The sequence below is a fragment of the Cheilinus undulatus genome, linkage group 5, assembly GCF_018320785.1.
Source record: "Cheilinus undulatus linkage group 5, ASM1832078v1, whole genome shotgun sequence".
Taxonomy (NCBI): domain Eukaryota; kingdom Metazoa; phylum Chordata; class Actinopteri; order Labriformes; family Labridae; genus Cheilinus; species Cheilinus undulatus.
Genome location: NC_054869.1, coordinates 2,315,815 through 2,384,770, shown reverse-complemented (window position 1 = coordinate 2,384,770; position 68,956 = coordinate 2,315,815). Strand labels below are relative to the sequence as shown.

The 68,956-nt window shown below is 40.4% G+C and overlaps 1 protein-coding gene across 1 annotated transcript; it reads right to left on the bottom strand.

Moving 5' to 3' along the window:
- Positions 1–13,535: 13,535 nt before the first annotated feature.
- On the bottom strand, positions 13,536–55,600 carry LOC121510185 (phosphatidylinositol 4-phosphate 5-kinase-like protein 1). Its single transcript, XM_041788133.1, has 10 exons — positions 55,505–55,600; positions 50,107–50,295; positions 49,964–50,014; positions 22,672–22,826; positions 20,360–20,484; positions 20,239–20,273; positions 20,089–20,144; positions 15,034–15,146; positions 14,768–14,930; positions 13,536–14,006 (listed from the first exon to the last, which is right to left on the bottom strand). Exons 1-10 carry the CDS (start codon positions 55,550–55,552, stop codon positions 13,562–13,564), a joined length of 1,380 nt encoding a protein of 459 aa, XP_041644067.1. The 5' UTR covers positions 55,553–55,600; the 3' UTR covers positions 13,536–13,561.
- Between the last annotated feature and the right edge of the window lie 13,356 nt (positions 55,601–68,956).

Below are 68,956 nucleotides of genomic sequence, written 5' to 3'. Positions count from 1 at the left end.
CAGTTTAAGGGAGAAAAGAAAAAGAAAAAAGTAAATTTTTTAAAAATGCTATGTTTAATACTTTTGTGTCTCCATAATTGATCTTATTGTCTTGTGGGGTATCCTCTCATCATAGCTGTCACAAGACAGTAGAACACAAGACCACTATCAACCTACTGCCACTCTCTGGAAAACCAAGGTAAATGATGAGATGTTTCACAATGAAAAAGCAATGAACTATTAAAACATCATAAACTCCTATTCTCTAAAAATTAATATTGTGGTGACAATGAGCAAAAAATAAAATGAATGTTTTTGAAGCACTGCAGTTTGCAATAGTGTAATGTTCTACTAATTATCAAAGTATTTATATAGTACTGACTGTTGATATCTCATTTGCAGCTCTTAATCTGTGTTGAAGTACCATGTGGTAGTATAAAAAGTACATTTTGCTATGTATATCTATATATCAATGTATTTGGTTACATTTTCATCTACACATTCATCTACACAGAGTAGTTAAAACATCCTCCTTTACTCTTCAGTGTACCATAGAGTGTTTCTATCTAAAACACATTCTCACCTCTTCTGTAATCCTTTGATGGTCCTCTGGACTGGTTACCCGATGCCTCTTTGTGGGCTGGGAGCTGCTGCTTTCGCCATGGCTTTGCTCAACCATCAAATGGAGAGAATTTCTGCAGAGGACAAGAAATTACAATAATAACAAAAATTAGAGACAAATAAAGAATGCAGACAGTGATTACTAATAATAAAAGTATATACTAACAGGAATGTAGCTACTACCTGATCTTTTGAATGTCCTGTTGGAACTGCAGGATGCACCCATTAAAATGGACCAAGTCTATGTTTCTCTTTTGAAGCTTGGCATAGAGAAGATCAACATATGGCATGATGTTGTGAACAAGCTGCAGAAAGAACCTAAAATCCAGATGCTCCAGTAGCATGGCAAAGGCTCCTGCCTCTGACTGTATTGGGGTCAAAGTCAACTGAGTCTCGAATGCTCTCAAAACAGCGAATGAGGTCCTCTCTGTGCTCAAACACAGTATTGAAAAAAGACAAGAGAGGGATTGGTCTCAAGTCAACAGAATTTATTCTGGTCACAGGTACAATTGAAACCAGAAGTTTACATACACTATATAAAAAGGCACATAAACTTTTTTTTCTCACCGTCTAACATTAAATCAGATTAAACTTTTCCTGTTTTTGGTCAATTAGGATTACCAAAATTATTTCTATTTGCTAAATGCCAGAATAATGAGAGAGATCATTTTTTAGACAATTTTTTATTATTTTCTTGAGAGTCAGAAGTTTACATACACTAAGATTACTATGCCTTTAAACAATTTGGGAAAGCCCAGATGATGATGTCATGTCTTTGGAAGCCTCTGATAGGTTTATTGACAACATTTGAGTTAATTAGAGGCACACTTGAAACACACTGCTTCTTTGTGTAACATAATGGGAAAATCAAAACAAATCAGCCAAGATATCAGGTAGAGAATTGTGGACTTGCACAAGTCTGGTTCATCCTTGGGTGCAATTTCCAGATGCCTGAAGGTGCCACGTTCATCTATTCAAACAATTATACACAAGTATAAACGCCATAGGAATGTCCAGCCATCATACCACTCAGGAAGGAGACGGGATCTGTGTCCCAGAGATGAACGTGCTTTGGTCCGAAAAGTGCATCTTAACCCAAGAACAAAAGCAAAAGACCTTGTGAAGATGCTGGCTGAAGCTGGTAAGAGTGTGTCATTATCAACAGTCAAACGAGTCCTGTACTGACATGGGCTGAAAGGCCACTCTCCCAGGAAGAAGCCATTACTCCAAAAGAAACATAAAAAAGCCAGATTACAGTTTGCAAATGCACACAGGGACAAAGACCTTAATTTTTGGAGACATGTTCTGTGGTCTGACAAAACTAAAATTGAACTTTTTGGCCATAATGACCATTGTTACATTTGGAGAAAAAAGGGGGAAGCTTGCAAGCTTGAGAACACCATCCCAACTGTGAAACATGGGGGTGGCAGCGTCATGTTGTGGGGTTGTTTTGCTGCAAGAGGGACTGGTGCACTTCACAAAATAGATGGCATCATGAGGAAAGAATATTATGTGGAGATACTGAAGCAACATCTGAAGACATCAGCCAGGAAGTTCAAGCTTGGGCGCAAATGAGTTTTCCAAATGGACAATGACCCTAAGCATACTGCCGAGCTGGTTACAAAGTGACTTAAGGATAACAAAGTCAATGTTTTGGAGTGGCCATCATAAAGCCCTGATCTCAATCCCATTGAAAATTTATGGGCAGAGCTGAAAAGGCATGTGCAAGCAAGGCGGCCTACAAACTTGGCTCAGTTACACCAGTTCTGCCAGGAGGAATGGGCCAAAATTCCTGCAAACTGTTGTGAGAAGCTTGTGGAAGCATATCCAAAACGTTTGACCAAAGTAATACAGTTTAAAGGCAATGCTACCAAATACTAATGAAATGTATGTAAACTTCTGACTCTCAAGAAAATAATAAAAAAAATGTCTAAAAATGATCTCTCTCATTATTCTGGCATTTAGCAAATAGAAATAATTTTGGTAATCCTAATTGACCAAAAACAGGAAAAGTTTAATCTGATTTAATGTTAGACGGTGAGAAAAAAAAGTTTATGTGCCTTTTTTATAGTGTATGTAAACTTCTGGTTTCAACTGTAAAGCATGTGCTCAGCGCTGAGGTCTCAGAAAAGTCAACCCTGATGTACAGAAGAGATGACACTTATCTTCTTGGGCTGCACCCCATACAATGGGTTGGACTTTGACGGTCCAGTTCATACTGGTCTAGGGCAGGGGTTCCCAAATTTTTCAGCCCATGACCCTCAAAATAATGGCGTCAGGGATCGAGGACCCCCATCTTCTCGTGAGGGGGATAAAGTGCAAGATATTGCACAAAGCATCATGTACAAAAATTGCATTTTATATCATTTTTGTGAACTCTTACTTGTATTTATGCACAAATATCACTTGATAACTACCATTTGATTTAAATTTGAACTCATTTTAACCATTGTTTCTAAAATGATAGATAAAATTTAGGATTTTAAAGAATATGAAACTTCTCTTTGTGTTTTAGAAAGAGTCCCACAACACCCCTTTACTATTTCGCAACCCCCACTTTGGGAGCCATTGGTCTAGGGCACTCGTCTGTCATGAGCTGTGCCAACCTGTCAGCCCACGTATTCATACCTGCATGTATCAGAATAATGTGTGTGTGTGTGTGTGTGTGTGTGTGAGTGTGTGTGTGTTGTTTCAAGGCGTGTAGCTAACAAGCAGTGGAGGAGGCATAGTTTTAGTGGATACAGACACCTCATGTTATTCAGAACATCCTGTGCTCATTCTGTGCTCCTAAAGATTATACAGCAGAATAGCAACATCAGCATCATTTCTACACTAACTTTACAGTAAACAGAGGAGATACAGAAACAAAAATCTAAATATCCTTCAATTCCCCCTTTCGATATAATTTTATAATATCAACAATAACCTATATGTATGCAATATGTGTAAGCAGTTTCTTCATTGCATTAATAGCAGCAAGCGGTTCTTCATTGCACTGAGCAGTGGAAATTATAACATTAACACTTAATATATTATTGAAAAAAGCATACACTATCCTTTTCACTACCAGGAGTACATATTTCCCCTGTACTGGGAATCCGTTGTCCCTAGAAGCTTCAGACCCTCAACTACTCTACTGGCAGACATGTCCACAAAGAGCGACACAATACCTATGAGTATCATGCCTTTTACGTGTGTGCATAAGCTATATGTGAGTATGTTGTAGCCTTAGCATAGAGTAACATGAATCTACAGGGCAGTGATGACTAAACTATCTTCATCATCTTCCTCGCAGTCAACTTCTTCTTCATCGTCTGAAGGGGAACCTGTGGAAGTAGATGTTAGTGGAATGGTCTCAGCGGCCATCGTGGCCATCTGGAGGCTGTTTTAGTAGGGCAGTGGTGATACACCTCTCAGCGAGTGTGTGAGCACATAGCATACAACAACATCCGCATACAGTTAAATAGGCCACTACTGAGACTAAGGAAATTAATATCAAGGTGATCAGATCTTTCCACCGCCCAAAGTGAAAGTTTAGCCAATCATTAAACTTAATATCAATGTCTTAGTTTTTGGCAAAGTGATTTTTGTTAACTGATACTAAAAAAACTAAGCTTTACCAAAAAACAAAAAAACAAACTAAAACTGTATAGTTACAAAACTTACAAAACTTACAAAACTAACTAAAATAAAATAGAAATTGAGCCAAAATATCCTTGGCTTTAGTCTTTGACAAAACCATACTGACTGGCACCTACACCCAAGTCAGGGACGTGCAAAGTTGCCTGATCTGATTGGTTAAGACTTCACACAGTGGTAGTTTTATGTCTAGAGTTGTATTCAAACATCATTAAGTAAATAAAATGACAGTTAAAGATTAGCCAGTTTTAATAAGTTTTTTTTTCAAAATTGTATGACACTCACTAAGCCTTGACATCTATTTGTTAAGAATTAAAACTAACACTAAAACTAGTAAAAACTAAACAATTCTAGCCTTTGTCTACGGCCATTTTGTTTGCAAGGGATTTTAGATCATACAAGGCTTTTGTGACTGATCCATCTAGTGTTGTATCGTTAGCAATAATCTCTGAACATAGCATAAACACCCCCTTTTACCCCACAAGCATGTCTAAGGCCATTCTAATTTATAGTGTCATTTGGCATATGGCAGCGAGTTGTTCTTATAGGCCAGAAATGGCATCTCTGGTAAGGTTAGTCACGTTCTAGACATTATAATTGATGTAATTTATGCTGTCTATGTTTTTGTTTGGTGTAATCCAAAGGAAAATTGATTCAAAACCACCAGCAATTTGGTTAGCTAATTTAAACTGGTCTGACACACCCCTAGGTACACCAATTACATCATAATTTGGGCCTTTAAGGCCCAGGCCTCGACAGATTTTTGAAGCTTTGTATTATTTTCCCATAAAATAAAAGGTAGTGTTGCCATAAGCCCTATCAAAGCCTAACATAATATAGTCCCCTTAGAACACACTGCCCATTGTGCCTAAATGTATGCTAATGTCTGTAATGCTCCATTTTGGGCCAGGTCTAGTTAAATAACTTTAACTGACATCAGTCAGTTTAAGTTTTCTCTGGGTGTTCTCCTAGAGAGCAATACTTTTATTGATCCAATTTGCTTAATTTGTTATTTTTCCAGGTTTTCATATTGTGCCAATGGATCTTGGCTGCTTTAAAAGGTCCCTGCCATCATGGTTTAGTTGAGTTTATTCTGGTTACTGTATGCCAGACCTAGTCATCAACTTTCACTGGTGACTGTCCTGTACCGTTTTGTTGTGTCAAGATCCCAGTTACCTGTTAAGAAACACTCAGTGCAATATTATTGAACTCATTTAGGTAATCAGAAGTCTGATGTAACTGATATAATGTGGCCCTAATGTCAAAGTTCAAATTCAATTTCAAAATATACTTTAACCCATGAAGTCTGTCAACACATTTAAAGAGGAAATAGACAGAAAACTGACAGATAACAACAAGGAAATACAGGAACAAGTCTTAAAAAAACAGAGGAGTTTACAAGAAAAGATGACTGATTTAGAGGGAAGAACACGGAGAAACAATATACGCATTTTCAGTGTTCCTAAGGGAGCAGAAGGGGACTCAGTGCCGCACTTTGTGGAGGAGTTACTACGGAAAGAGTTGGCACTGGATGAGGGCACAAGCCTCCAGATTCAATGTGCACACCGAGTGCTTACAGGAAGACCTGGTCCCGGAGCAACACCACAATCCATTATCGTTAACTTCCTTAAATTCGAGATGAAAGAAATTGTCCTCAATAAAGCATGGCAGAAGCGCATCAAAATCAACGGTAAGCCAATATTTTTCGACCACGATTACCCAAATGAAGTGGTGCAGAAGCGCAAGTCCTACGTTGAAATAAAGAAGGCTCTAAAAGAAAAGGGGATAAAAATTCCAGACTCCGCTGATGAGGATTAAAGTTCACTGGGATGATGACCCCAAAATCTACAAAAGCGCAAGGGAAGCAGAAGGAGACATGGAGAAGAGAGGGATCAGTGTGCATGTGAGAGACAAGGAGGACAGAGATACGATGGAGGACCGAATACACAGAGTGTTCCCATGGCAACAATCTGGAGCCCCGACAGGATACAGAGCGGCGAGTCAGAGAGCAAAGGAGAAGCTGCAGGAGTTTAAAAAAAATAAAGATGAGGACAACAGAGAACACCAGGAGGAGGCTGTAAGCTGGACATGCATTTATTTTAATCAAGAACTTAAATGAGAGACTCTGATGCAGAATGTGGGAGTCTAAGAACTCAGTGAAATCTTTATTTTTATAGTATAGTATAGTTTATATAGTATTTTCATAGTATAGCATTTTTATAGTGCTTAAACCTGATTGGTGTATCTACAATTAAGAAATCATGTGTTTGTGCACCTGATGGCTGTGTTTAACCAATGACTCATTGGTGTGGTAATTTGACCGTCAGTGCTTTGGAATTGCAAGGAAGTGACATCATGATATACTTCTGTGTTTAATGTAGAGAACGGAGATGTTCAGGTTTGCTCGCTTATCTACACAATGGGAAGTGAAGCTGAGAAAATATTTAACTCATTTGAGTTTAAAGAGGAAGGACATAAGAAAGACTATAACACTGTATTGAAGAAGTTTGATGACTATTTAATCCCAAGGCGCAACATAATACATGAGAGGGCCTGCTTTTACCAGAGGAGCCAACAGCCTGGTGAGAGAGCAGAAGCTTACATTAGAGTGTTATATGAGCTAGCAGAAAACTGCGACTTCAGAGATAAAAGGGATGAGCATATCCGTGATAGACTGGTTGTAGGCATTAAAGACAAAGAGCGTTCTCAAAAGTTTCAGCTCTCCACAGATTTAACATTAGCCAAAGCTATCCAGCAAGTACGCCAGGCGGAGGAGATAGCTAAACAGATTAGCCTCCAGACTAACACACCTGAGCTCCATGTGGCTAATGTGAACATTGACAGACGGCAAGGAGAGAAACCTAAGAAAAGCAACTTGCCAAGAGAAGCTACAAGTGGCATGAAGACAACTCAGAACTGTGGTAAGTGTGGCACACAGCACTATAATAAGAAGAAATGCCCTGCTTTTAAAAGCATATGTAAAAAGTGCAACAAAAGAGGACATTGGGCACGGGTGCGTCGTACTAAAGCTGGGAATGAAGTCACTGAAAGCTTAGGACAGTTTCAGTTTCTGGAAGAAATAAAAGATGCAGCAAAGGAACATAATTGGACTGTTACACTCAATATTGGAAATGCATCTCTAACATTTAAAATTGACATGGGTGCCGATGCAACTGTTATAAGCGAACAGACATTCCAGAGACCACTGCCACTAATGCCCTTGGTAAAGAAAGAGCTGCAATGGCTAGAAAAAGAAGGAATTATTGACAAAATGACTCAGCTTACCGAGTGGTGTGCTGCATTGGCCCCTGTTCTAAAGCCCAACAGAAAAGAGGTGAGGTGCTGTGCAGACCTGAGGAAGCTGAATCATGCAGTTAAAAGAGAAAAGTATATGTTGCCTACCATTGAGGAAATAACGCAAAGACTCGCAGGATCTAGGGTGTTTACATCATCGGATGCTGCCAGCAGGTTTTACCAGATACCCCTACAGGAAGAAAGCTGCAAGCTAACCACCTTCATCACTCCATTTGGGAGATATGCTTTTTGCAGACTCCCTTTTGGTATTACAAGTGCTCCAGAAATCTTCCAGAGAAAAATGTCAGAAACACTACAGGGGCTGGAAGGAACAGAGGTCTATATGGACGACATCTTGGTGCATGGTGAAAATGAGGAGGTCCATGACAGACGCCTGGAGCAGGTTTTAAAGGTGGTGGAGGCAGCAGGCCTCAAACTAAATAAAGAAAAATGCAAGTTTAGACAGCGGCAGATACGCTTCCTTATATTTCAGATTTCTTTATTGAATTTTCATTATGCAAATATACAAAAGTGCAAACGCAAAAACACAAAACAGGTTTGGGCAGGAATATTCCACATTCCCACAAATAGTATAGTAGTGTGCAGTACAGGCAAGACAAACAATTCTCTGTGACAGTAATACCTGATATAGTGCAAAAGCTCTTCCTCTCCCCCATCCCCTCCCCACCCTCCCATCCCCAGCTGTCCCGAGAAAATTAAGGCATAAAAATCTAAGAGTTAGTTGCAGCGCACCACACAGAGTCAAATCTTACTTTTGATGCCAAGGGCTCGATCAAAACTCATCTCAAGATGACTTAGTTTGAGTGTTATGAAAGTAGGTTAAGAAAGGTTCCCATTTCTCATAGAATTTTCTCTTTGAGATACTGATAGAGAAATGTAACATCTCGGGTTTGAGACAGGATATTACATCCTGACACCACTGGCCAAGCGTGGGCAGGGCAGCACCCCTCCACTTCAGCAGGATGGCACGTCTGGCCAAGAGCAAGGCAAAGGCAACCATGCAGTGTTCTGTAGAGGTCAGGTGGGGGTTGTCTCCACCAGTAATACCAGACAGGGCAAGGGTAGGGCTAAGGCTTAAATTCTTCTTTAATATTGTAGATAGAGTATGGAAAATGTCATGCCAGAATTTCTGCAATTTAGGACATACCCAGTACATATGTATAAGGGTAGCATCACAATGGTTGCATTTGTCACAAGTGGGAGTTATATCGGGGTAAATATTGGACAGCTTAACCTTAATCATGTGAGCCCTGTGGACCACCTTAAATTGAATTAGGCAGTGCCTAGCACAGATTGAGGATCTATGTATTGATAAAAGAATGGAATCCCATTGGTCATCTGAGATGTGTCCCAAGTCCTGTTCCCAGGCCGCCCCAATCTTGTCCAGTGGTGAACATATCAGCATCAAAATGATGTGTAGCTCTTACAATGCACCTTTGGGTCAAAGGAAAGAAAGGTATCGATTGGGTTAGCTATGTACCCATAGCAGAGGGGAAGCAGAACACATTTTAACGAACATATTGTCTGACCCGTTAATACCAAAAGAAGTGTGTTTTGGGTAGATTGTATTTCTTGGTCAATTGATTGAAGGAAATAAAACAGCCATCTTCAAACATGTTTGCAAATGATCTGATGCCCTTTTCATGCCAAGTCTGAAAGGTTGAGTCGGAGCGCGAGGGGGCGAAAAGGTGGTTGGAGGCAATCGGACTCAAAAGGGAAAAGAGTTCATATACAAAGGATCTCCTAAATTGGGTCCACAACCAAAGGGTATGACGTACCACTGGATTATCTAGTGATTTTGGTAATGGGCAGTCAAGCGGTGCACTGAGGAGTGCAGGGAGGGAGATGTCTTCGCATGAATATAGCTCCAGAGACGTCCAGTCTGGACCATCAGGCTGGAGATAAAAGCGAGTCCAAAAAGTGATACAACAAATATTGGCAGCCCAATAATAGTAATGGAAATCAGGGAGCCCCATACCCCCGTCCCTTTTGGGTCTCCGAAGCAGGGCTCTGCTAATTTGAGGCCCCTTGCCGTGCCATATGTATGAGGAAATAATGGAGTCTAGTGAAACAAAAAATGACTTTGGAATGAGTACTGGGACACACTGAAACAAATATGTAAATTTTGGGAGTATATTCATTTTTATGGTGTTTATTCGTCCAGCAAGTGATAATGCGAGGGGGGACCACTGTGATAATAATGTTCTGACTTGGTTTAACAGAGTAATTAGATTTTCTTTCAAAAGGTTCTTAAATTGCCGGGTGACAACCACTCCCAAATAGGTAAATTGTCTCTTACTGACTTGAAAAGGAATGTCGCTGTAGTCTAAGTCAAACGCCTCTCTGTTAATTGGAAACAATTCGTTCTTGTGCATATTGATCTTGTATCCAGATATAGATCTGAATTGCTCAAGCAAGGAGAGAGCTACTGGAAGATAGGTATTTGGGTCTGAAACATAAAGTAAAAGATCATCCGCATATAAAGACACCCTATGCTCCATATCTTCTCTCCAAATACCAGAGAGACCCTGGCTGTTCCGAAGAGCCACTGTGAGTGGTTCAATCGCTAAATCAAAGAGAATTGGGCTCAGTGGGCAACTCTGACAGGTTCTGCGACCTAGTGCGAAGGGCTGAGAGATTGTACTGTTTGTTTGAACTTTAGCAATGGGAGAAGCATACAGTAATTTAATCGAAGCTATAAGTAGTGGACCTAATCCAAAATTTTACAGAACTTTAAACAAATATTTCCATTCAACGCGATCGAACGCCTTCTCAGCATCTAGTGACACGACACATTACTAGAGCTTGAATATATATAATGTTAAATAAGCATCTGACATTAAAGAAGGAGTGTCGATTCTTTATAAAGCCAGTTTGATCCTGCGCTATTATTAAAGGGACTTCCTTCAACCTGTGTGCTAGTGCCTTAGTGAGGACTTTCACATCTGTGTTCAGTAAAGAGATTGGCCTGTATGAGGCGCACTGTGTAGGATCCTTACCCTTTTTAGCTGTAAGAGTTATACGAGCCTCATTCATTGACTAGGGGAGGGAGCCTTGCTTAAGAGACTCAGAAAATACAGTAATAGGGCGTGGAGAGAGGAGTGCTGAAAATTTCTTTAACAATTTGGCTGGGAAGCCGTCGGGGCCAGGGGATTTCCCGGATTGCATGGATGATATAGCCAGGGCTATCTCCGCCTGGGACAGAGGAGCCTCCATTCTCTCCACCAACTCCGACGGAATGGTTGGGGTGGGCAAGGGGTGAAGGAGGGCCTTAATGGCTGCATCGTCACCATTAAATTGTGAGGTATATAGTTGGGGGTAAAAACTTCTAAAAGTTATCATTTATCTTAGTAGGGTCCAAGGTAGTATCTCCACTGTCTGTGTGAATATTTTTTATAAGTTGTTTAGCCTTTAGTCCCTTTAATTGATCAGCTAACAGTTTCCCAGTTTTTTCACTGTGTTCATAGTAAGTGCTTTTACTTTTTAAGAGGAGATTTTCTGTTTGGTAAGTGGTGAGAAGGTCAAACCATTGCAACAGGTTTCCCCTGGTAAAACAGCTTGCCTTTTACAAGGTCAGGGGAGAGCTATCAGAGGTAGATGGACTGTTAGTGAGGGGAAGTCGCATAGTGATTCCCACCACCATGAGAGAGGAAATAATAGAGAGGATATATGATGGGCACCAGGGATTAGTGAAATGCAGAGAGAGGGCTAGCCAGTCAGTATGGTGGCCAAAAATTTCACAGGACATAGTGACAAAAGTAACAGTGCAAATTTTGCAGAGAGCACAGGAACATACAGAGAAAGGAACCATTAATGCCAACAACACTACCCTCTAGACCTTGGCAAAAAGTAGGCATAGACCTATGTGAGTTCCAGAAACAGACCTATCTGTTAGTGTCAGACTATTACTCAAGATTCTTAGAGATATTACACCTACCTGTGACCACAAGTAGCCAGGTTATAGGAAAGTTAAAAGCCACCTTTGCAGGGTATGGTGTCCCAGAGGTACTAGTGAGTTACAATGGACCTCAGCTAGTTTCAGAGCAATTTAGAGAGTTCAGTAAGGAATATGACTTTGTCCATGTCACATCTAGTCCACATTATGCTCAGAGTAATGGTCAGGCTGAGAGGGCAGTGCAGGTAGTGAAAGGGATCCTTCAGCAGGAAGACCCCCTCCTGGCTCTGATGACCTACAGAGCAACGTCTTCCTCTTCTACGGGAGCCAGTCCAGCTGAGCTGCTGATGGGACAGAAGATCCGGACCACCTTACCCACTTTGCCGGATAACCTTAACCCAAGCTGGCCGGATATGGAGAAGATCAGGCAGACAGATGCAGCTGCCAAACTGAGACAAGCATTCCACTACAACCACCGGAATGGTGTGAGGAGTCTTCCAGTCCTGAACCCAGGAGATGCGGTTCACATGAAACTGGACAATGAGAAACGATGGGAGACTACAGGTACTGTCCACAATGTTGGTCTCACTCCAAGATCTTATGTGGTTGACACAGCTCAAGGAGTACAGTACAGAAGGAACCGACGTCATCTGCTAAACGTTCCACCAGTTCCAACTCACACACCTCCTTCCACAGAGCAAGCTGCTGTGAGGAATACAGAAGAGTTCGAGACTGAAACAAATCACACATGCTCAACATCCACATCTGCGGGTGAAGTGACACCCCCGAAGGAACAGTCACTGTGACTCGGTCAGGTAGAGTGAGTAAGCCAGCCCTGAGGTTGGATTTGTAGACGAAGACTGTTTCATGAAAAAAAGAGGAAAAGGGGGAATACACTGGAGAAAAAAAAGGATATTGTATGAGAAAAGTGAAAGATAAGTGTTATACTATTAAATAGGACCCGATGTTTGTTGAATGACAAAAGAGAAAAAAAGAACAATAGCTTTAAGTTGAAATTCATTTATGGAAAAGTTTGAGAATGCGTTACTCTTGGTTCACAGAGACTCTGAAAAGAAGTGTCTAAATTTCAGGTATTAAAATGGAAGATGAAAAGTTCAACTGGAATGAATGTTACAGGGAGATGTATATGGAGTTTTCTGAGTTAAAAATTTACAATTGAATGTAACTGTTGAGTGTTGTATGACTTTGAAGGGGAGATCTAATGTATGGAAATTCCTACAGTTGAGGTTCCTTGAACGCACCACAATAGATGTCACTGAATGCGCATGTCTGTTATGAAGAGAGACCCTTCGGGTGATGCTACTGTTTGCTTGAGCAGATGTTAAATAAAGCTCATGAATGTTTATATGATCTCAGTTATCCTGACTATGAATGTCTAGAAGACATCACACTTGCAAAGGTATTTTTTTTTTTTTAACAATTTGGCTCTTTGGTTGAGCAGGGTTGAATAACACCGTGTTAAAGTGTTAATTTCAGTTATTTATCTCTCATATGTGGAGAACTTACTGCAGTCATCTCTTTAAAAACAATCCCTGGGGTGCGCAGATGGTCAAGTGTTTTAAAGCGCACACCACGTATGCAGGCAGCCCGGGTTCGAATCTGGCCTGTGGCCCTTCACCGCATGTCTTTCCCCACTCTCTTCCCTTTTTCCAAGTCTATCCACTGTCCTCCTCTATCTTATAAAGGAATGAAGAGCCCCCCCCCCCCAAAAAAAAATGATCTTAGTGTCTAAAGCAGCAGGCCTCTCATCATCTGAGAATTTCCTAAACATAAAAAAAATCATTTCTCTCTTCTTTGTACAAGGATACAAATTTTATTTGTTGTAGTTGAGAGAAAATGTGAAGTAAATAAAGTTTAAGACAGTATAAAACAAATATACAAAAAACTCAAAGTATAAACCAAAAGGGAAGAAACAATCGCATGAAGGAAAAAGTCAAACATCTGAAACTCGATGTTGTTAATGTCAGACAAAGAATAAGAAATAAATGACGGAGGTATTTTTGAACTCTGAAAGACAACTTTATTTATTAAAGGAAAAAGCCAACAGAGCGTCAGTCACTCAGAAACATCTCGGTGTTTTGGGCTTTTTTGTCAGCGGGTGTGATCCTGTATCCACTGACAGAACCTTCTGGAGTATTGGTCGGGGCTGACGGTGGAAAAGGCTCTGCCTGGGTAGCGGAGACTCTTCCACAGATGCTCCAGTTTTTTCTTCCAGCTGTAGACCGTAAAAATGTCTATGATGCCCACAAAATGGCGTCGACCTGGCCCGTCAATCACATGAACAGCGTTTTTACAGTTTGGCAGCAGCCTGCGGTGATGCTCCAGGAAGTCCTTGAGTTCTGAGTTGCTCCTGTTTTGACGCACTGAGATGCTCATATCCTGGAGCGGGATCTCCTCTCCTGAACCTGCTGCAGCTTCCTGGGGCTGCTCACTCTCACTGTCTGCAGCAGCTGGAGCCCCCTGGGCCCCTCTCCCTTCCAGTAATGGGACAGTGGGGGGGTCTGCGTCCTTGGGACTGTCATCGAAGTCAAAAGACCTTCAAGAAAGAGAAAAACAAGAGAAGGGGTGGCTGTTAAAGGTTCATTTTGAAACACAGAGCAAAGCCAAGAACAACAAAACAGTAGGACATGAATGTCTGCTCTTTCTTACCTTCTACCCTCAATGATAGTTTAACAACCAGCTGACACTACTCTGTTGAGACAGACGGCTCTACTTCTAGCTAAAGGTATGCTTTAGGATTGAGCCACTCTTGTCCATTTTTTGTATCAAGAACATCAATCCAAACATGTCTAAAGCTAATTTTGTCTCTTTATGAAGATGACATATACTGTTCAGCACCACTCCAGACCAAGCTCTGATGATATTCTAATCTACTGAGATGCTGTGTGTAGCCTGGCCTCAGTCACTTTTTAGAGCTGAAGAGGCCATTTGGCAGAGAGGTGAAATGTCTTCAAGAACCAAGTCCAGATGCCCCTTTGGATCTAGCGTTGGTTGACCTTCGCAGACATTGAGTGACTCTCACCACAACTGCTCTGAGTGATGGAGTGAAGGATGACTGTCTTGCAGCAGCAGTAGACATTGATGAAGAGTTTTATCTGCCCAGCAGTCTAAGGCCTTTATTTGATTCACTGTATGTGATGGTCTCGTTGGCTGGTAGTTTAGTTTTATACATAAACTTTGCTCAGACAATTGACCCCCAATTTAATCAAGTTTAAAAACAACCTGAGAATATGAGAGGCTTCAGCGTACAATAATTGGCTCTGCACCGCCTGTTAGAAGGAGAAAAAGTGAACGTACTTTGTGGTGCGAACAACGAGGTTAGCCAGAGAGTGTTTCCCATCAAGCTCGTCTTTGTGCAGAGGCTGATGAGCCAGCAGGAGGCTGTAGTCCAGAACATTCAGCTCCTTCAGGAACACAGTGTCTACATTCACTTGTCTGTTGAACCAAGATTTCTCCTGATCTGCAGAAACCACAACAGAATTTCTGTTAAGAGTTTACAATTTATTCTGCTAAAATCATTCATAAATCATTCTCATGACTGCAGAAACAAGCAGGACACAGACCTAATGCAATGTACTGGCCCTCAAAGTTGTTGTCCTTCAGCACTTTGATCATCTGTTTCCCTCCTGTGTCGGGGTTTGTCCAGCGACCCACTTCACAACCTTTAATGTCGTATCTGCAACAATATGGAATGAAATTTGTGTCAGATTCAAACAAAACTTATTTGGTATCAAACAAAAACATACAGTGGCTGGTAAGGGCAAACAGCCTGCTTTCAGTATTTTCAGCACCGATGGTCTTCCTTCCACCTCACCACCAGGTGGTGATCAGTTAACAGCTCTGCTCCTCTCTTCACCCGAGTGTCCAGGACATATGTGACCACAGATCAGATGAAACAACAACAAAGTTGATCATAGATCTCTGGCTTAAGGTGCTCTGGTACCAAGTACACTTATGAGGAGCCCTATGCTTGAACATGATGTTCCCAATCACCTCCCTCCAGGTTTCTCCATTATTGCCGATATGAGTGTTGGAAGTCCCCTAATAGAACTATGAAGTCCCCAGGTGGGACCTCCTCCAGGACCTCTACCCCAAGAAGGCCGCAAACTCCGAACTACTGTTTGTGCATAAGCACAAACAGTCAGAGTCTGCCACTGTCAGTCGCAGCGATGCCCTTTCGTTGACCGGGGAGAACTCCAACATAGCGGCACTAAGCTGGGGGCTTGTGCATATCCCCACATCCATCCCGTGCCTCTGACCTAGGGCAACTTCGGAAAAAGAGAGAGCCCAGTCCCTCTCTAGGAGTTGGGTTCTGCAGCCAGAGCTGTGCATGGAGGTGAGCCCAACTATATCTAGTCGGTACCACTCCACCTCCTACACTCTGGCTCTGGCTCCTTCCCTGCCAGTGAGGTCATGTTCCACGTGGCCACTGCTAGTCACTGCCACCGGGGGTCGGCCCACCAAGGCTTCCAGCTTCGCCACTAAATGTGCACTGTACCCAGCCACCCTGCCCTTCCCTGTGTGTGAAATCGTTGGCTAAAAATCCGGATCCATCGGTAACTCCATGTTTCCTTTTACTAAATAGTCTTCAACGTCCCTCTTCTCTTAATGTAACCCCTCTGGGATTGATTCATTTTAAACCAGTTACACATCTTCCTTCTTTGCCCATAATCAATGGCTTACTAAAGCAATTAAGCATCAGCAGCGGTTGTTTTGAAAAAATAAATCTTCACTGTACTAAATAATGCTTCATCTTTTGTCAAATCAAACCTCTAGCTAAATCTTATTATAAACTTAGAGTTATAAGTTATATTCTCTGTAGCGCTCAGTACCTGTTGTTCTGTTTGTAGTACTAAAAATGTGACAAAGTTATATTTTCCATCAACAACAGTGCATTAGCACTTAATGATTTAGATGCTTGTTAAAGTGAGGACATTTGGTACGTACCAGGCTCAAATTTCCCCCAAAGTGGCTGGTCTCACCATCCGGTCGTGCATTTTTGCACAGCACCAAGGTCTTTCATACTGTAAGACAATGGCACACAAAATCGCCAAACTCACACACGTATATTAGCATACGAGCAGACTCATGTCCCAGTTAATTTTTTTTGTTTATTAATGTTTCTTTTCAACCTCTTTCATCTGAGCCAGGGCACAGTGTTTGTACGTTGGACTGAAGACTCTAAGGGTGTATTCACACCTGTGGCTCATTTGCTTTGTTCCGATTCAGGGGCAAAACCGATACATTTTTTTCAGTTGTCACTTGGTTTGTTTGTGTTCACACGGCAAAAGTCTCTTGCGATCCAAAGTTGTAAACAAATGCCACATGCGCTCCAATTCATCTCTCATTGGTCAGAAATCTTACTCGGAAGGCAGGGGAGTTTCCTTATCTTCATTCATTCAGGTTCTTACCTGCTTTCCATGGGCAAAAACAACAGCCATGGAGCATCAGCAGCGTGTGTGGCCGTTTTTTTTTTTTTATAGCGTTCATCTGGCTAATGGACCAGCGTTCGCTAAATCAACAAAACATGCATTTTTTTCAACAGTCAAGACTGCATCTGGAAAATAATGTGCTTATGCACTTGTTAAAATGAAGACGTGCCGCCTCACGGAGACACGACTCATTTCGCTCAGATAGATCTATTGTTTTTCCGCCTTCTCTTCTTCTTCTGCTGTTGCTGATTCTTCCACTCCTTCTTCTATTGTTTTAACTGATTGGTTGGCAACCGGGCACATTACTGTCCCCACGACTACAGTGTGTACTACAGTTATGAGTCAGCTGTGCCAGTTTCTGAGGTGATTGTGTTCTCACTGCAAAGGAACCGCTACAGGGCTCAAATGGAAGCGAGCCGAGACCACCCTATTTTGGCGATCTCGGCCCGCTTGTTTTGTCCTGCAACCGAGTGCGATTGCTGTGTTCACATATGTCCAAATGAACCGGACTTTAGGGGGGGCCACTCACTGTTTCGGAACAACTGCCCCAAACGAGCCAGGTGTGAATACACCCTAAAGCTCTCCTTCGAGGGGAAGTGGAACCAGGTTTTATACTAAAGAAACAGAAGCTGGAAGCCAACACTGAGGTTAGATTTGTATTGCTATTAATGTTTGTCTATTTTTATAAGTGTGGCAGGCAAGGGCAGAGGCCCAAAGGTGCTGCATGCAGGCAGCATAGACTGGTTCTCACATTGTGGAACATCACTTCTCTGGTGGGGAAGGAGCGAGAGCTAGTGCGGGAGGTGGAGTGTTACCGGCTTGATATAGTTGGCCTCATCTCCACACACAGCAAAGGCACTGGAACCAAACTCCTGGAGAGGGGCTGGCCACTATATTATTTTGGAGTTGCCCAGGGTTAGAGGTGTGGGGATACTCACAAGCCTCCAGCTGGCAGCCCCTGTGTTGGAGTTTTCCCCAGTGGATGAGAGGGTCACCTCCCTGCTTGGAGGACTTCAATGCCCATGTTGGCAACGACAGAGACACCTGGAGGGGGGTGACTGGGAGGAACAGCCTGCCTGATCTAAACCTAGGTAGTGCTTTGTTCTTGGATGTCTGTGCTTGTCATGGACTTTCCATAACAAATACCGTGTTCAAACATAAGAAGGTCCCTAAGTGTACTTAGCACCCTTAGGCCAAAGATCAATGATTGACTTTGTGGTTGTTTCATCTAATCTGCGGCCACGTTTTGGATACTCGGGGGAAGACAGGAGCAGTGGCACAGTGCCTATGGAGTGGCAGACCGGGGGCTGGTTCCCATTTTAAAAAAGGGGACCGGAGGGTGTGTTCAAATTATACGGGTATCACACTCCTCAGCCTCCCTGGTAAAGTCTACTCTAGGGGTGCTGGAAAGGAGGCTTTGGTCGATTGTCGAACCTCAGATTCAGGAGAAGGTCTTTATTCTCACAGGGCTTCTTGAGGGAGCCCTGTGAGAATAAAGATCACTCGTATTATCTTTGTTTTAGCTTGGTGTGGAGTTATTATCCCTGTAGAAGTCCGCAGACCCACACAAGCTGACCAGAGAATTAGTTCGTGGTGGAAGGAGACAAAATGGCAAAAGTTGCATTGTAAATGAGTGTTTGACACAGAGGGTTGTTTAGGGAGAAATATAGTGCTTTGTACGTTTTCAACACAGCGTACTGGCATACCAACATATTTTCTTGGCTTAAACTACGCTGATAAAATGTTCCCATCTACAGCTACTATGCCATGGATCTCTCTGAGCTTTTAATAACCACTGGATCAACTTTCACAGAAATCACTAGAGGCTAATTCCACTATAACCAAACACCTCATATTACCCAACTTTAAAAATCCAGAAATATCCCAAAGTAAGGGAGAGTGGGGCACCTTCCTTTTGTCTAAACCAGTGATACTCAACAAGTGGCTCTGGAGCCACATGTGCCTCTTTTGTGATTCTCTGTGGCTCTTTTTTGTCTTAAATTTAAATATTATTCCCCCAGAAAACCTTAAACGAGGGAAACTTTTTTGCCCTTTTTTTCACCCTTTTTGCCACTTTAACCCATCTAAGCTACCTTTTGCCATTAAATACCATTTTTTTCCTACTTTTTTGCCCATTTTAACACTTATTTTGCAACTTTTTACCATTTTTGCCACTCTCACCTATTCAAGCTACCTTTTGTCATTAAATTTTTTCCAAGTTTTTGCTCATTTTAGCCTTTTTTTAGCCTTCTTTTTGCCACTTTTATCCCATTTTGCCCTTTATCACATTTTTGTTGCCAGTTTTCATTCATTTAAGCCAGCTTTTGTCATTACATTTTTGTTTCCTAGTTTTTGCCCATTTTAGCCACCTCTTTTATCAAATTTTTGCCCTTTACCCCCCCCCCTTTTTTTTTGCAGATTTTCACCTATTCAAGCTACCTTTTGTCATTAAATTTTTTTCCTTGTTTTTGCCCATTTTATCCACTTCTTTTTGCCACTTTCATCCCATTTTGCCCTTTATCCTATTTTTGTTGCCATTTTTTGCCCATTTAAGCTTTCTTTTACAATTAAAGACCACTTGTTTCCTCTTTTTTGCCCATTTTTTTACCACTTCTTTTTGCCACTTCTATCTTTTTTTTGTGCCTTTTTACCACTTTTCATCCATTTCAGCTACCTTTGCTACTAAACACCACTTGTTTCCTATTTTTTGCCATTTTTGCCACTGTTGACTGCTTTTTGCAGACTTTAGTCACTTTTTTTTCTCAGTTTTTTGCCACATTTGGACCATTTTATGTCACCTATAACTCATTTTTTGTCACTTTTCACCTATGTTTTCCTACTTTCTGACCCCTTTTCCACTTTTCCTCCCCATTTTCATCCCTTTTCATCTATTTTTGTTGCTTTTTGACCATTTTTGCCACCTTTAATAATTGTTATTGCTACTTTAAGCTGTTTTTGCTTCACCACTTAGATTGTGGCTCTTGAAAAGTTATTTTTCAACAATTTGGCTCTTAGGTTGAGCAGGTCAAAACATTTTCACAAAAAAAAAAAAAAGATGGAGACACTAAAAGGCCCCAAGCCTTCATTCCATACCAGACAGAGCGGTGTTTAACATCATGGGTAGTTCTTTTACTTCTTTTGAACAGCTAATGAGAAATAGAGCATTAAAAACAGTACATACTGTACCTAATATCGATCCTCTCATCAGGATAGAACACACTCTGCATCACAATGAAATACTTCTGGAGAGCAGAAGGACAACATGAGACTGTTAGAACTGCTCCTGTCTGCTATATAGGAGAGAATTGCCTGATTTTGATGATGTTTTTGAAATACCTTGACTTCATCTGGGATAATAATCCTGTGGACACCTGGAAAGTGGAAAAGCAATGGAAAATTGTTAAATCAAAGTCACTTTTCTTAGTCTGTGGTTTCTGGTTTGAACCAGCTCTCTTACCAAGAAATCTGACCAGCAGCGAATGAGGGTATTTTTCCAGATGGTCCATGTATGCCTGCAAGTTGGACAGCAGAAATTCAACCTCTCTCCTGCTCTGCGTCTTCAGGAAGTATCTCTTGTCATTCCTGAAACAAAGAAAAAAAATCATAAAACACAGAAAAGCAAATATTGGATTCCAGCTCATACGTGGAAATCATGGGGGAGACAGGAGATTCACAACCCCCTACCCTGGATAATCATTGAATCCACATTATATCAGAGGAAAGGGTTAGCAAATCATTAAATACTACATGATAGTTTTAGATGAGGATGCTAAAGGAAATATCATATTCTGAAATGAAAAAAAGGCAACAAGCTCCAGCCGCAGAGGACGATAATGCACAAGGTATGTTATTGTTGGTAAAATAATAATTACAAATAATCTCACTTGGATATGCAATAAGTGGTGGATAAATGACCTGAAAAAACTCACATAATACACCATTGAATAAATACAGAATAATAAATACAGCCTTGAATTTCAAATTGATTGTCAGAACCATGGACCAGAACACAGAATTGCAGGACTCAAAAATGCAGACTCTCAGACAGGTTGACGTGAAGCAAAAATCAGATTCTTTAATACAGTCCAAAGTCAAAAACCAGAAGTTCCAAAACTCACAGGCAAAGGTACAAAAAGCAGCAGGCAGGAGCGGAGTCAAAACGGGCTGGCGTGGTCGAGATCGAGATGAAAACAAGACGTGAGTAAACTAGAGAGCTGGTACGTGACAAGAAAGGTCAACGGACTAACAAAGGAGGTGGGTGAGCAGGTGAGTATTATACTATGACTAATTAGTGATGCAGGACCGGTGTGAGGAGCAGCGTGCAGGACGGAGAACAGGAGAGGGAGGGGACGAGGTGAGTGACACAAGAGGTAAGGAGAGTCAGAGAGGAAAAGGCGGGGGCGCGGTGCATGAAGCGTGATTGATCTAAAAATAGAAAAGAGAAATTAGAACCAGCAAAAAATGAAACAGACATGAAAGTGCGAAAAAGGTGAAAAATAAACTTAACAGACGAGGATCGTGACATTGATATAGTAATATTGTATTACTAAAACAGTATGTTTTCACTGTAAAAATTTAAACCTGCTGGGAAGCAAACCACAAATTCTTTGAAAGTCTTTGTTGCTATATTTTGTTGAATTTAAAATTTTAAAAATGCTGCCATAATGTACTTTTTTGTAATTCTATGAATTAAAGAAATTTGTGCCTATTTGTGCAGTGATACTTTCTTGAAGGTTTAATGGCAGCCTGGATTTCTACACAGCAAAAGATTAGTCACATAAAAAAAAAAAACTTATTAAGCATTTATCAGTTTTATTCAACATTACTTCTCTCCTATTAATAACCAGCACACTGTGTAAGCATTAATGTCAGTGCATCTATTTGTCTGACAGGCCAGGAAAGGAAGAAAGGACATCTAACCACTTAGTTTTCAGTGCATCAAAATGCCAAGCAAGTAGAGAGAAACCAGGAATATCAAGGACAATTTGAAAATAAATGAATTAAGCCTAGATAAATAATTTCATAATTTCATATGAGACGATATGTAAGAGCACAGCTGAAGACAGGCCTGTTTTTACTTAACCATGTGCATCCCTTGGCATGACTATGCAAAAGATCTCCTACAGCCTGTGTTTGAGTACACATGGGATCTAGTTTCTAAGGCCGTGTTCACACCTGATAGTCCGGGGGACTTGGTCCGTTTTGGAACGGAAGTTGCAACATTGTTGCGCTTTCCTTCAGTTTGGTTCACATTCACACTGCTCTTGGTCAAACGGACCAAACCGTCTGAGCACCTACAACCTCTGCCTGTTGTCACAAATAAAGGGCGACCAAGAAGAAGACGACAAACCGGAAATCTATTTCCTTTTTTTCTTCCACATAAACAATGAAAAATCACTGAATTTATGCTATCTTGGGGTTTCTGCTTTTGTATTGGGGCATTATATAAAATCATATATAAAAATCCATGTATCATTATGCTTTATTCCACTTCCTGCCTTTGGTTCACAAGTTGGTCCGTTTTGCTTTCACACCTCAAGCGAACCACACCAGGGCTCGTTTGGAAGCGGACCGAGACCCCCTGTTTTCAAGCGGAGCACTTTCGTTGACACTAACCAAATGGAACTGGACTTTGGTGTACTCAGATTTAGATCCCTAATGTGAAACCACTTTAAGACTTTATTTCAGTTAAAAATATGCATGCGATGAGGTTAATGAGGTAAATAAAGTAAAGTTCATGGTATGAATGTTATAAAGGAGATTACTTACGTGACAAAGAAGTCGGCCTTACTCTTGGAGTTGCTGACAAACTGAAGGTAAAAGCCATCTGAGCAGAGGGAGTTCATGTATTCTTCTTCGGTGATGTCCAGTGTATGTCTTAGTTTAGCAAACACAGGTGCTGCAAAAGTCTGCATCTCAAAACCCTGTAAGGACAACAGAGCATACAAGGTTTAAAGATGGAAACATTTGGTTTATATTTGTATTAATGTATACCAGAATAAATGGGGACCGGCAGAAATGTAAAGAGACACAATATACACTATGCTAATGAAACATGAAAATACCTGACTTTTTCTTTCTTTCATCTGGTGGGTACATCATCAGCTAATCTGCTCAGCTAAGCGGTAGTGTAGGTGATTGTCCCTCAGGGGACCAGGGTTTGCTTCTCAGTGGGATCATGTTTCCCCCTGTCTAATCTTTTTTCTTTTTTTTTTCTTGTTTTTTTTTTTTTTTTTCTTTTCAGGAATAATGTAAGCTAGAACTAGCCCAAAGTCCCTGGGATTGAAATTGACATAGCATGAAGCTAACATGGTAAAAAAACTACAAGTATGACGAGGAATTTTGGAAATTTAAGGAGGAGGGGGAACTCAAGTTTTTCTTCATGTTAAGCTAATCACGGAAAATGTGTCTGCCTGCTTTGGGCGAATGTCGTTTCACTGTTTAAAGATCCAATTTGGAGCACCATCATGAAACTAAACACCCAAAGTCGGCTCAGACTTTATAAAAGATGGAGAGCTAAGGGTTGAAAAGCTAGCAAAGCTAAAACAAAGCCGAGCAGCACAGATAAACTTCTTTCATATGAATACAAGCGAGAGAGTAACAGAGGTATCCTACAAAATCAAAATGAAGCCTTAAACTTGTGAAAGATTGCTCATTGCTAGCTTGTTCCACTTTGTTTCCTAAGAAAAAAGACCTGGAAAGAGAGGTGAAAAAACTTCAACTATCGGACTCCACTGTGGCTAGAGGAGCATCAGACATTTCAGTAGGGACGTGCAGAGACATTTTTGGGGGCAGGGGCTCTAGTGAGGAAAAGGGCACTTCTCTTAATCTATTCATAAAAAATGCTTAAACCCCTCCACCTCTGACTTGATAATCAATTTATTTTAATAACTTCACATTCACATGGTGGTTGTATGCTCAACTTATTTCTAAAAAAATAAATCAATCACACAAAAACAATGTCTTCTTTAGTTTTCACTGGGTTTATCCCAAGAGCAAGCAAAAACAAAATAAGCTATGACACCATGGTTATGATTTCTATGCTGCTAGTCTCTACTAAATATTTAGAATAACTGACTATAGCTGCTAGGGAGAGGGGCATGGTGAAGTAAGCATTTTCAAGAAAAAATGCACTAATAGGGCCAGATCTACCAAGATCCCAATTTGCGTGTACTGATTTGCGTGCGCAATCTAGAATTTTGAGTTTGGGGTTGGACCATGGTTTGTGGGTGATTTACTAAGATTTACTGCGTAAATGACAAGAGGTGTAAACGTGTTGGAGACACGCCTATTTAAATGAGGGTTTCGTGTGTTTCATGGTTTGCAGCAAAATGAAATTCGACCTTACAGAATTAGAGGAGTTGATGGATGAAGCCAATAAACACTTAAGGGTGCGTTCACACCAGAGCTGTTTGATCCACTTTAACCGAACTCTGGTCCGTTTTCCTGGAGTGGTGTGAACGCTCACACAAACTCTGGTGAGGACCAAACAAGCACAGTCTGGTCTCGAGACAGGTGGTCTCGGTCCGCTCCCTAACGAACCCTGGTGCGGTTCATTGGAGGTGTGAACGCAAAGCAGATCAACTTGTGAATCAAAGGCAGGATGAGGCATAAACCGTAATGATATACGGATTTGTATGTGATTTAATACGCTCAAATACATGTCGGTACCTCCCTTGGCATCTGGGTAGCCATGGCAACACATTGTAGTCTGTGCTGATTCATTCGTCTTGTGTAAAGGACGACATGCTGGACAGGTCACCACCTTGCCGGCTGCTCATAATGCCGAAATGCAAGAGCAGAAACCACAAGACAGCGTAAATTCTGTGTTTTTCATTGTTTATGTGGAAGAAAAGACCGGCAGAAGAAGTTTCATCTTCTTCTACGCCTTCTTTTCTTCTTGGTCGCCGTTTGTGGCGACAGCGCCCCTAGTGGGCAGAGGTTGTAGGTGTTCAGACGGTTTGGCCCGCTTGACCAAGAGAGCAGTGTGAATGCTAACCAAACCAAAGGAAAGTGCAACAATGTTGCCATTTCTGTTCCAAAACGGACTGAGTCCCCGGACTGTCAGGTGTGAACACGACCTAAATGAGCTACAGCAAAGAAGCCCGCAGGGAGTCGGGGAGAAAAAAGAGTTTTCCCTGTTGGATTATGCTTCCTGGTTTTGGGTCAGATCGTCTTGTTTTTGTATTTTTTACCTGGTATACCACTAATCGATAGCATATTTTTTGTGTTTTTTTTGGGGGGGGGTTGCTGTGTGGATTTATTGTGTTTTCTTTTTTTCTGAGGAGACTGGTGGCTTTTAGACTTTTGCCTTTGTGTTTCTGTGAGTCACAGGCATTTTAAAAAGACTTAAAAGGGTGCGCCGGTGGTCGAGTGGTTGGGGCGCGCGCCGTGTGCGCAGGTTCGGGTCCGGCCCGTGGCACTGTTTCCTGCGTATCTCTCCCCGCTCTCCTGCCTGTTTTCGGCTCAATCCACAGTCCTATCTAATAAAGGCAAAAAGGCCAAAAAAAAATCTTAAACAAAAAAAAAAAAAAAAAAAAGACTTAAAAGACACTTAAAAGTGCTTGGATAAGGATGAGGTTGCTGTTTTCGTTGGATTTGGACTTTTAGTTAATTATTACATTATACAGACTGAGATAAAATCTTGAATTTTTCTGTGACTTACTTTTCATTTGAGTTTACGCACAACATGCGCTTATGTTCTGGGGAGGTGTTAATTAAATGGGAAGCGCTTTAAAGTCATTACGTTCTCTTGAGAGATTTAATGATTTGTTCAGAATTGTTGTTTATTGCACTTTGATAAATTATTTACTTTTAAAGGTCTTCTATTTTCCTTAAAAATCCACCCTTGTGTGTGTTTGATGCCAGCTTGAGAAAAATTAAGTGTTACAACTTCACACTGAACATCAGAAAAATGGGACTGGGAGATGCCAGCTGTAATAGCTACTGTACGCTGGAAAAAAAAAGTAAACTTGCAAGGAGTTGTGATTTGTGATTGTAGGGATTGTGTGACTCCTTCTCATGGCTGGCTCCAAATCTGCTCTGAGTTCTTCCAACAGCTCCAAAATGGCAAGGCTGGATAGGCGATATGTTTTAATGACTGTTTCCTCATTCATTCTAAAAATGTTCACACAAGGGTGAAAAATGTGTTCTTCTTTCATCGTTTTGATGTCTCCTTCTTGCTACAATAACTGCAGCCATGTGTGCATACAAACTGTTTGCACCTCCCTTCGAGACATGCTAAATATAGATGCAGTTTCTAAGAGCAAAGCTGCTTTCAGGTTTGATAAATCGCTTTGCGTGAGCTAAAATAATATATTTACATTTTCTCCTCCCAGTACACGCACATCTGCGTGTAAACGCCCCATATTGCATATTCATTGCGGCAAACGTACTAACTGGATGCAGCTGTTATTTTGCACCTTTGAATGACGCAACCCTTAGTGCACACTGTTAGTAAATCAGTTTGCACTTTTTTTTGCATGTGCAATGAGTTTGTACACATTTTTATACATGCAAACCTTTAGTAGATCTGTCCCATAATTGTTTATTTTTGCACTGATAATAAATTCTTTAAAAAGGACTTCAAAATAAACCTTATCTTCACAGTGAACTGAAAAAGACTGTTCTCTATATAAATAAGCAAGCCAAACTACCTTCCAAACTGCCATTAGACCAATGATTAGTTGCAACAATAAGGCTTAGTGCATCTGCACTCCTCTACTGCTTACTTTGTTTACTTTACTGGAGAAAACAGCAGAAATACTGAAAATCACTGCAAAAAAGGAAAAACTGGCAAAATGGAAATGGCATCACGAGACATGATTAAAATGTAAATGATTTGAGCTTCTATAGCCAAGCAGCAGAATACAGAATATCCTTATAATAAGATCTATTATTATTATTATTTCTATTATTATTATTCGTATTATCTCTCCAAACAAGCACATACTAATGGTGAGATGATCTTAGTTTTAGTGCATCTTTCACATCAGGAGGATCTCTGTCTGTCTGTCTGGTATAAAATATCAGATAGAATGAATAGTTGTTAGCTGAGAAGCCTACAGTCAGAATGATGCAGTAGCTGTTTCAGACAGGACTCTAAAGGTTAAAACATCGTGTTTCCATGTTCTGGTCAGTTTAAAGATTTTGGTCTATTTTGCATCCATATCTTTTTTCACTCTTAAATAAAGAAAACTTCCAAAAATGCACATAGATGGTGTTTATTTTGACTTTCCTCTTCTGTTTGCATCTGTAGATTTCCCCTGAATTCTTCAAACAAGCTCCTCTACATATTTAAACATTTCAGGGGAAAAACTGTCTGTTATTTACTGGGCAAGTTTGATGGTGATCTGTTTTAGTTCCCTATTATGTCCTATTCACCTTCAATGCCTTGGCAAATGTGTGCAAATAAGCGCATTTTAATTAGATACCGCATAATGAGCATATCAATGCGACGATTTTGATGATGGATTTTTAGATACACGTACCTTTATTCACCTGTAGTTGCTCCCCTTTAGTATAGTATGTTAGCCTTTATGACCATGATGAAGTGCCTCAGCTAAAACCGAACTTATTACATCAGCTAGTGGCTCATATGTGCACGTTAGCAACACACGTTAACTGTGTTTGGTCTTGTCATTTGTGAACTTGAGACCTTCCTTAATCACCACTCACCTTTATGAGTAGAAACACCCGAAACAAAAGGAAAACTGTGCTGAGGGTTGGGGTCTGCTGCTGCCTGTCTCTGTGCTCACAGCCTCACTGCGGGAGAGGGGAGAGGGGGAGGGCCTAAACCTTACTTTGGGTGGTGGTCTAATAAATTTGTTAAGCACTGTATATGAATATAAAAATATGTGTGTGTGTATATATATATATGTACAGTGTTTAACAAATTTATTAGACCATAACTCTAACCAAAGTAAGGTTTATGCCATAGCTGCCCTAAATTAACAGTATTGGTAATTACCAAAATCATTTTTATGTTTCTTCAATGGTTAATACACGAATATGTAGAAGCTCTTTAACCCAAATGATATTTTTAATTAGGGGCTCGGGGCAACGACACGAGCCACTCTCCTCCTCATAGCAAAGCTATGGGAGGAGAGTGGCTCATGGCTCGTGGTGATTCCGCCACGCTACTCCTCCTAGGGCTTTGACAAAACCCCTGCAAATTATACATCAAAATATGTGGTTTGTTCCCGATCTGTGTGCTACGACTTTTCTAAGAGATTCGCCAATTTTTTCGCAAAGTTATTTGCAAAAACCTGCGAAAAAAGTCCCATCTGAAATGAATAGGGAGAGGGATGATGAAACCACAAAAATAGGGTTTTTTACCGCCCCTACTGCTTCGCCATACTTTCACCTACAGAGATCATTCAAACTTTAAAACGCAGGATTTTTTGTCCTTGTCTTCAGGAATGTCTTTGTTATGATGATGGAGTTTACGGTTTTCTATAGGCAAGTCTTCAAATCACCTGTGCGTTGAGTGAAAATCGTGAAAAATCACCCTGCTAGAGTGGGTGATGTCATCACCCTAGAGGCTAAGAGAGCCAACACACCAACTGAGACTTTTGCGAACAACTAGTGACTACAGCCACAAATCTAACACCACACACATAAAAAATATACCAAAACAGACGAAATCTTGTCCCGCTATGGTGGAACCAAGAACCAAAGCCATGTCATGTGCAGTTTTGGCATGAGAGGACCAACTGTCCCAAGTACACTGACACCTCTCTGATCTGCTGCAATTTTACCAAATCTGATAAATTTGCCTAAAGAGTCTGAAAGTTGCCCATTTTGAGCCCGCCCTCCTGGCCCTCCCTCCATCATTCCTTGCATAATCAACAATAAAATTACATCACTGCTAGTTCTAAGCCTGCAGATGCTCATGCCGAAATCTGTTTGATGATACCGTGTACAGTTTTCGCACATGGAGAGGAGAAAGAGACTATGTTTAAAAGCAAAAATCACCCAAAACTACTCTCTGCTGTCTCAGGTGTAACTGATCTGTGATCAGTGATGCGTAACCGTGCAGGCATTAATTACCATGGCAACAGCAGCTCTGGTGCTTTGATGATGTCATCGTTGATTGACACACATACAGCCCTCAATGAGCTCTTATCACGCACACACATGGAGCTGTTCCAATAAAGCAGCCCATTTAAACAATGCTTTAACAGGATGGTGGGATGCTGTGGGTGGCTTCTCATCCACATACAGTCCCCCATAAAGGGGGCGACGTCAGTCGCCAAAGACAGCCACACATATATCCCATATGAAGTGAATGGGAGAGATTGTGTGTGTGTTAGCGCGCAAAGCGCACATTGGTGTGTGTTTCTGTGTTCTCTTGACTTTGGTGACGTCAATCAAAATAACAACACACAATCCTTTCTCAATAAAAGTTTTTAATGTGTTCAAATGGAGATGGAAATAATAAAATTCATCTCTTCTGCACCTGCTCTCATCAAGACCTTGACAGGAACTGCATGTCTGTATAAAATTAAAATAAAGGACTCTATTTCATAGGGAGGGTCAAGACCACCAAGTATGTCAAGAAAACAGCTGAGGCTCAGTTGCCAGGTGATTCATTCGGAGTAGTGTGAAAGCTCACAGGGGCTCTGGTGTGGACCAAACAAGCAGATTCTGGTCCGCTTAAAAACATGGGGTCTCGTTCTGCTTCCAAACGAAACCTGGTGTGTTTTTTGAGGTGTGAAAGCAAAGCGGACCAACTTGTGAACCAAAGGCAGGAAGTGGCAAAAGCATAATGATATACAGATTTATATGTGAATTAATATACTCAAATACTGTACATGTTGGTGCCTCGCTTGGCGTCTGTATAGCCATAGCAATATGTCGTAGTCAGTGCTGATTTATTCGTCTCATGTAAAGAACGACATAGTAATGCCCCAATGCAATGTGTTTTTTCATTGTTTATGTGGAAGAAAAGACCAGAGGAAGGAGATGGAGTTCTGGTTTCGTCTTCTTCTACGCCATCTTTTCTTCTTGGTCACAGTTTCTTTGTGATGACAGCTCCCCTAATGGGCAGAGGTTGTAAGTGTTCAGACAGTTTGGTCCGTTTGACCAAGAGCAATGTGAATGTGAACCAACCCAAAGGAAAGTCCAACAATGATGCAATTTCTTTTCCAAAATGGGCTGGGTCCCCCAGACTACCAGGTGTGAAGACCTTAATGCATAAACGATTCAGTCAAACTGATGCATAGACAATAGTCTGCTGCTATATTTTTTTTTAATTCCCCAGACGTGAGCTGAACAACTTCTGCAGCATCTGTAGTGACTGAGCTGCCACCCAAAACTTAGTTGGCCAATAGGGACCCCCAAAAAAGCCCGGCCACATGTGACATTTGTGTCAGAACTAGGGCTGTCAATAGATTCAAATTTTTAATCGCAATTAATCTCACAAATTAATCACACTTTTTTGTCTGTTCTAAATGTACCTTACAGTACTATTTCCCAAGATTTAAATTCCCTCATCGACACAAGTGGACAAAAATGCTTTCTTTATGCAAATGTTTGTTCATGGCAACAACCCAAAACAACAACAGATAATGTCCAGAAAATTCTCTAGTTGAAGCTCAAAGATACTGAACGCTCCAAAAATCTGCTGAGAGCATAACATGGGAAACTCAAGCCCAACAAGGACAACAGATGGAGATACTGACTTTAATGGAACATCTTTGAATAATACCACGATGTAGTGTCTAACTTCAGACTTCTAGAAGTTAACTCCTCTGTTCTCAGCAGCTTAACACATAACAGATCTCATCACACATGGACATAAAGAACATGGTCAGTGAAGTTTAAATTACTTAAAGATCATCCCTGGATCCTTCACACTAAAGCAAAGAATTTCAACCTCACATGGGGAGATAAATGCTCACAATCATCCCTTTACACTAAGAGGACTCACAGCAGGATGATACAAAAGAGAGACTAAATACAGTTAGAGAATTACACTACAGATAACTGGGAGAAGTCAAGTCTCCTCTGAGAGCTCAGCAGTAAGGCACAGACACATCTAATGGTGTTTCACTGTTCTGATGTGGTCAGAGGTGAGTAAGGTGGACAAATCTGCCCTACTCAAGATAAAAAGCAAGTAATTGCTTAAAGGGTTCCTACACATTTGAAATTTCAAAATTCTATACTTTTCCCAGACCCTAATTTCCAGACTTCTTGGTAAAAAATTCAAATAATTTGTGACATTTGATTAAATAGATGTGTATTAATCTGAATATTCTGAATATATATATATGCCATTATGTCACCAAATAATTTCCAGAAGATTATAGCTAGGTAATGTAGCTTATGCAAATAAATAAAGACCAAACCCAGATAAATTCAGTGCACTGCTTTTTTATTTTAAGTTGCACATGAACAGTTGAACTACTGTACTGTCTTCATCTCTCAAACAACTGGACTAACACAAGGGATAATAATGTTTAACAAGTAAATTAAGTCAATTATTACAAAAATAAATAAACAAATCATAAATTAAACAAATTATAAATTAATATAAAGAACTAGAAAAGAATGCCTCACTGGCATCAAATACTTCAACCTAAAACATACTTGTAAATACTGTTTAACAAATGACTTTAAAGTAAAACAAACATTAAAAGAATGGCTTTTGAGACCTGCATGCAAAAATGTAATCAAATGTAAACAGCAGGTATAACATACTTAGGCTGACTTGTTTTTACATCAAAACCCACTACAAACAGCTGTGAGAACCACTGAGGGACTGTGAAAAGGAACTGACTGGAACTGTCTGATTGACAGACACATGATACAGATACACACACCCCAAGACAGACACAGACACATGACAGACAGAGACAGGAAGGCTACTTTGGTTCAGTACAGGTCTGACTTGGACTGCATGGCTAGGCTATACCCTCAAAGTACTCTTATTTCAGACATGGATGAAATTTTGATTTCAGAGGGGGGGGGGGGGCACAACTGGTTTGAGTACGGGGGTTATGGTCAATAGACCTCAATTACATAAAATTATACCTAATTTTTGAGTAAAAATAAGCTATAATAAGATATAAAAATAAGATTATCATCACCCTAACATTTGTCACAATGCTCAATCTCATCACTAACATATCTTTATTCTTTCAACCTCATCTGTGAGCCTCCAGCCTCTCCCCCTCTACCTCCTCCAGTCTCTCCTCCTCTACCTCCTCCATCTCCTCCAGCCTCTCTTGCTCTACCTCCTCCTGTATCTTCTTCTGGATTTCTATTTTCTGTCACCTGACAAAAATATATTGATGGATGACATATGAACAGTGGCACAGTTTGGGATGCAACAATCATTGATTTTGATGGTATAGTCTGAATAAAAACTCAGTTTCTCAATTATCATGTCTAATTTATTCACAAACAGTATGGATGTATAAAATCACATTTATAATCCAAGGTTTTATTTTATTTTTCCCACAACCTTTCATTGTTAGTGTTTTTAAACAGTTGCTGCCTTTCAAAACACAAATAATACATGAAAAAAAAATCAAAAATTGTATCTCTTTGGCTTTAAATATACACTTTTTTAAAATCTCTGTGTTGTTGAGGCTCTACAGTAATAATAATAATAATAATAATAATAATAATATTCTATTTGTCAGCTCTTTAATAAAACTCAAAGACACTTTACAAGAATAAAACAATTACATAATATGAACATATATATTGCAATACATAAGTTTATCATAAAGTTAAATAATAGAATATTAAAAAAAAATACAACTAATACTATTACTACTACTACTACTACTACTACTACTAATAATAATAATTATATTATAGGAGGGGAGAGAGTCTGAGTTTCTGATGGATGAGGGGAAGGAGTTTGTGGTGTAATGTGTTCCTCTGAGTAACTTACACTTTGACTTCTAAAGAAGTCTCTTATATCCAGTTTTCTTTTTTTCGACATCTTGCCACCTGGCTGCGCCTAATTACCAAACACACATACACACGCACGCACACACGCACACAGACACACATTCAATGTTAATGTAAATGAAACCTCTGATATTAAAATCCGTCTAGCTGACGTGACCCAGGCAGAACAAATGCCCAACATGTTAACAACTTACAGTGGCAGATGAACGTGGACTCATGGCCAACTAGCTAAACACCGGTGTGCTCATGTGCTATAGTCCAGGCGCTGTTTACAACCAGATGGAGTGACAGCAGGGACGGCCAATCACACGTTAGCAAGAAACGGCAGAGCCAATCGATGAGCTTGTGGGCCAGTGGGCGGTCTAAAGGGAAACAGGCTTCAGCTTGAGCAGCCGTTTTCCGCTTGGTCCTAGTGCTCAACCTGTCTCCATTTAATATAGCGTAACATTGTTTTTGGATGGTAAAAACTGCAGGGGACCAAAACTGCCTTTTTAAAAAGTGCAGGGGACATGTCCCCCCTGTCCCCCCCCAAAAAAAATTACGTCCTAGATTTCAGAGGTTTTCTTTTCTGTCTTTTTCACACTGCGTTAGCTGTTCTTTGTCTTTAGCAGCTCTCCTGAGGGCATTTGATATAGCAAGGAGAAAGATCTTGTCAGTGGCTTCCCCTTCAACTGCAAGTTCATCTGCCAATGCCAGGAATTCATTTATGTGTGTCTGAAGCTTTATTCTCTTCTTCTTGAGTTGGTCAACTTCATCCTGCACGACCCTCCGTTTCTGTGTTCTGCCTTGTTTGCTCCCTCTTCTTCTCCTCATCAAGGTACAAATGGTATCTCTGTCGTGCAAAGCATGCAGACTGAAGTAGTTCTTGGTCGTCTGTACCTTAGTGCACACATCGTGTAAGTGGTCTACAATTACCTATTACCAGTCTGGAGTGGGTACCTGTGGGCCACTGTGAGGCATCCTCACTTGTTTTGCAGCCCGTAAACTGGTTGAAGATTCGGTCACCCTTGTCCTCTCTATCACTTTCAGCACTGGAGATGATCTGCAAGCAGAGTTTCAGGTGTTTCTCACAAGTGTCTGGTTTTTCTTTGATCTTCTGGGGATCCAGCCATGCTAGGTTTCTCACCAGAGTGTACTTAAGGGGGCATTTATCCAGCAGCTTTGTCACAGCTGTGACAAGGAACTCCTTGGTTTCCATCCTAACCATGAGAGCATCTCGCTCAGAAACCTTCTTCTTCAATTTCAACTCTGAAAGTAGTTTGTATGCAACAAATCCTATATTAATAAGGGGGGCATCTTTGTGATTTGCTTGCTCCTTGAAATCTTCTGAGAAGAGCTTCAGTGGTGTCTTCACCCTCTTAAGTGTTTCGTCAGAGACAAATCTCTGGAGAAGGTGCTTCAGTATAGTGAAAAGATCATCTGCCAGGAAAGGTAGCATGGGCTGATCAGTTTGATATTTTATTAGAAAAGGCATGCACTCTTGTGCAAGGGAGAGGAAGGTGTTGGCCTTTACCAAAAACATGGGGTCAGAGCATTCCTTTTTAATACAGTCAAAAGACCTGTTTGGATGTGGCACTTTAGAGGCCTTAACATTAGCCACATGTGTCTGGGCCTGTGGCTATATTGTAATGGCTCTTTCTAGGACTGGGACATTCTCTAGCTATCTATGTTGACAGTACTTGAGAGGGAAAACAGATGAACCTGTTTCTTTTGCATAATCATCAAATCTGGCTGGGAAGTCCTTAAAAAGCCAATAAAGACTATTTAGAGTGTGCTCAATGTCCCAGGTGGTTGTTTTGCTGCAAGCTTTAAATGAATTGTGCATTACATGTAGACCACAGCTCCCTGTGTTGAGGAGTTTGGAGCCAACCTCTTCTTCTAAGTCCCTGGACAGTGTGTCACACAGCTTCCAGTTTACATTTAGTCCATCCATTGCTAGCTGCACTATGCCATGAATGCCAACAGTGTTGCAGTTTGTGCATAGTGGACAGTAGAGGTCATCAGCACATGCATGTCCAAGAAAATGAGAGTCATAAAACCTTGTTTACACAGTCTCCATCCCAAAAGCGTATGTGCACATCTAGTTGTTTTGACAAGAGGGGGCAGTTCAAACTTTCATCAAACAGTAGGACATAGTCGCTGGCAGATTTCACTTTTGATGAGAGAGTGATGAGAAACGTGGAGCAATGCCAAATGTTGTCAGGTAAGCTGTCTTGTCATCCCCGCAGGTGAACTTTGAGGCAATATTACTGTCTGGAAACATAAGGCAGAATAGTTCACTCTTTCCAGCACAGCTGTTAAAGGATCCATGCTTCTCAGTGACATCAATTGTCTAGTACACTTCCGCAGACAGAACCTCTGGTCTGCTCACAAAGGTCCTCATCAAGCTAATGGATGTAGCTGCAGCTGTATCACTGAAAAAGATAAACAATTTGGGCTCATTGCTAAATAATAATTATAATACACATGAGCCTCACATCCAGCAATAATGAACATTTTGACACCAGAATGATTGAATTGCCTTTAAAGATAATAATACGTGTTATAGGATGATAGAAGGCATGTCAGTGCACTGTAGCCAGCTTACATCATAAGATTAATTACTACTTTTGATTCATGTATTGTGCAAATAAAGTAAACATACAATAAACATGGCCAGTAACTTAAACATAATTCATATCAGTATGTAAACATTTGAAAGTAACACTGTAAGTTACCTAGTCTGTTTACTAAGACAAATGGACTGAATTCGTAATGCAAATAAGCCCAGCAGGTATAGCCTAACACACTGATGCTAAAGGGTGGCAATATTTAATTTATACTCAGTCATACAACAGTGTTGCTTGATGAGTGTAGCAGATGTACAAGCTAAAAACGCATCAGTTTCTTTACTTAAGCTCATTTGGCTAATGGAGTATGTCGCCACTCGCCAGCCACAACAGCAACATTAATACAGCCAACATCAGCGAGTCATTTGATGGATATACATATTTGCATGTTCTCACCGTTCACCTTTCGGTGTGTGGGCAAGTTCACTTGATGTTGCCGGACTTGGTCTCACGCTGGGTTGAGACAAAAATGCTGTGACTCTCGGTGCAGAGGATGTGGTGACAAGACGACAGTGCTTTTTCCCTTGCACATGACTCACAACCGCCGCCTCCCCCATGTTGGAGATGTCAAACGATTTCACACAAAGTCTGCATTTAGCTTTCTTTATCCGTTTGGGATCCTTAGCCAACCAGTCTTTATATCTGGAATTTATGAGCATTTACATCTACCCATTATGAGTTCTGTCAACGATCATACAACGCTCACGAACAGCGTGGACATCATCTGTCTGTCAAAGCAGCAGTGAAACCTGACACCTGGGTGGGCCTTAAAATGGGTTGGAGGAGGATAAGAGCAGAGGGCTGGGAATTTAACTTGTCAATCTGCCCAGATGTGTCTGGGACACATAGCCTACTCTGTGCTCTCACACAAACATTTTAGCTGCACTGCCAAGCGCCTTAAAAAAACAGATTGATCAATTTCTTTTTTTAAGATATTCATAATTTTATGTTTTAGAAAATAGAACAGTGGTAACAGTGTTGGAAACATGAATACTTTTTCATACAATAGTTTACATTTTCCATGCTTTTCCAGACCTGGAAATTTATAAAATTAAATTCCATACTTTCCATACTTGCGTAGGAACACTGTGCTTAAAAAATGTCTGCTATTATTATTTTCAAACTAAAAAATACCCAAATGTAAAATAAATGCCAACAGTAAGAAATTACTGTCATCAGTCCAGTAGATTTACTGGAATGATGTCAATAAACACAAATTTGAAGCTGCTTTTCAAAACTAATCAACACAAAGTAGTACAGATTTAATCCCAAACCATTTTTGTTTATAAATAAAGGGGACCCACAGTCTAATAATGCTTTTAGCTTATATTATGATACTCTACAGAGCTTCTTCACTCTCAGGCTCACCTGTCTGCACCTCTGCTCCCCTGTCACACACCAGCCTCTGCTGCTCTGTCCCCTCCTACTCATGATGTAGCTGGACACACACCATGCATCAGACCAACCCCTATAGGGACTGCAGAGTCTTTGACACTTTTGCAACATCTTGATTGACTGTTTTTTTTTTATTTTTTTAATTGGCGTTTATTTACAGCTCCAATCAATCGTTTTAGTAAGTTTCCTTTTCCGGTATGCCAGATATTCCATCTGGCATACCTCTGCTGCTTGCAGAGTTGTCTGAGCGTCTCCGTTGTACAGCATGGCTAAGGGGACGGTGTCACAGATTAACTGGTGTTGAATTAACTGGTGATAGTGAGGCAGATGTTAAGGGAGTGTGGCTTTTGACGGTTTGTGTTTACCTTCCAAATAGCACTAAAATTGCAGTTACGTCACCCGTTTTTCTATCATAACAATTATGTTATGTTACGTACGTTTAAAGACTTCAATACCTGGAAAGAAAATATAGGTGACTGTGCCTGTTAAAAACAATGTAAACAGAGGTGACACGCTGTGAAAACTTTCTTGTTTTAAGTGAAATATTTTTGTACAGGATGGTTGTGGTTATGAATTGGATGCATTAAAAAATGTTTAGATTTTCACGTAGTATAAAACTTAAAGTTTATAAGGGATTAGTTCAAGCACAGAGGGTAAGTCGAGTTAAAGATGTGGTGACTGTATTAACCTGTGATAACCTGTTGAATGTAAACGTTCAGTCTATGTGCCAGCATGTAGAGCTTTTATGAGGTTGGAGAGTGAAAGAAGGCTACAGGAAAACTAAATATATCACTCGTTGTCTGTTTAGTACGGTGGCCCTGAAGGGCAATAGGAATAAATATTTCAAAAGCGCAAAATATATTTCACAAAACACAAATACATTCCACAGATCAAAAATAAATTTCACAGAACAGAAAAACATTTCACAAAACACCAATAAATTTCACAAAACACAAATATATTTCACAACAAAAAATTTCACAGAACACAAATAAATATCACAGAACAAAAATAAATTTCACAGAACAAAAATACATTTCACAAAACAGAAATAAACATCATAAAACACAAATACATTTCACAAAACACAAATACATTTCCCAGAGCACAAATGTATTTCATGGAGCACGAAATACATTTCACAGAGCAAGAAATATATTTCAAGAAACTGGAAAGGGTAGGACCCTGGTACTTGTCTCTAATTGGACAAAACCCAAGTCATGTTTTGTTTCCAGTGGATACCATAATAGCCGATCTAACACAAAACTTAAAGTGTTTACCAGGATGGAAGAGGACATTCAGCTGGCTTTAACAAAGGACATACATATGGTGTGATTCTTGAAATGCTCTCTACGTATCATGAATACACGATTGTCACTCTTGAATGTCATTTCCGGTATGTCAGGTCCCAGCAGCTCTGATAGTATTTCCCTCCTAACGATATTTATTGAAGAATATCCACTACTTCTCCTGGTTCGTGGTCCTTTACGTGAGCTTTAAGGGTTCAAATTAGGATTGGGTGAAATTCCTTTTTTGATACTATCATCCTCTCCCTGAATTTTACCAGGATATACAGTGTTACCGCCAAGTGTTTTACATTACAATCAAACTATACACGGTTCATGAAATCATTCATCAAAACGCTTCGAGTCTTAACAAAAAGAAAACGTGTGTAAGGCAAAGTTTGCAGAAGCGCTGGAGGGATTTGGTAGTTGAATTGTTCTTTACAATATCTAACTTAATAGAAAAAAGCTATGTTCATTCTGTTCCTCTGTTTTTTTTTTTGCACGTATTGCACTCTTTTCATTCCTCTTCCCTTCTCTTGTCCCTGATTTAATATGAGAAATGATAACCATAATCATAAAGAATCTGTGAATGTGATTTTTTTCCTTGTGCTTTTATACAGAAAGCCTAAAGATAGGCCTTTATTTATTTCTGTGTTGTGCGGACATCTTCGTCCAGCCATGGTTTCACTTCACAGCAAGCTTATACAGTCATGGACGAAAGTATTGGCACCCCTGGAATTTTTCCAGAAAATACACCATTTCTCCTAGAAATTGTTGCAATTACAAGTGTTTTTGGCATACACATGTTCATTTCCTTTATGTGCATTGGAACAACAAAAAATCTGATGAAAAAAGACAAAATTGACATAATTTTATACAAAACTCAAAAAATGGGCCGGACAAAATTATTGGCACCCTCAACTTAATATTTGGTTGCACACCCTTGGAAAAAAATAACTGAAACTAATCGCTTCATATAACCATCAACAAGCTTCTTACACCTCTCAACCAAAATTTTAGATCACTCTTCTTTTGCAAACTGCTCCAGATGTCTCAGATTTGAAGGGTGCTTCTTGCAAAAGCAATTTTAAGATCTCTTCATAGGCGTTCAATGGGATTGAGATCCGGACTCATTGCTGGTCACTTAAGAACTCTCCAGCGCTTTGTCTCCAACCATTTCTTGGTGCTTTTTCAGGTTTGTTTGGGGTCATTGTCCTGCTGAAACACCCATGACCTCTGACGCAAACCTGGCTTTCTGACACTAGGCCCTACATTTAGGCCCAAAATCTTTTGATAGTCTCCAGATTTCATGATTCCTTGCAGTCAAGGCACCCAGTGCCAGAGGCAGCAAAGTAACCCCAAAACATCTTTGAACCTCCACCATGTTTGACTGTAGATACTGTTCTTTTCTTTGTAGGCCTCATTCTGTTTTCTGTAAACAGTGGAATGATGTGCTTTTCCAAAAAGCTCTACCTTAGTCTCATCTGTCCACAAAATGTTCTCCCAGAAGGATTAAGGCTTACTTAGGTACATTTTTGCAAACTCCAGTCTAGCTTTTTTATGTCTCTTTGTCAGCAGTGGGGTTCTCCTCGTTCTCCTGCCATAGCGCTTCATCTCATTCAGATTACGACGTATGGTCAGAGCTGACACTTTTGCACCCTGAGTCTGCAGGACAGTCTGAATTTGTGTGGAAGCTGAGGATGTTTATCCACCATTCCAACTATCCTGCGTTGCATTCTTTTTTCAATTTTTGTCTTCTGTCCACGTCCAGGGTGATAGGCCACAGTTCCATGGTTGTAAACTTCTTGATTATATTACGCAGAGTGGACAAAGGAATTTCAGGATCTCAGGAGATGGTCTTGAAACCTTGAGATTGTTCATATTTTTCCACAATTTTGCTTCCTAAGTCCTCAGACAATTCTCGGCTCTTCTTTCTCTTCTCCATGCTTGGTGTGACACACACAGGCACACAACAACTTTGATACATTTTAATTAGCTTCAGGTGTGATTTCTAGATAACAGAAACTGCTCCAAGTAATTGTGCAATCACTAATTTATATGTATAATCTGTACACATTTGTGTATATATATGTACTGTTTCTAAATACTATTTATAATTTTTAAGTTGATGTCCTTATTTTCCATATTTTTGTATTTATTAGTGCTCTTGCAACACTACTCTTATTTATACTCTATTTCTATTGTGTTTCTGTCGCCAAGGGCCTGCTTTGTCTAAGATACTTTTTGCTGCTGTAAATTGGAATTTCCCCTTGTGGGACTAATAAAGGAATATCTTAGATTGCCAGCACCTGTTACTGCCACAGGTGACTTTAAATGAACATCACATGCTTGAAATAAAATGATTTACCCACAATTTTAAAAGGGTGCCAATAATTTTGTCAAGCCCATTTTTTGAGTTTTGTGTAAAATTATGTCAATTTTGTCTTTTTCCATCAGATTTTTTTTGTGTTCTTTCAATGCACATAAAGGCAATAAACACATGTATACCAAAAACATTTTTAATTGCAACAATTTCTGGGAGAAATGGTGTATTTTCTGGATGCCAATACTTTCGTCTATGACTGTAAAACATGAGAGACGTCAGCACCTAAAAATGACCACCAAGCACTACCAACATTATCTATTTCACTAAAGGAGTGATGAAGATAATTTTAAACATTTTTTAAAACCCTCGAAGGTTTTAATTGTTTCTGACATTGCTGCAGGTCGCAGGATTATTATAATAAATTTAATCATTCCTCATCATCAATCTACATGCAGATAGAAGAATAAACTTGTTTCTGAACTCACTCATGGATCCAACTACATCCACTGGTGCATATTTAACAGAATTAACAGTTTGGCAGAGGACCGCTGCCAGCCTGGTGCCAGCCATTCCGTGCCACTTTTTAAATATTTATTCCTATTGGCCTTCAGGGCCACCATAGTTTAGATAATGACAGCACATGTTAAACTATCCGACTTGTCAACACGAAAAAACCCACCTGAATACTCTTCTGTCTGGGATGGTTAAGTGTTGTTTAACGTTGACATATTATGGGGCCATATGACTAATACAGAGATCAACAAGTTCCCTCTTAACCACAAAATTCCATAAATCTGGTGAGCTGAACCTTCAGTGTACACAATCACAATCTTCACATGTTCAATTCTAAATTATAACGCAATAATCTTGTACGCAAATATTTCTGTTTTTTACTGTCTTGGATATGTGATATGTGCAGTTGTTTAATACCAACAATTTTGTTTCATATCAGATCGAGTCCCTGTTTCACTCACACTGTGTGATCAATGTATCCACCTACAAATCAATCCATGCAATGATTAATATCACATTTTTGTGGTTAAGAGGGAACTTATTGATCTCTGTATTAGTCATATGACCCCAAAAAATTTCAACGTAAAACAACACTTAACCATCCCAAACAGAAGAGTATTCAGATGGGTTTTTCATGTTGACGAGTCAAGGTCAACACGTGCTGTCATTATCTAAACTAGTAGTTCTCAACCTTTTTGAGTCGCGACTCCCAATTTAACATGCACTGGTGTCCGCAACCCCCCATCCTCCCGCACTCCTCCCAATCAAGCAGGACTGCCCCTGGCCAAAGGCCCTAAGCAGACTCTGATATGAGGCCCCCCACTATCGCCCAAACATACTCACTGAACAATACTCAAAAGTATCTTAAAATAACTCAAGAATATTTTACTACAATAATGTGAAATAGAAAGTCTTTGCAATTTAGCCCGAGTGAGTAGCATATAAAAGACACAGTGCTTGGTTAGATAAATGATCATTGATTTTAATGATCATATTCCTTGTTGCAATAAAAGGATTTCCATCTGTCTAAAAAAGTGGTCACTGTGGGTTAATTATTTTCATCATAAAATTAATCCCACTTTATTAGCTCTCTATTGGGGTCTTCTCCTCAAAATAAAAAATAATATAAACCAGATGATCTTGCCCCCCTTACAGCCCCTCACACACACCCCTGCACATCTCCCCTTCCCTTTTCCCTTTTGTTTCTTTCCTTTCCTCTCTATGTTTCTGCTTCAGTGTTATCATCTTTTGTTAAATCAACTTTAAATATAAATTGTCTTTATTTATTTTCCCCTGTGATCTGATTTTTAAAACAGCTGATCAGCGCGAAGAAGTTTGACAACATCAATTAATTCCTGATCAGAACCAGCGCACTTCACAATGTTTTATCATAAATTCACAAACTAAATAATGATAGAAGTTGACATTTGACAAGAGAGGTCACAGAATAACAGGTGAAGTTACAGGACAGACATGATGAAAGTTTCTGTGCAGCAAGTATAAGAAGAGAGAGAGAGGGGGAGGGAGAGCGAGCGGACGCACGCACTTCATTGAAAATGAAAAATCCGCAAAATATCATTAAACAAAGATATTGGAGTGATTTTCGTAATTTTTAGATCTCTATTAACGCAGAAATTTACATTTATAGCTTGAGTTCTTCCCCGCATTCGCCGCCATCTTGATAACCCTCAGTACCAAGGAAGGTCCAGGATCAGCTCAGAAATTGAAGGAGATAATGCCCTCAATCTCACCCCTTAAGCTCAACACTCGGGAGTATCGGGACAGCCCTCGCACTTCGCGGGATTGCACATTTTGAGACTGAGGGTTAAGATTGAGGGTTAAGGGGAGAAATGGGATTGGGCCATAAGCTATCACTTTCTTATTGAGACACAGGTCTTACCCAAAGGCACAAAAACATCTTATTTTTGGCAAATCGCTTTTTGGATTTGTTGAAAATCATATAGCGGCATCACAGTAACTCTTTAACATGATCAACAGACTGACAATAGCTGCTCCATCACGTCACATTGCTGGTATTTGAGCAAGTTAACTTTTAACAAAAAATTTTTCTTTTTAATTAGCCTAAAGAAAACAACAACCAGCACATACTAGTTAAAGCCTTAACGAAACACAGTGGGGAGAAAAACAGCCCATGTTTCATTTTGAACATTTATGTTGCTGAGAGCTTGTAAACATGAAAAACACAATGCGGGTATTCCATGTTGTTTTTGGTCATGCATGAAAAGCCATATTTCAAAAAGTGGGGCTAATATTTATGGAGCCTCGAAGTTCTGATGTCAGCCAGTGTTGGCCTTACGTTTCTCAGGTGGTGGAGCTGCTGTTAGGCTTTCTGGTGACCGACCTTGAGACCCTGCTGCTGCTGCTGACCCAAGTCTGAGCTGGAACACTTTTTCTGTGAAGCCACCACTCCATTTTTCATCATCAGTTGCTAGCAAACTTACTGCAGCTGCAGCTAAGGCAACAATGCGCGAGTTGTTTTCTTTTGCTTTGTTTCTTTTTTCTGCTGTGTGTCACTGAACAGAATCTCACACACACAGTTCAGATCATACAAACTCAGTTGATACAATGAATTTTTTGACAGATAATGAAGCAGAAAACAAATAAAACCACTCCCTTTATTAAATTATGTAATTTAATATTAATTATGTGCATTTGTATTTTGTAAATTATTTGGCGACCCCCATTGGGGTTGGGACCCCAAGGTTGAGAAAGGCTGATTTAACAGACGAGCATAGGCGACTTAATACCACTGTGGGCCCCTGGACCCCAATCAGGCCCCCCTCCAATCAAAAATACTAATTGAATGACTAAGAAAAATATTACCCACAGTTGATGTGGAGATGACGTCACGCAGCGCTGCGCTTGGTCGCTGTGCTATATTTAAAGGAATGCCTTCCGTTAATTCTGTTGTTTAATGTTGTAACTTAACAACTTTAATCTACACTAAATAAAAATCAAATGGTTTATTTGTAGTTTAAGGGGCTTGGAAAGAAACTAGAGGATAATGGAGGAACTTTATGTAATTTCAGTGACAGACAATGATAACTATAGAGAAATGTGTGTGACAAATATATATTGGCAGTTCAGGACTGGATTATGACTTGATGATCCACTGGTCACATATAGGAAATTGTTTGGATTGAAAGCTTATACTTGACCTTAGTTATAATGCTGTAAATCTGTGGAAGCTCGTGTGCAGTTTTGAAGTGGAGGCTGTAACTCTCTTTAGGTGTAAATCAGACAAAATACAACACTATAAAAATAATCTACTCCCATTGGAAGAGATTGAGACATTTCAGATTTGGTTTAATTTTGAAAATATCTCTAAAATGAATATAAATCTCCATTTCTAAGTTCTTAGTAAAAAAAAAAAATCTAATTATATAACGCCGTAACTGTGTCGAGTGAGGCACGTCTGCACCAAAGGTGCCTAATGGCCCCGTGACCCTTCTACGTTTTATTCCATGTATGAATTGAGAAAAAAATTCCCCCGCTTGATTATGTAATCTGTTCTGGCAGTCTGTAGTCCTACAGAACTTTGTTGATGTTTTAAAGCTTCCAGCTGAAAAAAATGGCTAGAACTGTGCTTGAGCCTGGCCCAACATCAGACTCGCAAAACATAAATTCATGTTCTCTATTGTATTGTGATGTCTTTTTCTTGTTAATAAAAAGACTTGCTTATCAAGTGAAGCTCTTAAGTGTTTTTAATTGGCATGTCAACACCTTTAAATGCACTAGCATGATAACATTACATGACAACATCAATTCAGGCCCAATACAGCGACAGTGAATGCCGTGTCTTCCTCGTTAGTTAACATAACAATAAATAATAATTAAAACAAATAACACAAGGTTAACAAGAAGCTAATATAAAACTAAAGTGCATCCCCACTAAAATGCATCTGCAGACAGCAACAATGGGACTAAATTGAACTTTTCTAAAAGTTATTTTAACAACCACAAACATGAGAAGCAAAGTAAAAGCCTATCATTAAAATGGCTGTTGTTTTACTTTTAGAAGTGCTTTCTACTGTTTTTTTTTTTTTTTTGCAGCAAAATCCTCAACTGTTTCCTTAAAATCCATGGCTTGCAGAATGCCATGCTCAATGGACATAAGGGTGAGATGACTGAGTCTGTCTTGCTGCATCGATGGTCGCGGCTTGCTTTTCACAAATGAAAGTTTTGAGAAAGATCTCTCACCACTTGAGTTGGTGACTGGCAGGGTAAGAAAGAGGCGTAGAGCTATATCCATATTTGGGAACACTGCCTGCAATTTTCTCCTCCTCAGGAGTTTAAGAAGATCCGCTGCAGAAGCGCTTTCCTCATTGCGCACAAACTCCTGAAAATGTCTCACCTCTTTCAAAAAGTCTTCCTCCAAGTCCATGTTATATTTTTGCCGTAGGTTCCGTGCCGATGAGCGCAGCTCTGCTGGGGAAACAGACTGGATTCGGTTTAAAAGGTCAAAGTTTTTCAAAATGTCGCTGTATGACTGGTATCTCCTGTCTAGCTCTGCCACAAGCCTGTCGATCACAACAGTAAAAAACTGATGTGGCAAACTTGCTTCTACCGGACAGCTGGCACTCTGGTTCGGAGGATTCATCTGCATGTCTTTTGCATTTTCTAACATGCTGTGTGACTGCTTTATAGACATCTGATATGGTTGGACACATATTCTTTGCTGCCATCTCAAAACTATCAAATTGATCACGTAGTCTCTCAGTGAATGCACAAGATCCACAGCATTGCATAGGTCAAGCTTGACTGCCTGTAGTGCTGCACTCACTCCATTAAAGCGCAAAAGAATGTCGTTCCACATATTGCAGAGAAAGGCTATTTCAAGCATATCCATTTTTTTTGTAAAGAACTCTGGCCTCTTCTTAGGTAGGCAGTGGTTGGTGCTCATCAGCAGCAATATTTTGTAGGGCTTGCTGGACATTTTAATAGTTCAAACACAGGGCTTTGGTGGCATCCAAATGCGCAGACCATCTCGTGCTTGAAATTGTTTGTTTCAATGTAGTTCTTTTCATTAGCATGCAACTCTGTAGTGATGACTTGCCAGCGTGATGTGGACTTGGATGAAAAGTTAAACAGTGTTTGGACAAAGGTGAAAAACTGCTCTGTTTCTTCACAGCAATTTACACTATTTATCCCCACCAGGTTCAGCATATGTGCAGCACAGGGTACCCACTCCGCCAATGGGTTAATCTCTTTGATCTGGGACTGGAAGCCTTTGTATGTGCCAGACATGTTGCTTGCGTTGTCATAACACTGTCCACAGCAGTTGGTAATATCAATGCCCATTTCTTTCAACACATTTAAAACTGAATTACAGAGAGCCTCCCCCGTGTGACTTTCGATGGGCGAAAATTTAATGAAGCGCTCCTCGATGTCACCCTCTGGAGACACATAGTGCAGTATGAAGGTCAGCTGGTCTATGTCTGTTAAATCTGGCATGGAGTCCACGCTGATTGAGAAGTATGTTGGGACTTTAACACGGCTGATTATTTCAGGTAAGACTTTCCCCCCCATTAACTGAACAAATTCTTCACACACATTATGTGAAAGATATGAGGGGGTTCCTCTGCTGGCATTTCCATACTTCTCAATATGGGCTTTCAGGCAAGGATCAAACTGGCTTATAAGCTCCAAACAACCCAAATAGTTGCCATTGTCATTATCTCCAAATCTGCTACTATGGCCCCTTAAAGGAAGTCCACGCTCTGTCAAAAACTTAATGACAGCCACCACCCTCTGAAGAACTTGGGTCCAATATGCACACTCGTCACTGAACTGTCTTTTAAATTCTGAGTCAATGGTGCCACTGTCTGCTGTCTGGCTGACATAAGTCATCAGTGCTTTTTTGTGGTTGTCGGAGCCTTCGTGCTCTGATATGCTCTTCTCTGGCATGCTTCAAGTAACAAAAGCCCATTGACAGCAAAAGAGGGAGGTTGACTGGCTGCTTAGTATGACTAAGGTGCTTCAATAATAAACCAAAATTGGGGGCTCGTGGAAAACGGGGAAAAAAACCTGTCCAAAAAGGAGGAGAAAACCAGGCACTCCAAACAAAAAAATGTGCAAATGAGGAAGGAAATACTAAAAAGCCTTTATTGAAGGCTTTTTAGTATTTCCTTCCTCATTTGCACATTAACAAAAGCCCATACCGCCAAACAGTGACTTTTAGTTATTGCCAAAAATTTTGCAAGCAAAACAAAAGATGCTACCTTGAGAGGGCGAGTAGCAAAGCCACTCTCTGGAAACATACTCCCATTTCCTAGTTTTCTTTTAAAATGAAATTTTGAGAGGTATATTTTTTGGCCTTCGTACTGCCTTTCAGATGCGGAGAAGTCCGATTTTTTGTTCTGACAGGATTCAGGTCCCTTTTTGGCCCAGTAAGCGCGCATCTGCTGGTCTGTTCTGTTCCCCCAGCAACCTGGATCAATGCTGTAGGGATCTGTAGTATCTCCTACCGGCCCGCTTTGCCTGATTACCAGGTCACAGTCAGTACACAGTCCGGCTCCATCCTCTTCCACAGTAGCACAAGGGTCTCTCCTCGCACAAGGGTCTCTCCTCCTCCTGTGGCCTGTTACTCCACTTCTTTGCTGTCTTCCTCGGCCAAAAGTCCTTGCTCCCCTGCAGGACTCGACGCGGATTCCCCGACATCCTTACTTGGTTCCTCTGAATAAAGCTGTTTGATGTTGCTTTTTGTTGTCTTGCTGTTAAAAAAGTCTGTCACTTTCGGCAAACTTTCAATATAGAATTGTTCTTTTTATTTTTTTACTTTTCTGAGCACCGCTGGGATGTGAACGCTTCATGTTGTTCATGCTTATTCTGCTTCTGCTAATTGAAAAGGCTAACTACCCAGAAACCCTCACATGCAGCTACGGCGACAGGATTTGACAAAAATTTAATTAAAAAAGCAAAACAAACACACGGAGAAAGCCGTCCTCATACAGACAGTCCACTGTTTTTGACCAATCATATTGTAAAGATGTGCCCTTATTTCCCATCATGCTTAGTTGTGCAGCAGAGTAAATGCACTTTTTGTTAATTCTCAAATATGTAGGATTATTTTTCATGATGTGTGGTTTATAATAACACCGTTTTATTGTTATGCATTATTTGTTACCAACTTGTAAATTTATAATTATTTCATGCATTACACCATGGGTGAGACGGCTAATGCATTATCATTTAATGCCGCACTGTGCAAACTTCTAGGGGGCCCCCCTCTGGAGGTCTAAATCGTGAGACCCTGGGCTGTAGAACGGGTAAGCCCATGCATTAAGGGGCCTATGCAGACAAGTGATATATTTAATTTTTCCGCAGCCTTCTTTCGCTCCCCAAACTCATAAAAGCCCCAAACACTGCCACGTAGACTGAACGTTTATACATTTTCATTAATCAAACATAACCAAGTATGGAATTTATCATGAGTCAAAAGGTTATCACTTACCTGCTGCATTTGAACTAACCCCTTATAAACTTTAAGTTTTATGCTACGTAAAAACCTAAACATATCTTAATGCATCTGATTCATAACCACAACCATCCTGTACAAAAATATTCCACTTAAAACAATAAGTTTTCACAGCGTGTCACCTCTGTTTGCATTGTTTTTAACAGGCACCTACACTGTCACTGTCACTATTTTTTTTCCAGGTATTTAAGTCTTTAAACATACTTTTTGATGCCTCAATCACTTATCACGTGAGCACCAATAAATTGTTGTAACAGAAAAAACGGGCAACGTAACTGCAATTTTAGTGCTATTTGGAAGGTAAACACAAACCGTCAGAAGCCACACCCCCTTAACATCTGGCTCACTATCACCAGTTAATTCAACACCGGTTAATCTGTGACAGCGGCTCTCTACATGGTGGTGTGCTCGGCCAGAGAGTGGTACAGGCTATTTAAGAGTCTACAACCTCCTGGTAACTCAGTTCATGTCGACAGTAGGAAAAAATAACTTCAGTTTTATCTGGCATGATCTAAAGGCTGAATCTGCCATTCAGAAGTCTCTGTCATTTATCCATTTCTGCTCACTTGCACTGATCTGGCAAACTACGGGATGGGTTGAGGGTCACACAGAACGTGCATGCAGTAATCGTGCGACAACAAAATTAGCGGTATTAAAAGTAATTTGAGTTAACGCTAATGATATTAACGCGTTAACTCTGACGGCCCTAGTCAGAACTGACAAAAACTCAAGAATCGCAATCATTGGATCAGGCAGTGTAAATAGAAAACTGAGGAGAGAGAGCAATAGTCTGATCACTAAGAGGAAAAACAGGAACCTTCAACAGAAAGATGTTCAAAATGTAAAGACTAATAATTTATTTTCAATTTCAAGTTTGTACTCTAGATGTGAACTTTTTTTGCTCACATCACATTTTTTGTTCTTAAATGCTTATTTTTGTTTGATAATGAAGATTTTTTTTATCTTTTGGACACAATACATGCCATACTTTTTGGTGTCATTATTTTGAAAATACCTGGACATTTCTCATTAAAAAAAGGTGTAAAATACTGATTTTCTGTTGTATTCTCATCAACTGTGAACCTGGTTGAGTTTTCCAGCTCCAGTACTGTGAAAGAGTAATTGCCCCCTAAACCTAATAAATGGTTGTTCAACCCTTGGCAACAACAACTGCAAGCAATGATCATGATCTCAGTCCCACTGATAGGATTTAAAGGTGTAACTACAAAAAAATTTTTTTATATTCTATATAAAGAGGAGAATGGCAAGACTTATCGTGGGATTCAGATCATTAGTATTCATTGATGCAAATAACAGTGTGTTTTTGTCTGTAAGGATTTTAACATTTACCTCTTATCTACTATGATACGTGAAGGAATTTCTCTTTTGGTTTACAAGAAACTAAAGTAGGTAAAATAATGTAATATGTGAACATAAAGCATAATCCTGTATGAAAACAAGATAAAGCCTCCATTATTGCTGTTAAATATTAAAACAGTCCTCTCACCTTGTGTTTGTGAGTTTCCTCGGCCTTGAAATGTTCCACTGCGAGTATTTCCTGTAGAAAACAGAAGTGTTTATTAGGAAAGTTACTTCTTGTTTGTTAAATGTTTGTAATAGCACCAGGTTTGTATTAAGAGGATTCCTCACCTGTAGAGGTGAGTCCATGGAGGTCTGAAGAGCTGCTTGCATGCCTTCTTTTATTTTGGCAGTGAGGTGGTAGAACTCGTGCTCCACGTTAATCTCAAAAACTCCCAGCATCCTCCATCTCCGTCTCAGATGCCACCAGCGTCTCCGTCTGGTTTCTCTGGAGGTCCCAGCTTCTCTTCTTTTTGCCATCTGTCACACAGAGAAATGTGTCAACAGTAATGTTAACTTCAGACATAACTACCAGCGATGGGAATAACGGCGTTAAAATAAATGGCGTTACTAGCTGTGTTATTTTTTTCAGTAACGGGTAATTTAATTACTATTTCCATCGTTACAATGCCGTTACCGTTACCGACAATTAAATGGGGCGCGTTATAAACTCATTGAAGCTCTTGTCATCCGACTCTCAGCCTCAGGCTCTGCAAAACTGTTTATCTTTTTCTTTGGTGCGGGAGGAGGGAGGGGCGAGACAACCGCACACAGCAGCCCCACACACCCAAACTAGCAGAGGTAAACTGCAGCAATGGCAAGTCTGGAGGGAAAGTTGGCGTTTCCAAAGTGGAAGTACAGACACTACCTTCTTCTCCTTGAGGTAAAAGGCAAGAACGTACATGTGAAGGGTAGGCTACATTATGTCCCGGAGTGAAGTGTTTGTCCACATCCGTTGTAAGCAACTCTCGTCTATTGTAGCATCTCTCAACGGCACCAGTTCTACAAAACTAGTGGCCAAAAACACCGTTGTTGAGACTGTTGATCATGATAGCAGGCCGGGTGTGGCTAACATGAGCTCCGCTATCAAAGAAGGACACGAAGCCACGCCGTCCAAGCAGCTAAAGCTGGATATTTCTGCTCCAGCTTCACAAACACTTGTGACACTGAACTGAATGGAAAAGTTCTGTGTAAGTACCTGCCTTTGCAGTTCTACTGTATGCCAGGGGTTCTCAACCTTTTCAGCCTACAACCCCAAAAATAAAGGTGCCAGAGACCAGGGACCCCCACTGTACCTGAAGGTGGTTGAACACACCCATGCATATTCAGAGAATAGTCATTTGGAGACAAGGCCACCCATTAGGGTGGGAAAATGGGAGAAATTTCTGGAGCCCAGCCAAACTGGGGGCCAGCAAAACCATGGTCCATTGTGAAGTTAAACTGTGGTATTTTATAATAATTTTTATAATAATAACCACTCTTATCAAGGATACAAATTTTAATTCATTTGTGTAGTAAGTAGCCCTCTTGAAAATGTAGATCCTTTTTTTGAAAACAGAATTCAAATACAATAAAAATAGCTAAAATTGGTTAATAACTGCAAGACATGGTGCAATTGGATTTTAAATGTAGAAGAAATGATTAGAAATGCCAAAAAAATTAGATAAATGTGGCAAAATAACAAAAAAGGCAAAAATGGGCTTATTTAGTGGTAAAAGTGGATTCAAAAGTAGCTGAAATTGCATTAAAGTGGCAAAAATAGATGGAAATTTTGTGAAATGGGATGAAAATTGATATAAACTGGCAACAAAGGGTTAGCTGAGGCAGAAACTGGCATAAATGGGTATATCAAATTGGGAAATGTGGCTTGAAAAGTGGCAAAAGGGGTTAATAGTGGCAATAATGTGTCAAAAGAGCCAGCAATAGGCAGAGAGTTGCAAGACTTTATTTAAAAGTGGCAAAAACAGGCAGGAAGAAAGTGGTGGAAAGCATTAAAAATTGACAAAAAATGGGTTTTAAGTTGCAAAAATGTGTTAAAATTGGTGGGAAAAAGTGATGAAAATGTGTTAAAATTTGACAAAATTGATGTAAGTGGCAACAGTGTGATTTATATTTATTTATTTATTTAAATTCAGTTATGTTCTTAGTTTTTTAAGGCATCTGGAGACCCCCTCTCAGTGTCTTGTGACCCCAAATGGGGTCGTTGACAACCCCTGCTCTATGCAACTGGCTTGTGAAACCTGCTTAGAAAAAATCCAAATTCTTAGACATATTTAAACTTTAAAAAAAGTAATACAATAGTTACTTTCCCTGGTAACTAATTACTTTTATAGTGGAGTAATTCAGTTAATAACTCAGTTACTTTTTGGGAGAAGTAACTAGTAACTATAACTAATTACTTTTTTAAACGTGCCTAACACTACACACTTCTTAAAGTTAAACCTGTCGAGATGCTCAGTTTGTGGAGTCTAAACAACATGAATTATCAATTTCAGTTTAATTATCAAGTTTGTACATCCTAGCTTGAAGTTGGTTCCTAGAAATCCATCGGATAGGTCTTTCACTACAGTATAGGTTGTTTACAGACATGATACCGATAATGCCAAACTGTCAGATGAGTGCAGAAGGAAAAGAGCACCAGTTAGGAATCAATGGGAATGGAGGGAAGAAAATGTCTACATCCATTGGCTATGATCCTTTATACTTTACAAAAAAGAGATTTTATCGCAGGTTTTGATTTACCTGACTCGAAGGGGTCAATACTGGGGCTGGGGCTTTTCCATTACATGGTGCGGCTCGGCTCAACTTGGTTTGGCTCAGCACGGCAGCCCAGCGCAGCAGGGGATTGACTTTTCCACCACAACCAAGTTACCTGGGTGTGTAAAGAGCTGATGATGCAGTGTTTTGAACCCTCCTCAATCTCTCTTTTTCCGCGATCAATAAACAAACAATAATTCACACTTATCATCAAAAAGAGAATTTTCCTCCGTAGAAGTTAAAGAATAGACTTCTGATCACTGGCGGCTGGTCAATGGAGGCACTAGGGTGGCACCCCCCCGCATGACTCTCCACAAAGAGAGGACAGATCTTAAGTTTACTGAATAATTTTTCAAACACTTACTTTAAATATCAATAAATGTATTTGAATATAAATCAACTCTATCATACACTGTATAAAGATGATTTATTCAAAGATTTGAATGTATAATGTGCAATAAATCAGTAGATCACAAACGTTCCAAGCATTTGCCTTTACTTCCTGTTCACTGATTTCCTCCCTGGGCGCCCACAGCCTTCCATAGACTTTTGTTATAAGTTAAGAGTGCGCATTCACTGCTCTTCAATACAAGAGATAGGGTCTCTGAGGGCGCAACATGACTGCGACCCCAAAGGGATTACCACTAACCACTTGCCAGATGCCAACAGGTGGCAGAGGGACACACCTTGTAATTTGAGACTCACAGGGGAAGTCGTGCACTGTGGCTTTCCATCTCTGGCTTTCTGCCATGCGCCCAATCATATTTTGGATTGGGCAGTGAGAACTGCTTGCTTTACCAGTAGGGGTGTGACAAGTCACTTATCTCATGAGATAAGATTCAGGCCCATGAGACTATACAAGATTTTACACTCTACACTTTAAACTTGGGAAAAAAATGCATGGGTGGATAATATGTCCTTAATACAGCCAAAAGAAATAGATGCAAAGCATTCAGGTCTATTCAGAAATGTTTAAACTAACTCCTGTTGTCCTGAATAGGCTACCAATGCTTCCGTACTGTTTGTCTGGTCTAACTCTGACTCAAACTGTACATTTTAATGCTCTTCAAATCAGACCTTTCAATTTTAATAGTCTACCACATCTTTAATATACTAGATTATGCACTCATTGCCACAATTACAATAATAAAATAAGCATTTACATTATTTTGAAAGTACTTTAAACACTGTTTACAACAGACTGAAATATAAAGAGCTGCATCAGTAAAATCAAACTATTTCTCATCGTCTTTAAGGACATCCATATTTAAAACACTTAGAAATATTTCTGCCAATAGCACATTTGCTGTAACTCACATACATAGATTATTTTATCATTGTGTGGTCTTTTTTTCTGATAAGCGCTTTGACAGTGTTGGATGAGTGTGTGTTAATGTGTGTGTGTTGGTGTGTCTCTGCTCTGCCTGCTGTCAGAAAAACAAACAGGGATCGTTTAACTAGAGCTAGAACTTCTCTTTTTAAAGCTAACAGTGGCCTCTATGGCACTCAGTCTGTTTTGCTAAGTTAACCGCTTTGTACTGTACAACAGCCCCTGGCACTACTCATGTTAAGCTTCTGACTGATGATACACACAGCCAACAGCTGATGGATGTGTGGCTAACAGGCAGTAAGACCAGAAGGAGACATGACGAAGCAGTGATTAAATCAACACCAGCACTATGAGCAAGTCTGCGTTCATACAGGAACTAAATAAATGCTGAATTCTCCTCAGACTGCACAGGTTTCCAGCATTTCATCATTTAGCTCTGTTATGATTAACTTATTATGCATTGGCAGATTATATGTGGACCACAGTAGTGCATGCGGAGGAGGGGGTGGGGGTTTGAGCGGTGAACTGAATGGGTCGCGGATCAGCTCTGTTACTTCATTAGCTGTCAAACCAACAATTTAAAATCCTCCAGGACATCTTTTTGAGCTTTTATCATTTCCAAATTTCTCTGCTCCATTTTTCTTACTCACATGCAGTCACCATGGTTTGCGTTATTTCTCGGTAGCTGTGCACGTTGATACATCCCATGTTTTGTTGCTCTGATTGGCCCGTAAACATGTGACAGACAGAATGTTCATCCAATCACACTCCAAGTTTTTTCAAATCCTCTGCCCTTTCCCAAATGCTTAGTATTGAAGGTTTTCTGACGTGTCAGGTTAGGTGGAGGTGACACGTGGTGCAAACTTTAAAACGCATGGTGCTGTGTGTGTCACCCATTAAAACCAGAGAATTTTTTCTCAGCATGTCAGTAACAGCACTTCAGCCACTGCAGATGCAGTGTCTCTGTACAGGTGAACCCAATACCCCAATCAGCATGTCTTTACAAACAACTGGACAGGAAGTGACTTCTCCCCATAAACAGCCTGTGACACTGGAAGTTGTAGTCCTTTATTTCCCAGGCTTCACCCAACACAATATAAAACACAGCTGCTGATAATAAACTCATAGTTTCAAAGATATGTGTAGAAACAAAGACCCCAAACCCATCTGTAACAAAAAGCATAGCAAATCACTGTGTTCTATTTTCATCAACATTTTACACAATATCCTAGCTTTTTTGGAATTGGGATTTGTGTCTTATGTCAGCAAATGTGCACATCTTCATTTCAGTCTTAAATATGTTTTTATGTTGTACACCCTGACTGTGACATCACTGTCTGAAACAATTAGAATGAGTAGATAGGAGGACAAGAGTAGATAAATGTAAATAGAGGGAGGATACTGATTCAGTAGACGCAAGTCAAGATGATACTTTACAATACTACAACAGTGGGTCATAAATGATAGAAAATATTATTACATGTAATATCAGTTATACCAGTGACACCCATCACAGAGTGAGCCACCAGAGTCTCATAATTAAGATGGTGCTGCAGATACATAAATGTTTAAATCTGATGTTTAAATCTGGAGAGCTCTTACCTTAAGTTCTTGCTTTGTCTTAGATGGTAAAATCAGGAAATGGCTCATACAAGCTTTCTCCTCATACGCTGAGTGTGAAGTGATCGTTGTCTTTGTGTGTCTGATTATACCTCCTATTCTGATTCTTTTACCGCATTCCAGACAGGTTAGGCAAGCTCGGCAGGGTGTGTCACACACAAGAGGGAAAGGAGTGTCTCTGTGTGTTTCCTTAGTGTACACACAGAGGAAACTTGATGAAAGCAGACGCTCATGGAACACCTTTATTAGAAACATAGTCAAATGTCTGCTTTCAGTAGCAGCCTTCATGGGCTCACATACATATGCACACTGACTCTGATACAATAGGTGTTTCTCAAAGTCCAGGGTCCTTCCTCTGTGGGAAGGATACTCCCAAGCCAGGATGCTTGAAGGCGAGGGTTCAGCAAGTCCTCCCTGGCAACTCTTGAACACACCTTTGGAACAGCCTTGTGAGTGTGCGTGATTATGTCACAGGAAGGGTCACGCCCATATACGTGGCGGCAGCAGTAATCAAAATGGGAAGGGTCCTAACAACAAATTTCACAAGTTTTACCCAGCGCTGTCTAATAAGCTATCACAGCATCATATAATCATCTAAACTTCACACACAATATTAAGGAAATCAAAACTGAAATTATGCTGAATTAGATAATATGAGATAAGATAAACTTTTTTATTGATCCCCCATCAGTGTAATCACACTAACGCTGCTCTAATTTCAGTATAATAGCAAACTACTCACAGGTAACATTTAACTCTACTATTAATTATCAGCAGGGCTAATCTGTTTATCATCATCCAAGATATGTCTTTTAACATTTATCAGTAAGTTACAGTTGTCAGTATCAGCAAAAATGTACTTTCACCAAACTTAAAGATTCAGGGCTTTTGAGAAAACATTAGGGGCATAGGCCCTGCAAGCCTCCCTATGGCTCCACCTCCAACTGATAAACTTATCCACCACATGGGATTTACATATAATGCCAAAACAGTGTCAGAAACATAGGGTTATAAACACATTGAGAAATAATTAATTACAGACATATTTCAGGAGCACCTGCAGCAGTTTTTTTTAAACCAGAATGATCATGTGAGAGCTACTACAAGAACCAAGTTAGGAGGCTGTATTGGGATCAGGCCTGAACATAAATTTTGCTGACATTAAAACTGTTTAAATTAGTAAAAAAGGAACAGTATAATTCCTTAAATGCACACAGAAGCTTTTACGCTCCTCACAGCGCTGAAGATGAGCGTCTCCACTGCACTGATGCGCCTCAGGAAGGGACACTGGCACAGAGATACTGAGCCAGCATGCTGTTATTTCAGGGACAATTCTTTCTTTTGCTAAAAGTTGACCTCTAAGTGTTTAATTTATGGATAAGGACAGGGACGGGAATAGTAAAAACATACTCTCTGTGGGAGCTGATTGAAGCACACTGCACTCTTAAAAACAATGTGTACATAAAGTCTATACACATGAACCTGACATTACTCTTATTAATATAACCAGGGGTTAAATTAGTCCAGGCTGTTATAGTCGATGTTTTTAGAACGTTGAGCTTGACGAGGATGTGAGAGTTTTCTTTCATGCTCCATTCAGTGAGAAAACTTTGATCAGAATAATGAAAACCCTTATTTGTCAAGGGCAGTGCTTAGGTGAACGCAATATTATGTTTTCTTACACTGAACGCCAAGTCCGTGCTTTACGAAGTGAACGTGCACACTGCGGGCACAGGTAGGAGGGAGGGACGACACACACTGCACAAGCAGGTGTTTACGGTCAGGATTTCAAGAGGAGTGGGCAGGTAGGGTGTTAGCAGTCCCACACAGGGCTCTATCCCAACGTCCGGTCCGTTCAGCGCTGTATGAACGAGGAAGAAGAAAACCTTTTTTTAATCTCAACGTCTTGCTGGGTTCCAAGTGTGCGTGGGCCGGGGGTGCACATGGAGAGAGAGAGACAGAGAGTGGTGAGGTGAGGCTGGACAGTTTCACGAACGATGGGCGCAGAGGTTAGAGGAGTGCAGGAGTTGATGATCTGTTAATTGGTGGACCTATTCAAAATGTCAGGGCTCATGACGGTGCCCCCCTCAGCGTGGCACCATTGGCAACTGCCTATATATGCATTTGCCCAGGAACGGCGCTGGTAACGGCAAGCCGACGGAGAGGAAACCCCAGGTTAATGTGTCCGCTAACAAGGCTCACCAACTACTAAACATTTAACAGCCAGCCTTACACCTAACGCTAGTTTAAGTGTTCATTATCTGCTCCACTTACCACTGTCTTGCTTTCTCCTTTCTTCTCTTTTTTTTCTTGCTCCCTGATAAGAAGCTCCACTTCATTTTGCATGACTGACTTTGATGTTACTTTGATTGACACCCTTCAGTAAAGTTACTGGGCCTAGCGTAGGTCACGTAGTGCGACAGGAATGACATGGGGCCCCATTAGGGGGGTATCCGTCTAAGATGCCATTGCAATTTGACCTCTGGTTGTTCGATGGGGTTACTGGGTTAGGTCACTGTGTAGTCGATATAAAACGATCATTAAGTTAAAACACCTAACTCCGATGTTAAAAGCATTTAAAAGGGGTATTTTATGTTTAAAAAGGCTTGACTGTGCGTTCACGAGTAAATTTATTCACGCGAATGAATCCCATGTAAAGTCAATGTAAAGACACAAGTTGATGCCCCTTCGCCTCGGGCGGCGAATCGCGCAATACGCGTGAGTGATTCGCGTGAATGAGGCAACTTTGCGCCGCCAGTTCGCTTCATCGCGTCTACACTCGAGTTCAAAAAATTGAACTCCGGTGAATTTTTGCGCCTCGATGGCCAATCAGCATGGAGATCCTCCGGCGACGTCACCGGATGTTTCCGAAGGAGGGCCGGCCCAGGAGGAAGCAGCTTATTCAAATCGAAAATGGAGGAGAAGTTGGTTGTGGCAGTGTGTGGTCACCCAGAGCTGTACAATACCTCCTGTATGTTTTACAGACACAGGAACAAGAAGGAGCTCGCTTGGAGGAAAGTGAGTGAGGATGTTGGATTGCCTGGTAAGTTTCGAAAACAGTTGGACAGCTGAAGGAGAGGAGAAAGGAGACAGAAAGGAGGAGTGGGTTGGGTGCTGGGCCGACTAAACGATGGAAGTTCTCCGCGGTCCTGTCATTCCTCGACCCCTTCGTCACCCCCAGGGAGACCAGTGGCAACATGGAGGAGGGGGTCGAGGACAGCCAGGCCGCGGAGGACAGCCAGGTTGCGGAGGAGCTCCAGGAGGATGAAGAACCAGCAGCAGCAGCAGGGCCAGCACATGAGGTGGAAGGTTTGTGTGGAAGTGATATAAACAGTGACATAGCTGAACCTGTATATTGTGTTCAATGTGTACACTTTGGATTCTTGTCAGAACATCAACCCCTCTCTGCTGATGAGGGAGAGGCTCCTGCTGCTGCTGCTGCAGCTCCTGCTCCTCCAGACCCAGCACCCGGCCCATCTACGTCAGCTGCAGTTCCCAGAGGTATGACCACAGCTACAAAATCAAAATTGTATCAAATAATTAATACATTGATCAGTCTGTGCACTTAAACCCCCAGGATCTCCTAGAGCCCTTCCATGGCTTTGTAAATGTATGTTATGCTCCCACTTTGGCAGTTTTCATTTTATAAAGATGCTAATTGAGTTATGATTGTTTTGTATTCCGTTACTACACTGTGTTGACAGAATTACCATTGGGTAGACAAAATAAATTCTTGAACCATCGGGCCCTCCTTTAAAGAAATCACACTCCCCCTTAAAGCCCTTTTAGTACACTGGCTATATTTAAAAATATAAAAAATGAATGACATCACTTATTTTCTCCTTGTGGTCCTTAACTCCAGTCCTAGTCATGTAAAGCAAATGTGAATTAATTGTCATTGTTCTAACACTATAAATGCCAGTATATTAACATAATGGCACGTTTTAGCAGCTGCACCTGCATAAACAGGTGGACGCACATGGCTGTATTGTGTACCCTCTGCTCGGCACTGATTTACTCCTTCCTGTTTTCAAAACATTGATTTGTGACGCAGACATGGCCGCGAAGGTCATGTTTATGAAAGCTGTGGTATATATCATTTCACTTTAAAGACATCAATCAAAGAAAATGCCATGGGAACTGTTGGTTTTACAGACCACACCTCTCTTTGCACACATAAATGCACACACACATATACATGCACCTGCACATACCTTGAAGGCTTGATAACGGAGGAATACAAAAAGGCCATTTTCAAAAGAATGATCTTGAATTGTAACCCTCTTAAACTCTAGAACCCTGAACTTTTCATTTTGCACCATACAATGTAAACTACTTTAAATGCAATATAAAGTATCTGCACATATATCATAGAATAAATGTGTGAATGACATGGCGAACATTAAAAACCTCAACTTCAAAGGCATAAGTCCGGGATGCATTCCTAGCATAATCAAATTCATGTTTTTTTATACCATGGGTATTTGACATGAGAATACTATCTTTCCTGGTTGCATCTATGCAATTTTTCAGCCCAGATTACATTGTGTGTTTTGTCTGCATCTACACACTCACACACTCATTAATTTCTCAATACACACACAGCAGTGCTGTCAACACAGTGTGAATAATGACATATAAGCAATTCATTGGAAAATGAACATCCTTGTCAAATATCATCATCTTAGCATGATAACTGCCAAAGTAACAATACAATCAAAATGCCGTAAAAGGGCTCTAGGAGGGCCTGGGGGTTAAACTGTGACAGCTCTGGGTGTTTTCTATCCATGTCAGAGTCAGGTGTGTATGTGTCTGGAAAAATTAGTTTCACTGAATTAGTGTAGTTGAAGGCAAAACACACACTGAAATGTGTGCTGAAAAACCATATTGATGAAAACCAGGAGAATGTATGTATTGTCCCTGATAAATAAACGGATAGTTTTGCATCACATAGCCATGGTACATAAAAAAACATGATTTTTATCATGTTAGGAATGCATCCCTGACTCATGCCTTCAAAGTAGTCGTTTTTAGTGTTTTTCATCTGATTCCTTCATTCCTTAAGTGTCCGTTGTGCAGAGACATTATATGGTATATACAGTTGGTTATACTATGTGGTGCGAGATTCTAATTTAAGGGTTATGAAGTTGAAAGGGTTAAAAACACTGATTATTAATTAGTAAATGGCCTCTCTGTATTCCCATGATTTTGAGCTTTAAAGGTATGTGCATGTGTGTGTGCTTGTGCATGTGTTTGCATGCAATAGTGATGCGGTCTGTATATTCAGCTTAACACAGCATTTTGTTTGATTTATGTCTTTAACATTCAAAGCGTAGGAATCCCCTGTCATCAACATGACATTCGTAGCCATGTCTGCATCAGGAATCACAGTTTTCAATTCAAAGAAGCAGCCAATCCCTGCAGAACAGAGTGTAAACAATACAGTCATGTGCATCCACCTGTTCATGCCGGTGCACCTCCACAAAGGTGGCATTGTGTACATAAATGTACAATTACAGAGTTCAGATATGATCCACCCAATTCACATTTGCTAAACATGATGAGGACTAGGGTCAAGGTCCAAAAATACAATTAATATTTCTAACTTTAATGTTTAATATCTTTGAACATTACTAATGTCCTAAAAGGTCTTTACTGTAATTTCCTTTAAAGGAGGGCCTGAGGGTTTTAATGAAGGAGAGGATAACAGATCCAAGCACTCTGTGGTGCTGATATTCTATGGTTGTAATAGATGCATGTACTCATCTATTCTATAGCTATTGATGCCTTTCATGTCACCGTATCCCTTTATGTCTTTTTTTAGTAGTAATGTATTCATGACATACAATAGTAACACTTACCATGTTTTTTCTATTACATACAGTGAGTCAAAGGAGGAGGAGAGCCCCTAGCCACTCCAGAGAGCATCCGACGGAGGTGGAGAGGCTTCTGCTGGAGGCCCTCCAGAGCCGTCCACCACCAGCAGCTCCAGCTCCACCTCCACCTCCCCTTTCTGAGGATGAAATGTTCCTTAAAAGTCTGCTTCCTTCCCTGCAGAGATTGCCGCCTCAGACCAAAGAATATGTAAAATTTCAAATTCATAAATTAATTTATGAGGCAAGCACAGCTCAGCCTAATTCGGAACCATTGGAACCCACGCTATAGTTTGTTTTTTAATGTAGGAACTGAGGCAACAATCTCTGCAGGGAACGAACCAGACTTTAATCTGAACCTTTCTCCTCTCCTTCTTGTCCCTCACTCTTCCATTTCCTTCCTCCAAGCAAGCTCCTTATTGTTCCTGTTGTTTCTGGTATTTATTTTGTCCCTCCTTTGTATATAATTTCATACATTATTTTAATTAAAATTCCCTGTCATAATGAACAAAGCTTCACCTTCTAATTTAGGACACAAATTCAAGTGCTTCTCTTTATGTCGTGGTAGATATTAACATAAACTGATACCAGTATCAGCTCTATATCCTCCTGGGACCCGAGGGAAAATGTATCATTCATTTTCTGTTTTGATGGGATTTCCTGTCTTTTTGGTCTGGAAAAAACAACCTACCATTTTGACTTTTTGAAAGTTTGTAATTTTAATTTTACAGCATGTCCACTGTAGTGGACATTGGGACTATTTTCAGCTAAAACCACAGCCCTGTCCAGAATTGAAAACCTCACAGAAAATAACCTACATTACCTATATTAACATATTTTTAGAGAAAGAAATTGAAACTTTTTTTTGTTTTAAGGAATATATTAACCTAAAAGGGGAAAAATAGCATATTGGGTTTTAAATTGTATAATAATAATAAGAATGCTAAACATGGGCCTGGCATCACATGATGAAGTGCACTTAAATATCTGTCCGTTGTTGCTAGCCGGACCTTCACACCAAATGCTTCCTGAGCAAAGTGGCTGATGCCTGATGTGTGATAGCTTTACGTGATGTATCACAATCATATCTGGGTTTTCATCAGGTTCAAAGCTGACTTGTGTGAGTCATTGGTTTAGTATGCTTATTTTATGGTGCTGTGGTCTTTATATGTATTTATTTGCTTTTTAATGACATGGCATTACTTTAATCATTTATTTTGAATTATCTCACAGTCAAGGGGATCCCCAGGCCCAGTTTGATGACCGCTGCTGTAAAGGCTTCTAGCTGCTTCAGTTCTGTCTACTACAACTATTTAGTGAGAAAGTACATGAATATGGTCCTGATGTCCACTAGAATTGACATTCATAAAAAGGCAACTATTTCAAAAAAGAAAATTGTAAATTACTTGAAATATCAAATAAACAATTCCTGACACATCAATAAACAAGAAAATCTATGATTATCATGGTAAAAAAAGACAAATAGCAATATATATCCGACTTACATTATCTTTTCCGATGAAATGTACTCATTCCTATGCCGACCATTTTGGAGGGAAAAAAAGAGAAAGTTCCCAGCATCCCAAATTGACACATGGTACATCACTGGAAAGCCCAGGACGTCCTCTTTACAATACATGGGGGACTGTTGGAGTATCTTAGAAGAGTTCAAAGATAAGCATGTGAACTCACTGTCCACTACAGAGGACACAAGTGAATGGGCTGGGTCCCAGTAGGATATTATCTTTTAAAGAGAACATATGAACTCATGAGCTTAGCAACTACATCTGGGATTAACATTCCATCAATTATTAATTAGGAGTAATAACTGTAAATGATATTAACTGGACTCTATTTATAATTGCTGTATTTTCTATCCTTTGCTGCTTACCATGGTATTGGAGAATATTTGAGTGCAGCCCTTAGGTCAGACTATCAATCACAGAGTCAGTTGCCCTGACATATGTTTCTGTCTGATTAGACCTAGATTCAAGTAGTTTGATCTTCTGTAATGAGCTACCTGTCATTGAAGTAATAATTGCCAATTCTGAAGCCCATAATCTTTACATGATCTTTCACAAGATATGATGTGTGTTATTTGTGTCATGCTCATTTTGTTTATAGATTAGCTATTTCTCGAACTAGCAAAAGTAAATAAATAGGATACCAAATATTATCTCTTCTATGTGGTGCTGAGAGTAATATATCTTATAATCAGGACACAGAATATCAAACCTCTAAGTTACTTTTTGGTATTGGCATTCAAGGTCAAAGAATTAAAAACACTCAAACAACTCCATTTATTTAGGGACTGATATGAAGGATGAGGATGTAGGAAATTTGCTCTCTAGTGCTGTGGGTGGCTCTTAAAAGAGCCGTTGTGGTGTGCTGCTTTGTGCGCTATGTGGTGGGCTGCCATGGGACTGCTCCCTCTGCAGAGAAGTGTTCCATGAAGGTTTCCCTCACCCGGATGGCTTCTCTGGCGGGGAAGTTGGCTCCAACCCTTCCCAGACCTGGCAGTGGCTCCACCTCACTGGAGATGCTGCTGACCTCCGCAAGAAGTTGTGCAGCAGATAGGTTGCCTTCACACACTTCTCTGCTACCTCAGGATGGACCTCCATAGCACGCCAGTACATCCTCCACTGGGAGGAGAGGATCCCAAAGGCGTTCTCCACAACCAGCCGAGCTCGGGACAGCCGGTAGTTAAACACCCTTTTCTCCCCTGGAAAGGTGCGGCCAGGGAAAGGCCTCATCAGCCACGAACACAAACGGCTGGGGTCCTTGGGGGTCAGCTCCTGGCAGCAGCTGGTCGGCAGGCAGTTGGAGGGTGCCCGTGCGCAGTGCCCGTCCAAGGGCAGAGTTGGCTAGAATCCCACCATCACTGGTTCTTCCATACCCCCCCACATCTATCACCCGGAAGCAATACCTTGCATCCACAACTGCAAGGAGAACTATGGAATAGGTTGCCTTGTAGTTATAGAACTGGGATCCTGAGTTAGGGGGGGCTTTCAGGACGACGTGCTTGCCGTCCAGGGCTCCGCAGCAGTGAGGGAAATTCCAGCGCTCCTTGAAGCCCTCTGCAATCGACCTCCATTCCTCTGTGGAGGGCACAGCCATGTACTCCTCCATGAGGCATTCCCAGATTGCAGTGGCAACATCTGGGATGATCGTGCAGACAGTGGAGACACCGACCCAGAAGCTGTTGGCGATGGTCCTGTAGGAGTCACCTGTGGCAAGACAACTACAACATAAAAAAGAAAGTTTACTTTAGCTGAGTTGCCAAGGAAAACTGTACATAGTTACAAAAGTTATTATTATTATTATTATAATGGTTAGCATACAATATGAAACATCATATTACAATTGTGATATCACTTGTGTACATGTGTGCACATAAGTGTCCTCATGTGTTCTGCTGTGAATTGTTATTGGTGTGTGAAATCTACCTTTCACTTAAATGTTTTCTCTCAATTTAGGTGAGATGATTTCCTGCCTCTGTTTACTGTGGTTGATAAACCAATTCTACAGTCAAATCCATTTGAATGGCAGGACAACAGCTGGGAGCAGCTACAGGGTTTCTTGTGTTTTATAAAATACAAATGAACATGAATGAGCGAGAATGCAGCTTGCTGAAACGTTGATGTGTAGTTTTCTTACATCCTTGCATTAGGGCCCATGCATTGGGGCCCACATGTGCAGGTTCGTATCTGTAGCAGGTAATATTTATGTTCTTTGCGACTTCACTGTGATTATGTGTGATTCCCTTACCGGAGACAGATGGACAGGTGCTCTGCAGCTGGGATAGAGCGCCTGTAGTTGGTGTCCTGGCGGGTTATCCTGGCACCGATCCTCGCTAGCAGGTCATCAAACTGGGCGCGGGTCATTCTGAAATAGCGCTGGAAACGGCCGTCATCCAGACAGAGCTCCTGGAGAAGCTGGTGGAATTCTCCAAGCTGTGCCCGCCGCTGGAGGATTTGATGGACCCAACACGGCGGCGCCTCCGTCGGTTTTGGGCCTTCCAAAGCAGGTACAACGCAGCGATCCTTTTGACGTCGAGATCAGCCATATTGTTCACAACTGAGTGGTGAAGCTGGATGAAGACGGGAGTGGGGACCGACGCCCCTCCCTTCTCGCGTTTTTCGGCAGAGAGTTCGCGTGAACAGGGCGAGTTTATTCGCGCATGTCATTCACGCGAATTGAAAAATATCAAGCGAGTAAACTCCCTCTATTCGCGCGAGTAATTCGTGCGAATTAAGCGGTCGTTCGCGTTTGGTGTGAACGCACGGTGAAACAGATTTAAAAGGGGTTGAAATAACAGTATGAGTTAGAAATGGTCATGTAAAAACATTATTGTAATTTGTTAAACTTAAGTTTAAGTTCATATCTGCTATCTATTAGTTTTGCCTTGAAATTTGTTTGTTTTGACTAAAAAACACGTTGAAAAAACAGTAATAACCTTAAGCTAAAAATAACATGTCAGGAAATAGTTAATATGCATTTAAAGCACTTTGAAATTCTATCTAACATGTGCTTAGCATTAAAATGTTTGTTCTGTTATCTTAAAAGTATAAATCCACCTTATTAATCAATTGGTTTTGTCTAGGTTTTGTTGTTGTCTAGGACTTCCTGCTTTCGTCAGTAGGGGGAGCTTGTTGCTAGCAACTGCTCATTACACTTGTGGATGAAAGCCAGCAACAACATGTGTTTCTTTTTTCGTTCATTTTCTCTCCTTTTCAGGGTGTAACAACTGCAGTTGCAACATTTTAGGACCTTATTGTGGAGTAAAGTTCGTCAGCCCTTGGGGGCCCCCTAGTGGCCTGGGGCCCCAAGCAGCTGTCTGCCTTGCCTGTTGACAAGCTGCACCTCTGACTGTACCATGGTAGAAATATTTAAGAAACCCCCTGTTTCCAAACACTCACTCCACCTCACAGTGGTAGTTGAAGACCCATACAATATTTCTTGCACAGTCCCAAGGCAATCTGATGGAAGGTTTGAAAATAAAAGCCTTCTGAAATATGCTACAACAACCTAACTTGAAAATGAAATACTAAGGAACAAATTTGCCCAACTTTAAAGTGAAATATTTAAGAAACTCTGCATTTCCACACACTCATTCCACCTCACAGTATTTTCACATCTTCCATCAGATTGCCTTGGGACTGTGCCACAAATATTCTTTGGGTCTTCAACTACCACTGTGAGGTGGAATGAGTGTGTGGAAACAGGGGGTTTCTTACATATGTCAATTGAAACGTGGACAGTTTTTTTCCTAAGTATTTCATTTTAAAGTTAGGCAGTTGACTTGTTACTGTAGCATATTTCAGAAGGCTTTGATTTTCAAATCTTACATCAGATTGCCTTGGGACTGTGCCACAAATATTCTTTGGGTCTTCAACTACCACTGTGAGGTGGAATGAGTGTGTGGAAACAGGGGGTTTCTTAAATATGTCAATTGAAAGTTGGACATTTTTTTCCTAAGTATTTCATTTTAAAGTTAGGCAGTTGACTTGTTACTGTAGCATATTTCAGAAGGCTTTGATTTTCAAATCTTACATCAGATTGCCTTGGGACTGTGCCACAAATATTCTTTGGGTCTTCAACTACCACTGTGAGGTGGAATCAGTGTGTGGAAACAGGGGGTTTCTTAAATATTTACATTTCAAGTTGGGCAAATCTCCCTTAGGATTTCATTTTAAAGTTAGGCAGTTGACTTGTTACTGTAGCATATTTCAGAAGGCTTTGATTTTCAAATCTTACATCAGATTGCCTTGGGACTGTGCCACAAATATTCTTTGGGTCTTCAACTACCACTGTGAGGTGGAATGAGTGTGTGGAAACAGGGGGTTTCTTAAATATTTACATTTCAAGTTGGGCATTTTTTTTCAAAGTATTTCATTTTAAAGTTAGGCAGTTGACTTGTTACTGTAGCATATTTCAGAAGGCTTTTACGTTCAAATCTTCCATCAGATTGCCTTGGGACTGTGCCACAAATATTCTTTGGGTCTTCAACTACCACTGTGAGGTGGAATGAGTGTGTGGAAACAGGGGGTTTCTTAAATATTTACATTTCAAGTTGGGCAAATCTCCCTTAGTATTTCATTTTAAAGTTAGGCAGTTGACTTGTTACTGTAGCATATTTCAGAAGGCTTTTATTTTCAAATCTTACATCAGATTGCCTTGGGACTGTGCCACAAATATTCTTTGGGTCTTCAACTACCACTGTGAGGTGGAATGAGTGTGTGGAAACAGGGGGTTTCTTAAATATTTACATTGAAAGTGTGGCAATTTTTCCCAACTTTTTCATTTTAAAGTTAGGCAGTTGACTTGTTACTGTAGCATATTTCAGAAGGCTTTGATTTTCAAATCTTACATCAGATTGCCTTGGGACTGTGCCACAAATATTCTTTGGGTCTTCAACTACCACTGTGAGGTGGAATCAGTGTGTGGAAACAGGGGGTTTCTTAAATATGTCAATTGAAACTTGGACAGTTTTTTTCCTAAGTATTTCATTTTAAAGTTAGGCAGTTGACTTGTTTCTGTAGCATATTTCAGAAGGCTTTGATTTTCAAATCTTACATCAGATTGCCTTGGGACTGTGCCACAAATATTCTTTGGGTCTTCAACTACCACTGTGAGGTGGAATGAGTGTGTGGAAACAGGGGGTTTCTTAAATATTTACATTTCAAGTTGGACATTTTTTTCCTAAGTATTTCATTTTAAAGTTAGGCAGTTGACTTGTTACTGTAGCATATTTCAGAAGGCTTTGATTTTCAAATCTTACATCAGATTGCCTTGGGACTGTGCCACAAATATTCTTTGGGTCTTCAACTACCACTGTGAGGTGGAATGAGTGTGTGGAAACAGGGGGTTTCTTAAATATTTACATTTCAAGTTGGGCATTTTTTCCCTAAGTTTTTCATTTTAAAGTTAGGCAGTTGACTTGTTACTGTAGCATATTTCAGAAGGCTTTTACGTTCAAATCTTCCATCAGATTGCCTTGGGACTGTGCCAGAAATATTCTTTGGGTCTTCAACTACCACTGTGAGGTGGAATGAGTGTGTGGAAACAGGGGGTTTCTTAAATATTTACATTTAAAGTTGGGCATTTTATTTCAAAGTATTTCATGTTAAAGTTAGGCAGTTGACTTGTTACTGTAGCATATTTCAGAAGGCTTTTACGTTCAAATCTTCCATCAGATTGCCTTGGGACTGTGCCACAAATATTCTTTGGGTCTTCAACTACCACTGTGAGGTGGAATGAGTGTGTGGAAACAGGGGGTTTCTTAAATATTTACATTTCAAGTTGGGCATTTTTTCCCTAAGTTTTTCATTTTAAAGTTAGGCAGTTGACTTGTTACTGTAGCATATTTCAGAAGGCTTTGATTTTCAAATCTTACATCAGATTGCCTTGGGACTGTGCCACAAATATTCTTTGGGTCTTCAACTACCACTGTGAGGTGGAATGAGTGTGTGGAAACAGGGGGTTTCTTAAATATGTCAATTGAAAGTTGGGCTTTTTTTTTTTCAAAGTATTTCATTTTAAAGTTAGGCAGTTGACTTGT

Bases quoted from the DNA above. Each gene is read 5' to 3' on its own strand.
- LOC121510185 (XM_041788133.1), bottom strand. From the start codon at position 55,552: ATGAGCCATTTCCTGATTTTACCATCTAAGACAAAGCAAGAACTTAAG. The intron at 14,931-15,033 runs GTCTGTGTCCTG...TGGTTTCTGCAG, and splicing joins GGGCCAGTACATTGCATTAG to ATCAGGAGAAATCTTGGTTC. The intron at 14,007-14,767 runs GTACGTTCACTT...TCTTTCTTGAAG, and splicing joins CTCGTTGTTCGCACCACAAA to GTCTTTTGACTTCGATGACA.